The sequence below is a fragment of the Gopherus flavomarginatus genome, chromosome 2 (genome assembly GCF_025201925.1).
Source record: "Gopherus flavomarginatus isolate rGopFla2 chromosome 2, rGopFla2.mat.asm, whole genome shotgun sequence".
NCBI classification, from domain to species: Eukaryota; Metazoa; Chordata; order Testudines; family Testudinidae; genus Gopherus; species Gopherus flavomarginatus.
Window position 1 is genome coordinate 293,329,227 of NC_066618.1, and position 71,497 is coordinate 293,400,723.

General features: G+C 48.3%; 4 non-coding genes across 4 annotated transcripts; all 4 read left to right on the top strand.

Moving 5' to 3' along the window:
• The first annotated feature begins 24,363 nt into the window (after positions 1 to 24,363).
• On the top strand, positions 24,364 to 24,436 carry TRNAA-AGC (transfer RNA alanine (anticodon AGC)). Its single transcript has one exon. It is a non-coding gene; the product is annotated as a tRNA-Ala (tRNA).
• A 775-nt stretch (positions 24,437 to 25,211) lies between these two features.
• Positions 25,212 to 25,301, top strand: TRNAY-GUA (transfer RNA tyrosine (anticodon GUA)). Its single transcript is given in 2 exon segments — positions 25,212 to 25,248; positions 25,266 to 25,301. It is a non-coding gene; the product is annotated as a tRNA-Tyr (tRNA).
• A 2,138-nt stretch (positions 25,302 to 27,439) lies between these two features.
• Positions 27,440 to 27,512, top strand: TRNAA-AGC (transfer RNA alanine (anticodon AGC)). Its single transcript has one exon. It is a non-coding gene; the product is annotated as a tRNA-Ala (tRNA).
• Positions 27,513 to 28,285: 773 nt separating this feature from the next.
• Positions 28,286 to 28,375, top strand: TRNAY-GUA (transfer RNA tyrosine (anticodon GUA)). Its single transcript is given in 2 exon segments — positions 28,286 to 28,322; positions 28,340 to 28,375. It is a non-coding gene; the product is annotated as a tRNA-Tyr (tRNA).
• The last annotated feature ends 43,122 nt before the right edge of the window (positions 28,376 to 71,497 follow it).

Consider the following 71,497-nt stretch of genomic DNA (forward strand, 5'->3'; position numbering starts at 1 on the left):
AAGCTCTGAACAAAGAACTGATGACCCATCCCAGCTGGGGATGTATTCCAGAGACTTAATTTAAACCTGCAGTTTATTCTTTCACTGCCACAAGCCTGAACCAAGAACTTTGCCATTATTGTATGTAATTGATTCCATTTAACCAATTCTAGCTCTCATCTGTATCTTTTTACCTTTATGAATAAACCTTTAGATTTTATAGATTCATAGACTCTAGGACTGGAAGGGACCTCAAGAGGTCATTGAGTCCAGTCCCCTGCCCTCATGGCAGGACCAAATACTGTCTAGACCAGCCCTGATAGACATTTATCTAAGCTACTCTTAAATATCTCCAGAGATGGAGATTCCACAACCTCCCTAGGCAATCTATTCCAGTGTTTAACCACCCTGACAGTTAGGAACTTTTTCCTAATGTCCAACCTAAACCTCGCTTGCTGCAGTTTAAGCCCATTGCTTCTTGTTCTATCCTTAGAGGCTAAAGTGAACAAGTTTTCTCCCTCCTCCTTATGACACCCTTTTAGATACCTGAAAACTGCTATCATGTCCCCTCTCAGTCTTCTCTTTTCTAAACTAAATAACCCAATTCTTTCAGCCTTCCTTCATAGGTCATATTCTCAAGACCTTTAATCATTCTTGTTGCTCTTCTCTGGACCCGCTCCAATTTCTCCACTCTTTCAGTACCTGTTTTCCCCCAATTACAGAGTTTCATCCTGTTAGTTTATCGATGATGAAACAACGTGTATGTCTTGGAAGCACGCAAAAGGCCGGTACTCTGTCTCTGGCAATACCAGCGTCTTCATAGCCTGTTTCACCTCCGCTTACGCCTGCTTAGAACTATATAACCTCCTAAAGAGGTTGCAAGAGTGGTGCCTGTACCAAGACACTGACTTGGTGATATTTGTGAAAAGGGAGGGTGAGTGGAATCCCCCTCTGGGGGATTATTTAGGGGACCTCACGAGTGATTATTTTAATTAAAAAAATAATAATCTGTGTACTTTTTTCTGAATTAGTCTTTTTTTTAAAAAAAAAAACAAACACCAAACATCAATTGTCTTTAAACCCCTCACCTGGGGTACTTTATTGGGTAACATGGCTATGAAAATCATCGCAAGATACGCGTCTGTGCTTGTTGAAACATGTTTTGAGCAAGGCTAGGCATGCTCAAGGAATATCTCATCTGTAAATGTCTGTTCATAACCCTTTTCAAAAGCTCCTCTGGTGTTAGATAGTCTCACGTGGTCGCATTTCTCAAAGGGGCAACAACCGGTTTTATTTTAAACCATCTCCGTAAACCATTTTCCATAGCTTCAAAGAATTTGAAGGGTTAACATCAGCGGGTCTGGTACGTATAGTTCTGTGAAACTCTGGTTGTAACTCTTTAAAGTCAGATAACACGTCAATGTAGCAAAAGATGTTATGGGCTGTAAAATAGCTCCATATCCTAGTTTTTAAAGTTCTGTTAAATCGTTCTACAACGCCTGCTTTGACTTCATTATCAGTAACAAACGGGTGAACTCCATGCCACTTTAATAATCTGCTTAAAGGTTTGTTTAAAAATTCTTTCCCCGATCAGTTTGTAATTTTTGAGGCACGCGATCTTTGCTGAAAATAGTTTGAAAGGCCTTGGATACCTCACCACTGTCTTGTCTATTAGGCGTAAGGCCCAGGCATATTTGGCTAGAATGTCTATCACTGTTAAGATGTACTTAAAACCGCTGTTGAATTTGGAGAACTGGTGCATATCCACCAAATTTGCCTGCCATTGCACATCCACATCTGAACCAATGGTCTTGTTTCTTTTAAAACGTATTCGAGCCGGTTTGTATAAAGTGAAAAAACACCAGGAGTACTTGTGGCACCTTAAAGACTAACAAATTTATTTGAGCATAAGCTTTTGTGGGCTACAGCCCACTTCATCGGATGCATGCAGTGGAAAATACAGTAGGAAGATATATATATATATATATATATATATATATACACACAGAGAACATGAAATAATGGGTGTTACCATACACACTATAAGGAGAGTGATCCGTTAAGGTGCGCTATTATCAGCAGGAGAGAAAAAGAACTGTTTGTAGTGGTAATAAAAATGGCCCATTTCCAGCAATTGACAAGAAGGTGTGAAGAACTGTAGTGGGGGAAAAAAGAAGCATGGGGAAATAGTTTTACTTTGTGTAATGGCCCATCCACTCCCAGTCTTTATTCAAGCCTAATTTAATGGTGTCCAATTTACAAATTAATTCCAATTCAGCAGTCTCTTGTTGGAGTCTGTTTCTGAAGTTTTTTTGTTGTAATATTGTGACTTTTAGGTGTATAATCAAGTGGCCAGGGAGATTGAATTGTTCTCTGACTGGTTTTTGAATGTTATAATTCTTGATGTCTGATTTGTGTCCATTTATTCTTTTACGTAGAGATTGTCTGGTTTGGCCAAAGTACATGGCAGAGGGGCATTGCTGGCACATGATGGCATATATCACATTGGTAGATGTGCAGGAGAATGAGCCTCTGATAGTGTGGCTGATGTGATTAGGTCCTATGATGGTATCTCCTGAATAGATATCTGAACAGAGTTGGCAACAGGCTTTGTTGCAAGGATAGGTTCCTGGGTTAGTGTTTCTGTTATGTGGTGTGTGGTTTCTGTAGGTTTGGGGGCTGTCTGAAAGGAAGGACAGGCCTGTCTCCCAAGATCTGTGAGAGTGATGGATCGTCCTTCAGGATAGGTTGTAGATCCTTGATGATGCGCTGGAGAGGTTTTAGTTGGGGGCAGTGGCGGATTAACAAATTTGCCTCCCCTGGGCCCTCAAAAAATTGCTGCGCACCCCCCTCTGCACGCCAGCTCACCTCCGCTCCCCCGCAGCAAGCCTGGGAGGGAGCAGGGAGAAGGGGAGTTGTGGCATGCTCGGGGGATGGCAGCGGTGGAGCAGAGATGAGCTGGGGATAGGTTCCCAGGCCCCCCCAAGTTACTCCCCGCGCCCGTGGGGCCCAGCTCACCTTTGCTGCGCCTCCTCTGAGTGCACCGCTATTCACTTCTCCCTCTCTCCCAGCACTTTCGCGTGGCAAGCCTGGGAGGAAGGTGGAAGGACGGAAGCGTGGCGTGCCTGCGGGAGGAGATGGGCCAAGGATTTGGGGAAGAGGCAGAATTGGGGAGGGGGCATGAGCAAATTTGCTGCCCTAGGCCTAGGCCTTGTTGGCCTAGGTGATAATACGCATCTGGCTGGGGGCTGAAGGTGATGGCTAGTGGCGTTCTGTTACTTTCTTTGTTGGGCCTATCCTGTAGTAGGTGACTTCTGGGTACTCTTCTGGCTCTGTCAATCTGTTTCTTCACTTCTGCAGGTGGGTACTGTAGTTGTAAGAATGCTTGATAGAGATCTTGTAGGTGTTTATCTCTATCTGACGGGTTGGAGCAAATGTGATTGTATTGTAGAGCTTGGCTGTAGACAATGGATTGAGTGGTGTGGTCTGGATGAAAGCTGGAGGCATGTAGGTAAGTATAGCGGTCAGTAAAGTGATGTTTATGTGGCCATCGTTTATGAGTGCTGTGGTGTCTAGGAAGTGGATCTCTTGTGTGGAATGGCCCAGGCCGAGGCTGATGGTGGGGTGGAAATGTGTAAAGTGTAAGTGTCCCTGTCTGAAAGCCAAGCTGTTACCTGTCTTCTATTTAAAGTTTTACTATGCTTTCTGGCCACTTGAGAAAGAGGGTTCACCCCGCCGAAACTCCCAACTTCCCCGGGAGTGTAATATATTTTCTTTAACAGAGCTGCCTGTGTAGAAATGACTGTTACTGGTACCGTCTTTTACTAACACAAATATGAAGGGGGACACATTCGTATTGACACATTTAAATAAATAAGTTTTATTAATCGACTGGTTTAACATGACCTTTTACAACCACGTGTAAAAATGGACACCATGACCCCTACCGTAAGGGAATCTGAGCTGGTTCATTCTTCCATTTTGTCCTTTTCTGGATTCTCCTCTTGAGATCTGTGTCTCAGACATGAGCAAAAACAGCTGATGCGTGATATATTCACTCCTAAGGGGCTACCGATGTCAGTTCTCAAAGGCCTCTAGAAAGGCATCGTCGAGCTGTTGAGAGATTTTCAGAAAAGAAACAGTGTAAGTACCCCACTGCTTGTTTTTAGATTTACACAACCTCCCGGTTCCTAACCTCATTACACCCCATCATCAACCGTCACTTCTTAATCATTCATTTACCTGAGCGATGTCTTTTCTCTTCACCTTGTCCTCTGGTGACTCCCCCAAGCAGCGTACGTTTTCCATCTCTAGGGGGGCGGACAATGAGAGACCTTCATGCTCATCGGGGTACCTCATGAGGGTTTGGGTTTTGGGTTCTGGCGTATCCATCAACGGCTGAGTCAAAGGGCCTTCGTCGGAACTGTCACTGATGTAGCGCTTTCTCCACACAAGTCCAAAGGCCCTTGGGGCTAACACAAAGTCTAAAGCTCTCACCAGGATGGTGAAGGAGTCCATGTTTCCACGATTTCTAAAGCACGTGTTCTTGGTAAAAGATGGCCTCTTCTGCCCCGATTGCTGGGACTTATGGGGTGATGGTGATGCGCTCTGATTGGCAGAGGGCTCTGGGAGGAGTTCTTAGAGGGGTCACACAACCCTCTTCTGGGCAAGTCATCCCACCCCAGAACACCACCGATTGGTCAAATCTGCTCTCAGGGTGGTGCTGTGTGGCTGAAACCCATCGTGATTCGCAGAGGGCAGTGGAGGAGTTCTTAGAGGGATCACACGAACCACTTCAGGATGGGTCATCATGCCCCGGAACACTCCTGATTGGTCAAATCACCTCTCGGGGCAGGCCTACAGGGGAGAAACCCCTCCTGATTGGTAGAGGGCAGTGGGATGAATTCTTAGAGGGGTCACATGACACACTTTGCTTCCAGTCATGTGTCTTCTTTGACCCAGGAAGTAATATTCCCCATGGGTGGGACTTCCAGTGACAGGTGGTCGGGGCTTAAGGGGCAGGGTTTAAGTGGCCAAGGAGAAGGGTTAGGGTTTGATTGATGGTAAGTCCCTTATACTATTTCTGGTTTCCATACAAGTGAATCCCACCCTGCCAGCATGCCCATTAACAGAAGGGGCCCACTATTTCCACCATCTCCCTAGCAACCAGTGGGCCTTGTAAGCATGGGCCAAAGTGGCTGAGAACAATTGTTTGTTGTCCTGGGACACAGAGACTGATGATAAGAGACTCTTCTTGGGGTATGACGTTTAACCCCAGATTCCAAGATGAAAGCGGGGCCTGGGGCTTCTTTGAGACTGATGGTGTGACTAGCTCACTGGATTTGTTATTTTACCTCATCTGGTTCAAGAATCAATCCTTCCTTGGCAGATGCATGGCCGAAGTCTCATCCTTACAGATGTTTTGGCCACGTGTGTGAATAAAAGCCAACAAGCCATGGAGGAGGAGAACAGCAAACCCTCTAAGTTTTCAGAAACTGACCTGGTGCTAGACATCGAAGGGTGGCAGCAGTGGGCAGAAATGTCCCAGAGATGTTTATACTAGAGGGTGGAAAGCAGGGTACTCCATGGGGCTCAGAAGACAAACTTCCTAGGAGATAAAGGGCAGGGCTTTCCTGGGGTGATGGAAAATTGGAGTTTGGCATTTCCAAGCTGGCAGACACAAGACCCGGGGGAGGGGCTGGGGCAGGAAGGAAGTGAGGCCCTTGAACCAAAGAGCGAAAGAAGGAGAGATCTGCCACAAACCCGAGGGGAGTGCCATCTGAATGCAGTATGACTAATTCCAATTTCCCCTCTCTACAGCACACCATCCAAGAGCTGAGATGTCATGGGGCTGGGGTGTCGGAGTAGAGGAAGAAGATACTACTAATTAAAGGGGGCTTTAGTATAATGAATGGCCACGGCCAAGCTGTGGAAAACAGAGATCTCAAGAACTGAGGCTTGGATAGTTGAGGTGCCCTGCAACTTAAACCCCAGTCCACTGCGCCTGCATTCCACATATTAGCTGAGCTTCCTGGGCTCGACTACCTGCAGTGCAGGAACGTAGCAAGGCCAAGGTTTGGAGAGCAGAACGTGGGCCATCTACCTAGTATCTGGGAGCAGACAAGTGGCTGGAGAGAAGGTTCTGCTAACTCCTTTAGAGAGGCAGGTACAATTACAGCAGGATGCTCCGGCCTTAAAGGGATAGCAGCCTCAAGTACAAGCAACCCATTGGCTAGCCATTCTCAGCATCACTAGGCGGGGGGAGAGGCTGGATAGGGTGGCACTAGGGCCCAGGGAAGGTGTTGTTGCTGATACCTCTACAAGGAGCTTCTCAAGCCTGGGAATTATTTAGGTATCTAGCCCAAGGAACCTGATGAGATCAACTTCTGCTAAAACCAAGTACTGGTTGGTTTGCCCCAAGTCATAAAGGCCCAGGAAGGTTATGGGTCTATTACAGGAGGGGGTGGGTGAGGTTCTTTGGCCTGCAAGGTGAAGGAGGTCAGACTAGATGATCACAATGTTCCCGCCTGGCCTTAAAGTCTATGAGGAACTTCTTTGCTTTCCAAGAGCTGGGAATGGCTCAGAAGGGATCCCAGATAGAAAGGCCCCAAAATTTCTTGAGCCCCTCCCAGTTGTGATTCCTTCTTCCTATGACCTCATATCCGTTCCCAGCTCTGCCGACCTCTTGGGGCCAGATTCACCACAGGTCTTAAGTGCCTAAACACTGCTTTAGGCACCTAATGGCCAGAATCAGGCCCCACTGGGATGCCCAACCCCCCCGCCCAGCTGCTGCTCACCACTGCAGGGTCCTAAACTCACTCGACAGTGACATTTTTTGAAGTAAAAGTTCACTAGGCATCTGTGTTTCTGAGCATGCTCCCTGCAGCACCCACACCAGGGTGGGAGGAGTCTGGCCACCTAACTTGGCTGAGGGGCCCAATCGGGCTCCTCTAAGTGAGCTTAGAGAGAGTGTGGAGGTGGAAGACCCAGTGTCCAGGCTCCCTGCACCAATGATTATTTCCCCCCATGGAACAGCTTCAAGAGGAGTGATTGAGGGAGTCCGGCTGTCCCAAAGCCCAGTGTGTTCATCTGGCAAGTGGCAGATCCCCATTCAAATTCTTCTCCCCTCAGCTAGAGGGTGGGCCTTGAACCTGGACTCTTCTCCACTGCCAGCTTTTGTGAATCCTTCTCAGGTGTCTGTCTCGCCCCAGTTGTTCTACAGGAAGCTCAGGCACCAACCCAGATTTTGTGAATCATCCAAAAGTTAGGCATGGTGACGTTCACTGTCACCACACCTCAGTCGCATTCTGAATTTAGCTCTTGGTGTTCTATGTCAAACTGTGTGACGTTCTTTGGATGAAGAGGATTATTTCAGTTTCGAGTGACCTGAAGTGAATAGCGCATTTGACACATACGGTTTTGGCCAGTCACAAAAGGGCCAAGAGAGAAGGAGAAAGGTGGTGCTGCTGGTGGTGCTGCAACTTCTCTGCCTTTAGTCTAGTGGTTAGGCTGCATTTACCCTAGCTGTAAAAGGCAACAGTTCAAATCTCTGCTCTGGAATAGGCTCACCATGGACTGTCCTTGAGTCACTGAAAAGTCTGAAAAATTTCACATTCAGTTTGACCCAAAACAGAACTTTAAAATAACGTATTTCTCATAAGTGCCACTGAACTGAAATATCCATTGTTTGCCCAGCTCTAGCTCCAGGTAGAGCCCACTGAGGTAGTGCCGAGGCATCCAATCAGGGAATCGCTACCACTGTTTGATCAAGGGGGACCCCACCTCCTTAGCCTGTAGTAAACCCCATGTCCCAGGTGGGCCTGTGCTGCAGACGGAGGCACTGGGGCACTCTGCATTGGTTTCCACATTGAAGCAACACCCCCACAACCGAGCCCAGACAGACGACCCCTGGGCAAGCAGAGTTACATCAAGCTGTCAGGGACGGGAACTGTTTCAGCCCTGTCCCTGGCAGCTCTGCTGACTGCTGAAGACATTGTCAGTGCAGCCCCGGGCGGCCCGTGCACTCGGAAGAGGGACTGGAGGGTGGGTAGATGAAGAGCTTGTGAGAGTGGAACCTCAGCCAGATCTAAGAACTGTTTGGATCTCAGAGCATCAGGGGCTGGATGTGTGTGTGTTTTGAACCCCAATTTCCAGTTCAGTCCAAGGGGCCTGCTCTGAAGATTGGATCTAGGCCAGCAGGAGGGGGCTGCTGCCCCCCACTGACACTTAGTGGGGTTTTTGGCTGGCCTCTCCCAGTACCAAAAGAAAGGGGAATGGATGAAGAGAAATCGGGATCCTGAGACTGACAGTCCCCAGGGCCAAGGGGGAAATGCCAACGCTCCAGGTGAGCCTGATTGACAGGGCAGGCCGGCTATGAGGGAGCCAGGAGCCCATCCTCTGCGTGAGGGAAGTTGCCTGAGGCGAGAGGGGCAGAGCTAAGGGTAGAGCAGCAGCCAGAGATAGGGGAGCTGGAGCAGCTGGGAGCTGGGGCAGCGCAGACCAGCCGCGCTGTCAGGGAGCCAGGGCCAAGCTGCAGCGGGGAGCTGCGGGGCCAGAGCCGAGGCTGTGGGCGCCGGTCACGCTGGAGCCGAGCACTGGGAGTGGTTGGGGAGAGTGAGGGGGCCCTGGGCAGTGGCCCAGTGCAGGGAGACACCCTCAGACACGCAGGCTGGACTTGGGAGAGAGGGAATGTGACCCTGACCAGGGGGGGTGGGCAATCTGGGGAGAAGGGCCCGGGCTGGCTAGAGCCTGAGGCCTGCGAGGGAGCCGGGAGTGTGAGGAACAGGCTGTGACCTGCTCTCATGTCCCAGAGATGCCGGTTGTGGTGCCCTCGAGCCCATAGGGCGGGTCCCTTGTTCCTCTTCACCCTCTTCCATTTTTCCTTATTTTCCTTACAGTTGCTGTTTAATAAATTGTATTTGGTTTGAACTTAATGTGCTGCTCAGAGGTCAGGGAAACAGCCGGTGCAGAGAGAGTACCCCGGAGTGGGGCCACCCCCGAGCACACAAGAATCTCCAGTGTCATTTAAAAAATAGTAAATGTCTAGCCCATCATGCTTCTAAATGTGACCCCCCTAATGGTTCAAAAAGTTTAAGGCAAATCAAAAGAATCCCCCAGATAATTTTAAAATCTCATGATTTGGGAGGCCTGACTTGTTTGAATGTATTGGGTCGGCAGTACCTGCCGATATGTGGGGGGTATGGAAGCACTTATCTTTATAGCCAAGCAAATAATTCATGGGGAATAATTTAGGCTGTGAACCCATCCCATTTCCTCTTCACAAATTCTCTGTAAAAAGCTTACAGGGCACTCAAATTTATCCCGATTTCAAAAATAATCCTGGGGTGAGCTCAATGAATAATTCTTCTTCAGGAATCAGTTTGCTAATTAAAACTCACAATGTGTGGATTGGACACTCGGGTCATATGACTTGACTTCTGTTCCCTGATTGGATGAGCAGAACTCCAAGAAATCTGATTGCTAGCGTGAATGCTCTCCTTTCCTTATTCAGAATTTATTTTCAGGGAATATAATGTACTACCAAGGAGACAGTGTGTTCCAATGGGCAGAGCACTGGCTGGGCAGTCAGGGAACCTCAGTGCAGTCGCAGTTCTGCTACTGACCTGTTGCATGAGCTTGGATGAGTTGCCTCTCTGTACCTCAGTTTCCTCATGTGTTTAATAGTCTACTAACCCATACTGCCCTTTGAAAGGTGCCTTCATAGATTCCAAGGCCGGAATGTTGTATCACACAGGCCAGAAAACTTCCCCAAAATAATTCCTAGAGCAGATCTTTTAGAGCAACATCCAGTCTTGATTTAAAAGTTGTTAGTGATGGAGAATCCACTACAAACTTTGGTAAATTGTTCCAACGATTAATTACTCTCACCAATATAAATGTATGCCTTATTTCACACAGGCTCTGTTCAAGATGGTTTCTCTCAGCCACAGTGTCCCAGCAAAGTGGTGACTGGCTCTCCCCTTGCTCCGGCTCTCTTCCAGGGCCCCAAGGTGCTGGTGGTTTTGTTTTCTTAGGTGAAAGAATGTGGGGTTGTCTGCCCCTTTCTTTTCTAGTCCATTGAGTCTTGGAAGTTGATTCTTCTAAAGCAGTGGTTGTCAACCAGGGGCACGGGGTACACGGAGGTCTTCTAGGGAGCACATCAACTTCTGTCAATATTTGCCTAGTTTTACAGCAGGCTACATAACAAGCACTAGTGAAATAAAGTACAGGTTAAAATTTCATACAGACAAAAGGAGAAAGTCAGCAATTTGTCAGTCAGAGTGTGCTGTGACACATCTGTATTTTAGATCTGATTTTGTAAACAAATAGTTTCTAAGTGAGGTGAAACTTGGGGGTACACAAGACAAATCAGACTCCTGAAAGGGGCACAGTAGTCTGAAAAGGTTGAGAGCCACTGTTCTAAAGGATCCCCTCAAAGCAAAGTTTATCCAAGATGTGAGGAAGGCGACCTGAAGTCTGGTGGTGAAGGCTCCATGTGTAACCCACACACCTCCTGGGTGTGGTGTCCTGTCCCATCTAGTGTCACCAAGACCATTTAGAGACAGTTAAATGAGTCTGCTTAACCACCAGTTGGCTCTTAGCTCATGCAGTAGAGGATCATGCACTGAGCTCCAGAAGTCCCAGGTTTGATCCTGCCTACCAACAACCAGGGTCTGTCAACATTATATGTGCTCTTCTTCCTCCACTTGTGTTTGCTGAAATGTAAATTGTTCTGTTCACTACCATCTCTTTCCCCTGCTGTGTTGATGACCCTGTCTGCTGCTTACATAAACCCCCATTCCTTTGCTTAGGACAGACCTCTTTAACAGCATTTGCTTAGGAGGGGCTGTTGGGGTTTCACAAGTAATGTCGTACAGGGGGAACTCATAGCTCTCTATGTAATGTTGCATCATGATTTTATTGACCAGAGAGTTGTTAGTTTTCAAATGGTACCTCCAGGAATTTCTCCCCACCCCCACCCCCCAGTTTTGTGAACTAGTTACATGCCAAGCCTGGTGGCTGAACTTTGTGACTCTGTCCTCACGCACAACTATTTCACATTTGTGGACAATATATACCTTCAAGTCAGTGGCCCTGCTATGAGTACCCGTATGGCACCATAGTATGCCAACATCTTTATGGCTGATTTAGAACAATGCTTCCTTAGCTCTCATACCCTAACGTCCCTACTCTCCTTGCGCTACATTGATGACATCATCATCTGGACCTATGGAAAAGAAGCCCTTGAGGAATTCCACCATGATTTCAACAATTTCCATCTCACCACCAACCTCAGCCTAGACCAATCCACACAAGCGGTCCACTTCCTTGGCACTACTGAGCTAATAAGTGATGGTCACATAAACACCACCCTATATCGGAAACCTACTGACCGCTATACTTATCTACATGCCTCCAGCTTCGATCCAGGACACACCACACGATCCATTGTCTGCAGCCAAGTCTAAGATACAACCGCATTTGCTCCAATCCCTCAGACACAGACAAACACCTACAAGATCTCTATCAAGCATTTATAAAAATTACAATACCCACCTGCTGAAGTGAAAAAACAGATTGACAGAGCCAGAAGAGTACCCAGAAGTCATGTACTACACGATAGGCTCAAAAAAAGAGAAAGTAACAGAAAGCCACTTCATCCCCCAACTAAAACCTCTCCAGGGCATCCTCAAAGATCTACAACCTATCCTGAAAGATGATCCCTCACTCTCACAGATCTTGGGAGACAGGCCTATCCTTGCTTACAGACAGCCCCCCAGTCTGAAGAAAATACTCACTAGCAACCACACACCACAGAACAAAAACACTAACCCAGGAACCTATCCTTGCAACAAAGCCCGATGCTAACTCTGTCCACATATCTATTAAAGTGACACCATAATAGACCTAATCACATCACCCACACCATCAGGGGCTCGTTCACCTGCACATCTACCGATGTGATATATGCCATTATGTGCCAGCAATGCCCCTCTGTCATGTACATTGGCCAAACTGGACAGTCTCTACACAAAAGAATAAATGGACACAAAGCTGACATCAGGAATCATAATATTAAAAAAAACAGTTGGAAAACACTTCAGCCTCTCTGGCCATTCAGTAACAGATTTAAAGGTGGCAATTTTGCAACAGAAAAGCTTCAAAAACAGACTCCAACTAGAAACTGCTAACTTCAATTAATATGCAAACTAGACACAATCAATCAATTTAGGCTTAAATAGAGACTGGGAATGGCTGAGCCATTACACACATTAAATCTATTTCCCCATGTTACGTATCCTCACACCTTCTTGTCTAACTGTCTTCAATGAACTATCTTGATTATCACTACTCAAGTTTTTTTTTCTCCTGCTGATAATAGCTCATCTTAATTCATTAGCCTCTTAGAGTTGGTTGGGCGACTCCCACCTTTTCATGTTCTATGTATGTATACATATCTCCTCACTATAAGTTCCATTCTATGCATCCGATGAGGTGGGCCCACAAAAGCTTATGCTTAAATCCATTTGTTAGTCTCTAAGGTGCCACAAGTACTCCTGTTCTTTTTGCGGATACAGACTAACACAGCTGCTACTCTGAAACATGCCAATTTAGTGACTGTTTGGAAATTTGAATTGAAATTGAAACATTAATACACACTTTAAAAGCATACACAGTGTATGATAACATACGTGTATCTGAGAGTATAATAGATTTGAGAAGTATGAACATAGACTAGCTTCCTTATACAGCTGTTATTTTTTATGACAATGTCAGTGCATTCATTTCCATTATGTTGGCCAACCTAAAAATTTCCAATGATCATTTGTAAGCAAAGTCTCAATGAGCTCTCCCTGACAACTAATGATGGGCTGGGGGGAAAGGCTTCAGGACCAGATTGTATTTACATTCACACCTAATCTACCTAGGTATCCAGCAAACAGAGCTGTGTTGCCCAAGTGATAGATTTTGGCTGGGGTTGAGTTACAAATCATTTGAATGCGGGGGGTGGGGTTGGGAATGGAATGTTGTTGTTCTTATTGTATAAGTAAAAGGCAGTAGAACTGTACTTAGCCTGTGCTGACTGAGGGCATCAAAAGAAAGGGTGGGTACCTGTCCCTCTCCACTGTTTAAAGACAGAGCTGATTAGGCTCCATAGATAGTCTTTTGTTCTGTTAAGTGACAACTGCAGCTGCAATCACTGACGATCAGGTCTAAGTGCTTAGTCCTGTTGTAGGGACAGTGTTCCTGTGGGGACAGTGTTTTTGTGTAAAGGACAGCCCAGACTGCACCAGCAGCGAGGTTCCCCCACTGAGAGTTCAGCGGAAATCACTGAGAGCGGGTGGAACCTCAAGAGACCAACTCGCAGAGGTCTCAGTGGCAGGTGGCAGCAGAAGGTGACTGCGCAGGGTCATTGGCAACAGAGCGGTGGAGTGAATGGAGAGCCATGGCCAGAGCGAACAGTGAGCAGCTGGAAGAACGAGCAAGGTGCCTTCTTGCCCCCCACCTGGGAGGTGTACTCACTTGAAAGCACCTCCGACGGCTTAAATAAGGCGCACATTAAATAAACATTTGTTTGTTGGACTATATTTTAGTGGCTTTGGTCCAGAATGCTAGATTTGTGACTGGGAATGCAAACTTATATAAGTCACAAATCTAGCATTCTGGACCAAAGCCACTAAAATATAGTCCAACAAACAAATGTTTATTTAATGTGCGTCTTATTTAAGCCGTCGGAGGTGCTTTCACGTAAGTACACCTCCCAGGTGGGGGGCAAGAAGGCCCCTTGCTCGTTCTTCCAGCTGCTCACTGTTCGCTCTGGCCATGGCTCTCCATTCACTCCACCGCTCTGTTGCCAATGGCCCTGCGCAGTCACCTTCTGCTGCCACCTGCCACTGTGACCTCTGCATGTTGGTCTCTTGTGCCTTCCTAGTAGGCCAAGATTTTTAAAATGCAGTATTTGCCAAGGTTGTTATCTCACATTGTTGCTATCTTGAGAGGTCATTATGTTGAGGAGTTTCTGTAGTAAACATTTTTATTATTATAATTAATTTTTACATAAGAATGGTCATACTGGGTCAGACCAATGGTCCATGTAGCCAGTATCCTGTCTTCTGACAGTGGTCAAGGCCAGGTGTGTCAGAGGGAATGAACAGAACAGGTAATCATCAAATGATCCATCCCGTTGCCCATTCCCAGCTTCTGGCAAACAGGCTAGGGACACTCAGAGCATGGTGTTGCATCCCTCCCCATCCTGGCTAATAGCCACCGATGGACCTATTCTCCAGGAATGTATCTAATTCTTTTTTTTAATCCTGTTATAGTTTTGGTCTTCACAGCATCCCTTGGCAAAGAGTTCCATGGGTTAACTTTATGTTGTGTGAAGAAATACTTCCTTTTGTTTTTTTAAAACCTGCTGCCTATTAATTTCATTGGGTGACTGCTGGTTCTTGTGTTATGTGAAGGATTAAATAACATTTCCTTATTCACTTTCTTCACACCAGTCAAGATTTTATAGACCACTATCATATTCCCCCTTAGTCGTCTCTTTTCTAAGATGAAAATTCCCAGTCATTTTAATTTCTCCTCCTGTTTCATGCCCCTAATCATTTTAGTTGCCCATCTCTGTACTTTTTCCATTTCCAATATATCTTTTTTGGGATGGGGTGACCAGATCTCCTCACAGTATTCAGGGTGTACAAGTACCATGAATTTTATATTTTCTATCTTATTATCTATCCTTTTCTTAAAAAAGCAACGGTTTCAGAGTAACAGCCGTGTTAGTCTGTATCCGCAAAAAGAACAGGAGAAATTGTAACAAATTTATTTGAGCATAAGCTTTTGTGGGCTACATCCGATGAACTGGGCTTATGCTCAAATAAATTTGTTAGTGTCTAAGGTGCCACAAGCGCTCCTGTTCTTTTTAAAAAAGCAAACAGAATGTTGGGAATCATTGACTGCCGCTGCACATTGAATGGATGTTTTCAGAGAACTATCCACAATGACTCCAAGATCTATTTCTTGAGTGTTAACAGCTAATTTAGACACCATCATTTTGTATGTATAGTTGAGATTGTTTTCCAATGTGCATCACTTTGCATTGATCAACACTGAATTTCATCTGCCATTTTTGTTGCCCAGTCACCCAGTTTTGTGAGATCCCTTTGTGATGCTTCCCAGTATGCCTGGGACTTAACTATCTTGAATAGTTTTGTATCATCTGCAAATTTTGCCACCTCACTGTTTACCCATTTTTCCAGATCATTTATGAGTATGTTGAACAGTAATGGTCCCAGTACCGACCCCTCAGGGATACCACTATTTATCTCTCCACATTCTGAAAACTGACAATTTATCCTACTCTTTGTTTCCCATCTTTTAACCAGTTACTGATCCTTGAGAGTACTTCTCTCTTATCCCATGATGGCTTACTTTTCAAAAGTCAATTTAAATTAAATATGTTTTTAAAAAAAATCATATGTTTTTAGAAATCTATATCTGTTATATGTTTTGGTGTAACTTGCATTATCCTTATGTTAAATTTGCATCATACTAACAAAATATTTACTTTATTCATCTCTCTTTTATATCTCTCATTGGTCCTGACACCCCCCCCCCCGTGTAAATTCGAACACCTCCCCTAATTTCAATTCCTGGGGAAACCACTGGTGCACCTACAGAACCTGCAGATGCCCTGCAGGCATTGCCTGTGTTACCCAGGACTCTTCTCCATCTGGAACCTAAAATTCCCCCGCTGGACAAGTGTGGTGGTGACCACAGCCAGTTTCCTGGTTTTATGAACCAGTCCCAGCTCCTAATCCTGCTGTGCCTGCAGTCTTTCCAAACGGACCAGTCTCAGGTTGGACTTATCAGCCAGCTGACTGGGGTGGCATTGGTTTGGGCCTCCCCACTTCTGTAACATCCTGAATCAGTCTGAGGCCTTGGTTCAAAATATCACAGTAATTTTTGATGACCTGAGCTATGTATGCACAGCTGAGGCTGCGCTCCAGAACCTGCAGCAGGGACACCGGCAAGTTGCTAATGATGCCTCAGAGTTTTGGCATCTCGTGGCTGACACCGCATGGAATGAGACTGCACAGTGCTACCACTTCTGTCTTGGCCTTGAAGATGAGATCAAAGATGAGCTTGCGTGAATAGAGCCAGTGACCAATTTGAACACCTTGATCAAGCTCAGTATTAATGTTGGCGGCAGCCTGATGGAATGCTGCCTAGAAAGGAGGTCAACCTCCTGACTTGTGCCAACTTCACCAGATCTGGTTTGCCAACTCCCGGTGCTCTCATTCCAGCCAAACGCAAGTAGATTCGCCAAGCCCAGCCCTGTCTCTACGATGCAGAGAAAAACCAGTGTCAAGCATCAAGCCTATACCTATACTGCAGTAAATTGGGACACCTCGTGTCAAGCAGCCCTGTGAAAGCTGATCTGTGTTTCAAGTTGGGAAATGGCAAACTCCAGCCCGGATAGAGGGATCCAGTCTTCCCCCTCATGCCAGTGCCTAGTGCCAACATAGGTCTGCTGAAACTTTGGCAACAGCAAATTGCCAAGCCGACATCCCTCCAACTCCCACTCCTTCTTCAGCACCCCGCTATGTTGGAGGTTAATCTAGAAGCTCTAGCGGACTATGGTGCTTCAAATAATTTCATGGATTTGGAGTTGGCCCGAGTGCATAATATCCCGACTCAGTGCAAGACTCCTCCCAACTTCATGGAAGCCATTGACAGATCACTCCTCTATTTGGACTCAGTCACCCACCAAATGGCCCCCTTACAAGTCATCACCTTTCAAGGTCACCATGAAATTCTCCAGTTCACGTTGATCTGTGCACTGCACTCTCCAATCATTCTTATCATCCCATAGCTCATCGCCAACAATCCACGTATCCACCAGCGGACTGGCATGATTCAGTTTAATTTGCCATACCACCAGCTGTCTTGCTTCCTGAAACTCAGCCGGAGGCCAGAGGTCCTCTGCAGCTCTACCTGTCACCCAGGGGATCCTGAGACCAAAAGACTTAGTATGGAAGGAACCCTGGCAGTCTCCATAAGAACATGAGAATGGCCCTACTGGGTCAGACCAAAGGTCCATCCAGCCCAGTATCCCGCCTTCCAACAGTGGCCAGTGCCAGGTGCCCCAGAGGGAATGAACAGAACAGGTAATCATCAAGAGATCCATCCCTGGTCACTCATTCCCAGCTTCTGGCAAACAGAGGCTAGGGTCCCCACTACTTTCCCAATTGCCTTGGGAATATCTGCCAAGTATCAGGCTTTAGCAGATGTTGCTGGGAAAAACAAACAGGCTGACATCTTGCCACCACATTGCAGTTACAACTGCCCCACTGATGTCCAGTCTGGAATGGAGATCCTTTCAGTCAAATCTATTCCCTCTCAGAACCAGATCTCTAGGATCTCTAGAGCTATCGCAAGGAAAATCTACAATAGTATTTCATCTATCCTCTGTGTCCCTGGCTGAGGGTGTGATCTTCTTTGTGACTAAGAAATATGGCTCCCTGCATCCTTGTGTGGAATACCAGGCATTAAATAAAGTTACAATCCAGAACTAGTACCCCTTATCTCTTAATAATGGGAGCATGGAAAGAGTGAGCTCTTCCAGAGTCTTCATTAAGCTGGATCTTTGTGTAGCCTATCATCTAGTTTGGATCTGAGGAGACAAGAGGAGCCAGTCTAGAAGGAACCTTCCGGAAGCCTCTGTATTGGGTTTCCATAGCTGGTATAGGCATTTCAAACATCAGGTCATGACTTTCAGCCTGTGCAACCTCTTGGCAACTTTTCAGCACTTCATTAGTGATACCTTCCAAGACATGTCGGACCAATTTGTGGTCCTTTACCTTGATGAGAGCTTCATTTTTTTCTGATGATCAGGATCTTTGTGACTGACTTGGCACTGCATCTTAGAAAGACTCCGGCAAAAACATCTGTATGCGAAACATGAAAAATGCAAGTTCCACTGGGTCCTGTCACCTCCTGGTTGGATCTCAGTTCCTAGTCTAGGTTCCCAGAGACCATAAAAACCTGAAGTAGCTCAGGAAGGCCAGGCACCTCAATCAGCACTAGATCCATTTGTCTCTTTTATTCCCGATTTGACTTTGTTGTAACCCGTCAACTAGAAATGGGCTAGAAATGGGAAAGCAAAAAGGAGCACCTTGAGCCTGATGAGGAACTTCCCTCCACAGTGTTTAAGGCATCCAACTTTGTCAATGGGTCAATGTGACAGCGATCTAATGTCCATCATGCTGTCTCATGATTCCTTCAAGACCCAGATCTGCCAGACCCTGGAAAACACAGATGTTCCATTTAGTTCGAAATTCAGGCTGCAGGATGGCTTCATCTATCACAAGGATCTTATTTATGTTCCAGAGGGCCAGCCTAGACTCCCGGTTCTTCTCTGGACTCTTTCCATTTTCCCCACATCTTTCTTAAAATGTGACACCCAGAATTGGACACAGCTGAGGTATCACCAGTTCTGAGTGGGACAATTACCTCCCATGTCTTACATGCGAGAATTAGATAAAGTTCATGGAGGAAAGGTCCATCAATGGGTATTAACGAGGATGGTCACAGATGCAACCCCATGCTCTAAGTGTTCCAAAAACTGACTACTGAGAGCTGGGACTGGATGACCGAGGATGGATCATTTGATAATTGCCCTGTTCTGTTCATTCCTTCTGAAGTATATGGCACTGGCCACTGTCAGAGACAGGCTATTGGACAAGATGGACCATTGGTCTGACCCAGTGTGGCCGTTCTGATGTTATTTGATTTTCCTTCCCAAGTGTAGTACCATCAATAATTACTCTGAGTACATTTTTTTCAACTAATTGTGCACCTGTCTTACAGCAATTTCCTCTAGACCACACTTCCTTTTGTTTGTGTATAAGAATGTCACCTGGGACTGTGTCAAAGGGCTTACTAAAAATCATGCTAGATCAACATGTGCCCTGCAATGGGTCTCCAGGTGTACTTTCTCCACTCCACCGTTCTGGAGGCATATCTGTACTCCTTCCTTCTCATCCACCTTCCTTGGAGGGTGGGGTGGGGTGGGGTGGGAGGGGAAGACTGCCCATATGGACATCCCTTAGTTTCTTCTCATTGCACCTGTCATAAACAGATAGCTAAGGGTTAATGTTCTTTTACCTGTAAAGGGGTAACACCAGTAACCTGAAACACCTGACCAGAGGACCAATCAGGAAACAAGACTTTTTCAGATCTGGGTGGAGGGAAGTTTGTGTGTGAGTTCTTTGTTCTTTGTCTTGTGTCTGACCCTCTCGGCTCTGAGAGTGATCTTTTCTGTCTCCTGCCTTTCTAATCTTCTGTTTCCCAGTTGTAAGTACAAAGAGACAAGACAGTAGGTTTATATTGTTTGTATTTACATGGGTGTAGTTGCTGGAATGTGTTAAATTGTATTCTTTGTGGATAAGGCTGTTTATTCATATTTCTTTTAAGCAATTGACCCTGTATTTGTCACCTTAATACAGAGAGAACATTTTTATGTATTTTTCTTTCTTCTTATAAAGCTTTCTTTTTAGACCTGTTGGAGTTTTTCTTTAGTGGGAATTCCAGGGAATTAAGTCTGCAACTCACCAGGGAATTGGTGGGAGGAAGAAGTCAGGGGGAAAATCTCTTTGTGTTAGATTTACTAAGCCTGACTTTGCATACTCTCTGGGTGAAGAGGGAAGTACTTGTATTTCCAGGACTGGAAACGGGGAGGGTGGAGTCCCTCTGTTTAGATTCACGGACCTTGCTTCTGTGTATCTCTCCAGGAACCCAGGGAGGGAACACCTGGAAGGGAGAAGGGGTTGGGAAATGGTTTATTCCCCTTTGTTGTAAGACTCAAGGAATTTGGGTCTTGGGGTCCCCAGGGAAGGTTGTTGGGGGGACCAGAGTGCCCCAAAACTCTCTAATTTTTTGGGTGGTGGCAGCTTTACCATGTCCAGGCTGGTAACTGAGCTTGGAGGTTTTCATGCTAACACCCATATTTTGGACGCTAAGGTCCAAATCTGGGAAAAATGTTATGACATGGTGTGCAGCGTTGTGGGATAGAGAGAATCCAGAAGCCAGTAGGAATATTATATTTTTCTTTTCTCTGCTAGGGGCTTTTAAGCAGACAGGGTTTGGTTTTAAAAGGAACCAGAGAGAATTTTTTTTTCTTTCTGTTCTCTCCTGGCAGTAGCTTGCATATTAAGCAAGGAACCATTAAGCTGTGACAAATGGGTCTTTTGTCAGACAATAGCACTCCCATTGAGAGTCAAGTATCCAGCAATACACATGCAAATAAAGTGGTTTTTCTGGTTTACTTTACATTTAAAAGATTAGCTAGATGAAGAAAGGGAAAAAGGCATTGTTGCTAGGCAGACCCCAGGAGGCAACAGAGAAGCTGCAGTTCAGACAATAAACACCAGAGGGAGCCTCAGCACAAGAAAGCAGAAAACATGATCTCCAAGGAAAGCCTAAGGCAGGAGCGAGCACGGCAACAAGCCATAGACAAAGAAAATGAACATAAGAGACGGATAGAACTAATTAATGCAGAACTAGCCAAGGAAGAGGCAGCCCACAAAAGAAAACAACAAGAAGAAGACGCTGCTCACAGAAGGAAACAAGAAGAAGAAGAGGTGGCCCACAGAAGGAAACAAGAAGAAGAAGAGATGGAAAAACAACAAAAAGAAAGTGAAGAGAGGGAAAAACAGAGAAAACATGAACTGGACTTAGCGCAGGCTGGGCAGCATGCTCCAGCCAATCCTAACAACGTTTCGCCAATTATAGTTCCACATACCAAGAAATTTCCCACCTACAAGGCAGGTGATGACACTGAGGCCTTCTTGGAAAATTTTGAAAGAGCCTGTCTTGGGTACATGGGCATCTCCAGTGGTTCTGGAACCCAAACCAGATGGGGAAATACGCTTTTTCGTGGACTACTGTAAGCTAAATGTGGTAACTTGTCCGGACAACTATCCAATGCCATGCACCGATGAGCTATTGGAGAAGTTAGGACGTGCCCAGTTCATCTCTACAATAGACTTAACCAAGGGGTACTGGCGAGTACAGCTAGATGAACCTGCCAAGGAAAGGTCAGCATTCGTCACTCATGTGGGGGTGTATGAATTTAATGTCCTTCCTTTCGGGCTGGGAAATGCACCCGCCACCTTCCAGAGGCTGGTAGATGGTCTACTAGCAGGACTGGGAGAATATGCAGTTGCCTACCTCGATGATGTGGCCATTTTTTCGCACTCCTGACCCGAACACCTACTACACCTGGAAAAGGTCTTTGAGCGCATCAGGCAGGCCGGACTAACTGTTAAGGCCAAAAAGTGTCAAATAGGCCAAAACAGAGTGACTTACCTGGGACACCAGGTAGGTCGAGGAACCATAAACCCCCTACAGGCCAAGGTGGATGCTATCCAAAAGTGGCCTGTCCCAAAGTCAAAGAAACAGGTTCAATCCTTCTTAGGCTTGGCCGGGTACTACAGGCGATTTGTACCACACTACAGCCAAATTGCTGCCCCACTGACCGACCTGACCAAAAAGACCCAGCCAAATGCAGTTAAGTGGACTGATGAGTGTCAGAAGGCCTTTACCCAACTTAAGGCAACGCTCATGTCAGACTCTGTGCTAATGGCCCCAGACTTTGACAAGCCATTCCTAGTAACCACAGATGCATCTGAGCGTGGTATAGGAGCAGTTCTCATGCAGGAAGCAACGGATCACAACTTCCATCCTGTCATGTTTCTCAGCAAGAAACTGTCTGAGAGGGAAAGTCACTGGTCAGTCAGTGAAAAGGAATGCTACGCCATTGTGTACGCCCTGGAAAAGCTACGCCCATATGTTTGGGGACAGCGGTTCCAGCTACAAACTGACCGTGCTGCGCTAAAGTGGCTTCATACTGCCAAGGGGAACAACGAGAAACTTCTTCGTTGGAGTTTAGCTCTCCAAGATTTTGATTTTGAAATTCAGCACATCTCAGGAGCTTCTAACAAAGTAGCTGATGCTCTCTCCCGTGAGAGTTTCCCAGAATCCAGTAGTTAAAAAGTGTTCTTAAAATGTAAAAGTCTGTTAGTTATATACTTAGTGGTATATGTAAGGTGCATGTGTTGTATTAATCTGTTTATTTTAAAGTTCTAGGAGGAAATCGCTGCCAGTGAGGTTCCCCACTGTCTGCAATTTGGGGGGCGTGTCATAAACAGATAGCTAAGGGTTAATGTCTCTTTCACCTGGAAAGGAGTAACCTGAAACATCTGACCAGAGGACCAATCAGGAAACAAGATTTCGTTTCAAATCTGGGTGGAGGGAAGTTTTGAGTGTGAGTTCTTTGTTCTTTGTCTCGTGTCTGGGCCCTCTCGGCTATGAGAGTGACTTTCCTATCTCCTGGCTTTCTAATCTTCTGTTTCCAAGTTGTAAGTACAAAGATAGGAAGACCATAGGTTTATATTGTTTTCTTTTGTATTTACATGTGTGTAGTTGCTGGAATGTGTTAAATTGTATTCTTTTTGGATAAGTCTGTTTCTTCTTCATTTTTTCTTTTAAGCAAATGACCCTGTATTTGTCACCTTAATACAGAGAGACCATTTTTATGTCCTTTACTTTCTTTTTATATAAAGGTTTCTTTTTAAGACCTGTTGGAGTCATGGGGAAATCTCTTTGTGTTAGATTTACTAGCCTGACTTTGCATACCCTCTGGGTGAAGGGCAGAGGGAAGAGATTAGATCTCTCGGTACTTGTGTTTTCCAGGACTGGAAAGAGGGAGGGTGGAGTCCCTCTGTTTAGTTTTACGGAGCTTGCTTCTGTATATCTCTCCAGGAACCCAGGGAGGGAACACCTGGAGGGTAGGAGGGGGAAGGGAAATGGTTTATACCCCTTTGTTGTGAGACTCAAGGAATTTGAGTCTTGGGGTCCCCCGGGGAAGGTGTTGGGGGAGACAACAGTGAGCTAGGCACTGTATAAATCCCTGGCTGGTGGCAGCGTTATCGGGTCCAAGCTGGTAACTAAGCTTGGAGATTTTCATGCTAACACCCATATTTTGGACGCAAAGGTCTAGATCTGGGAAAAATGTTATGACAGATGGTCTCTGGAAAGGTATATTGGGTTGAAAGGCAAGAAAGGGGAGCAGCGTTCTTTGCTATGCCAGGTGTCCTTGTTGAGCGGAGGTCCTTTCCGAGGGGGTGTGCAAGCTTAAAGGTAGTTTCTTTTGCGGTGTGAAGCGTGTGACGATGCGGTTCTGGCGGGACCCAACTGAGAGTGCCAATTCAGGACCAATTGCTCAAACAGAGCAGTCACAGCCCAAGGCTGGGGTTTTTCCACCTCTAAGGCAAACCAAACCAGCCAGACAAAAATGACTTCGGTTTCACCCCACTGGCTAACCACAAGTCACACAAGCAATTTCCTTAGGCACTCCAGTCTCCCAGTATCACCACCAGTGCCACTCGTCTTGGGGATGAATGGTTATGAAAACCAACACCCCAGTAAAAGAAAAAGGTTCTCTTGATCCCAAAGGAGCAAGACCCAGACCCAGGTCAATAGACATATCAGATCTTACCCACAAATCACGCTGTTGCCAGTCCTTTAGCATCTAAAATCTAAAGGTTTAGTCATAAAGGGAAGAAGGTAGAGGTGAGGGCTAGAAGTGGTAAAACGGAATGAATTACATACAGTAATGGCAAAGTTCTTAGTTCAGGCTTGTAGCAGTGATGGAGTAAACTGCAGGTTGAAATCAAGTCTCTGGAGAACATCCCCCGCTGGGATGGGTCATCAGTCCTTTGTGTAGAGCTTCAGTTTGTAGCAAAGTCCCTCCAGAGGTAAGAAGCAGGATTGAAGACCAGATGGAGGTTTGGCATCAGCCTCAGATAGGCACTTGCAGGTGTAAGAACACTTCTTTGTTCTTACTGTGGAAAATTACAGCAAAATGGAGTTTGGAGTCACATGGGCAAGTCCCTGCATACTTTGCTGAGTCACAAAGCGTATCTGCCTCCTCTGAATGGGTCGATTGTGTAGCTGATGGTCCTTAATGGGCCATCAAGCAGGCTAAGCAGAGCTAACACCCACTTGTCTGGGATCTTTCCCAGTAACACAGCGCAAGTTTGAAATATAGACAGTATACAGCCAATATTCATAACTTCAACTACAACATGATACAGACATAGAGACAGCATAATCATAACCAGTAACGCGTAACCTGGTCTTAGACACCTTATATGACCCCCTTTACATAGGATCTGGTGCCACTACAGGACCTTGGTTGCAACCCATGTTCTATATGGTCCCAGTTTATATCAATAACGTCACAAAGCGATCGCTGGATGGGGTTTGTGCTGAGTTGACAGTGCGTGGCAGAGGGGGCGGGTCTCTTGGTGGGGGCATGGGGAATTAGCTCAAATGGTAGAGCGCTCGCTTAGCATGCGAGAGGTAGCGGGATCGATGCCCGCATTCTCCAGGCTGTTGCTCTTTCTCCTGTTCTCATCCCCGCCCACCTGCACCATTTATGTCTGCGCAGAAAGGAGCATTGTGGTCCGCTCTTGGCTTGGCAGTAAGCCTTTTGTCCCGAGGGAGCAAAAGGGGCAACTTCTCTTTCAGGAGTGTGTGTGTGTGTGTCTGTGTGTGAGTTCTTTTCTGTTGCCAGTCGCTTTGCGTTTGTTTTTCCTGAGGTAGGCGTGGGAGGCCGAGTCAGGTGTGAAAGGGTATGAGCGGGAATGTGTCAATAATTGACGAAGGGGAAGGGGAATGGACTGTGAAAATGTTGTGGTTTAAAAGGCCCCGTTGAAGCCAGGCAGGAGGCCCTGAACATGTTTTCCATTGCACCACCGTCCCTGTTCTGAGTGGGAATCAGGGCTGGGGTCCCAACATTGTGCTGCGCGTGCTTGAGACAATCCCGGGTCCCTTGCGGGTCAGGGGGAGGATGCGGCGTCCCGGCTAGGAGGCAGGGCTAGCGTCGCGCCCCCGCGTTACGTTCTTACCTTGCGGCCTTGTCTTCGTGCCATGCCTGTTAGGGAGCCTTTGAGCGGTAGCTGTGTGCGGGCTTCCCGGTGGGTGAATTGAGGGTAAACTAGGCGGCTGCCCAGCCCCCGGGGCAGCCGTGAGGATGAAGGGCTAGGTGTGTGTCGCTTATTCCTTTCAAGGGCTGGGCAGAGGCAAGCCTATAATTATGCGTAAGTGCCAGTGGCAGTTCTGCCTGACACCTTGAGTGACTCGTGTCCCTTTGCTCTCATCTTCCTTCGATAGCTCAGCTGGTAGAGCGGAGGACTGTAGGCTTCGTTCCCCTGGGAATCCTTAGGTCGCTGGTTCAACTCCGGTTCGAAGGAGTGGGCTTTTGTTTCCTCGGTTACACGCTCTTCTTTAGAGCGCCCACTCTGGCCACCCCCATGTTTCCCTCCATTCGTGCGAGACTGGCCGCTGGAAGTCTGCTGCATTTAAAGCACCACTTGCCACTACTTTCATCTACCATGCCTGTTTCCAAGTACCTAGGCCACGGTTTACGCCTGTATAGGCAGAGTTCCTTTCTCTTCACCCTCCCGCACTCACAGCGTAGACATCTAGCTATGGATCTCGGGCTTCGGAGTGGCATTTCTCACCCTGGTAGCGGGGCGCCTTTGTTCTTAACAGAGACCGGCCGTAGCTATGTCCCCAAGCCGTCTCCGTTTTTTTTTGCATGGGGCAGAGGTGCTGCGGGGACGTAGTTTCTGGTGGCAGGGAGCGGGCTAACGTAGGGTGGGGGGATAGGAAAGGCCCTTTAGTGGCTGAGAGTGCCTTGTCCTTCAGGCTCAACCGATTGTGTGCGCTGCTGACGGCGGGCTATTATGCTCCCCGTTGTAGCAATGTGTGCGTTTCAGTGGTTTGCTCTCTCTTTGTCCATCTTTCCCCAGCGTCACAGAGCTCAGTTTATGGAGTAGTGTGAGGGAGCGGTTCCATTTCTTTCCATTTTGGGCTTTTGTCCATCCCATTGGTAGAGCTGGGATTTCTTTGGGCAACCGTGACTGCACAGAGTGTGTAAAAGGCTTCTGGCGGAGAATTGCTACAAGCCCGATCTGGCGGACTTTCTGGCAAGGAGCTGCCGGGCTATGCGTAGATAATCCGAAGCTTTGCTGTCCTCGGCCTAGGCGGGCAGGGAGGCAACTCGTCCCCTTTCCTTTGCCGTTTTTGCTCTTCTTGTTTTCATGAGCAGAGGCGTTAGGTGTGTGTGGGAGTGCAAAGCCTGGGCGTTTGTGAGTTTCTGTGATGGTCTCTGGAAAGGTTTATTTGGTTGAAAGGCAAGAAAGGGGAGCAGCGTTCTTTGCTATGCCAGGTGTCCTTGTTGAGCGGAGGTCCTTTCCGAGGGGGTGTGCAAGCATAAAGGTAGTTTGTTTTGCGGTGTGAAGCGTGTGACGATGCGGTTCTGGCGGGACCCAACTGGGAGTGCCAATTCAGGACCAATTGCTCAAACAGGGCAGTCACAGCCCAAGGCTGGGGTTTTTCCACCTCTAAGGCAAACCAAACCAGCCAGACAAAAATGACTTCGGTTTCACCCCACTGGCTAACCACAAGTCACACAAGCAATTTCCTTAGACACTCCAGTCTCCCAGTATCACCACCAGTGCCACTCGTCTTGGGGATGAATGGTGATGAAAACCAACACCCCAGTAAAAGAAAAAGGTTCTCTCGATCCCAAAGGACCAAGCCCCAGACCCAGGTCAATAGACACATCAGATCTTACCCACAAATCACGCTGTTGCCAATCCTTTAGAATCTAAAATCTAAAGGTTTAGTCATAAAGGGAAAAAGGTAGAGGTGAGGGCGGAGTAAACTGCAGGTTGAAATCAAGTCTCTGGAGAACATCCCCCGCTGGGATGGGTCATCAGTCCTTTGTGTAGAGCTTCAGTTTGTAGCAAAGTCCCTCCAGAGGTAAGAAGCAGGATTGAAGACCAGATGGAGGTTTGGCATCAGCCTCAGATAGGCACTTGCAGGTGTAAGAACACTTCTTTGTTCTTACTGTGGAAAATTACAGCAAAATGGAGTTTGGAGTCACATGGGCAAGTCCCTGCATACTTTGCTGAGTCACAAAGCGTATCTGCCTCCTCTGAATGGGTCGATTGTGTAGCTGATGGTCCTTAATGGGCCATCAAGCAGGCTAAGCAGAGCTAACACCCACTTGTCTGGGATCTTTCCCAGTAACACAGCGCAAGTTTGAAATATAGACAGTATACAGCCAATATTCATAACTTCAACTACAACATGATACAGACATAGAGACAGCATAATCATAACCAGTAACGCGTAACCTGGTCTTAGACACCTTATATGACCCCCTTTACATAGGATCTGGTGCCACTACAGGACCTTGGTTGCAACCCATGTTCTATATGGTCCCAGTTTATATCAATAACGTCACAAAGCGATCGCTGGATGGGGTTTGTGCTGAGTTGACAGTGCGTGGCAGAGGGGGCAGGTCTCTTGGTGGGGGCATGGGGAATTAGCTCAAATGGTAGAGCGCTCGCTTAGCATGCGAGAGGTAGCGGGATCGATGCCCGCATTCTCCAGGCTGTTGCTCTTTCTCCTGTTCTCATCCCCGCCCACCTGCACCGTTTATGTCTGCGCAGAAAGGAGCATTGTGGTCTGCTCTTGGCTTGGCAGTAAGCCTTTTGTCCCAAGGGAGCAAAAGGGGCAACTTCTCTTTCAGGAGTGTGTGTGTGTGTCTGTGTGTGAGTTCTTTTCTGTTGCCAGTCGCTTTGCGTTTGTTTTTCCTGAGGTAGGCGTGGGAGGCCGAGTCAGGTGTGAAAGGGTATGAGCGGGAATGTGTCAATAATTGACGAAGGGGAAGGGGAATGGACTGTGAAAATGTTGTGGTTTAAAAGGCCCCGTTGAAGCCAGGCAGGAGGCCCTGAACATGTTTTCCATTGCACCACCGTCCCTGTTCTGAGTGGGAATCAGGGCTGGGGTCCCAACATTGTGCTGCGCGTGCTTGAGACAATCCCGGGTCCCTTGCGGGTCAGGGGGAGGATGCGGCGTCCCGGCTAGGAGGCAGGGCTAGCGTCGCGCCCCCGCGTTACGTTCTTACCTTGCGGCCTTGTCTTCGTGCCATGCCTGTTAGGGAGCCTTTGAGCGGTAGCTGTGTGCGGGCTTCCCGGTGGGTGAATTGAGGGTAAACTAGGCGGCTGCCCAGCCCCCGGGGCAGCCGTGAGGATGAAGGGCTAGGTGTGTGTCGCTTATTCCTTTCAAGGGCTGGGCAGAGGCAAGCCTATAATTATGCGTAAGTGCCAGTGGCAGTTCTGCCTGACACCTTGAGTGACTCGTGTCCCTTTGCTCTTGTCTTCCTTCGATAGCTCAGCTGGTAGAGCGGAGGACTGTAGGCTTCGTTCCCCTGGGAATCCTTAGGTCGCTGGTTGAACTCCGGCTCGAAGGAGTGGGCTTTTGTTTCCTCGGTTACACGCCCTTCTTTAGAGCGCCCACTCTGGCCACCGCCATGTTTCCCTCCATTCGTGCAAGACTGGCCGCTGGAAGTCTGCTGCATTTAAAGCACCACTTGCCACTATTTTCATCTACCACGCCTGTTTCCAAGTACCTAGGCCACAGTTTACGCCTGTATAGGCAGAGTTCCTTTCTCTTAACCCTCCCGCACTCACAGCGTAGACATCTAGCTATGGTGCAGGGGCAGCATGCGGAGCTTTCCTGATTGCCCCTAAACCTAGGGGCCAGAGATGCCGGCTACCTCCAGGGATCTGGTCAAAGCCAGGGCAGGCAGAGAGCCTGCCTTAGCCACACTGCGCCACAGAGTAGACTTTTAACGGCCTGGTCAGCAGTGCTGAGGGGAGACACCAGTGTCCCTTATCGACCAGACGTTGCAGTCAAAAACTGGACGTCTGGCAACCCTAATTGGAGGTTTAGAGAAGGTGTTTAGGGTCTTCAGAAGGAAAACTCAGAACAGATACCATTTCCCACTCACGCTACACTTAAACCATGAGGCAAAACAGAAGCCTCTGTTCTGTCAGAAGCGCCAGCTGAATTGCTTTTTCAGTTGTAGTCAACAAACCAGATTGCCATGAGCTGAACTTTAAGACCCTCCCATACACTGGACAAATTGGAGGAAAAGCATCGAAAAATCTTGATTATGTCTTTTTCTTAGTCTCCAACCCAGTGCTTTCAGTTCATCTGGCCTGCCAAGTTGTGACACCATCGCATCCGAGAAAAGCTGAGATTTTCATAAGCTGCACATGCAATTTTCTTGCTCAGGAGAAGTGGAGTGGAAGCTCATCTTTGCACATTTCTGATGCTTTGTAGTCTAAGACTGGGCAAGGATTGCTGTATAATTATGAGAGCATGGGGCTAAAACAAACATTTTTTGAGTTCTACTCCCAATTGCCACCGACTTGTGGTGGGATTTTGGGCAAATCCTTTAGCTTCTTTCTACCTCTGTTGATCCTTCTGTATAAATAGGAACAGCACTGGGACAAATTCTCAGCCACTGAGGACTTCATAACTGTCCCCATGCTGCACACCACGGCCACTAGGAACTTCACAGTGCGGGGTAGAACTCAGATTGTTTTCTGCTCCCAAAGTGAGGCCCCTAACACATTAAAATAAATAAATATAAATATACTGAGATATACCTATATCTCACAGAACTGGAAGGGACTCTGAAAGGTCATTGAGTCCAGCCCCCTGCCTTCACTGGCAGGACCAAGTGCTGATTTTTGCCCTAGATCCCTAAGTGGCCCCCTTGATGATTGAATTTACAATGCTGGGTTTAGGAGGCCAATGCTCAAATGACTGAGCTATCTCTCCCCCACTCTGATATGAGGAGACTCATTGTTAGTTGTTAGCAATATCTGGCCTGTCAGGGTTCCCTCCCCCCCCCCCCCCCCGAACTCTGGAGTACAGATGTGAGGACCTGCATGAAAGACCCCCAAAGCTTATATTCTAGCAGCTTAGGTTAAAAACTTCCCCAAGGCACAAATTTCTGTCTTTGGACAGTAATGCTGCCACCACCAAGTGATTTAAACAAACATTCAGGGATGGGTCACTTGGAATCCCTAATTCCCCCAAAATATTCCCCCAATACCCTTCATCCCCTTCCCTGGGGAGGCTTGAGAATAATATATAAACTAACTGCCTTAGCAATGTGCGTACAGACCAGACTCATCTTTAGGACACTGAAATCAATCAGGTTCTTAAAAGAACTTTATTATAAAGCCTCTGTTTTCAAGAAGCTGGGAATGGGTGACAGGGGATGGATCACTTGATGATTCCCTGTTCTGTTCATTCCCTCTGGGACACCTGGCACTGGCCACTGTTGGAAGACAGGATACTGGGCTAGAAGGACCCTGGGTCTGACCCAGTAGGGCCATTCTTATGTTCTAAAATGTGGTTTCTGTCTCCGCTGTTGATACTCAGTTACACCCTCACAACTGGAGAAACACAGGCTGGGCTCAGAGCATCCTAACTCAGCAGAAGGAAAACTGCCAGAAACTTTGTGCTGGTTCCCATTTGGGGTGCAGTCCCCATTAGGGACTGACCCACTGAGTTCCCACTGCTGCCATGGGTTTCTTTGTGGTGACTGCAGATATCTAGCTGTTTTAATATCTGTGTAATTCCCATGCAGTTCCTGAAGGTGGCATCCATGCACCATAATGCTCAGCATCACAGTGGAGGAAGGTAGGGTGAGTGAATGAGGTGTTGAACTTTTTTTAAACTTGGTTTTACATTCATTATTTAATTAGAGGACAGTGAAACAACTGGGGGTGATGGGACTGTAACATCAGAAACGGGGCAAGGAGCTTGCAGCTCTGGAAGAGAAGATCACTTTGCAGAGCTAGGCATGCACACAACAAACATCCGTTCCCCGCACACCTTCCCATCCAGATTCAAGCACGTACCTGTCCGCTCCCCACTGGATGCAGCCGAGTCCCTCTCCCTTCCCTAAGCTCCTTCTGCTCTCTTGAAATCAGAGACCTCTCGCACCCGTCACTTGTCTTGTCCCACAGAAAAAATGGCCAGTGGCAAACACCACGTCGTTGCTCACTGGTATGTGTTTCGATGAAGTTTACCATTGGCAAACAGTAAGCTTCACCAGTCAAGTGGCAATATAACAAAAACACCTTATTGTCATTTGGACACTGCATACAAGAGGACAGAGCTGTGGTTGCTCTGAGAGCACTTAACAGGCCGCACTTTCTGGGTGTTAAATCTCACGTTCGCCATTTGGTTAACGTGAGTTTAACACACTCGACAGGAATGGGGTGGGGTGTTTAGGCTCAGTCACAAAGAGAAGCAGACTGAGGGGACACCCCATTTTCCTTCAGCCTCATCTTGGTGGGGTAACCCAGACAGCATTCTGCCCCAGGAGTGACGGTCTAGTCCCAGGAGAGGTATCTCGGGAAGCTAGGCGGCTGATGGGTTAAAGCCGTTGTGGTTGCATCCTGGATTGGAGAATAGCAGTAATTACTGTGCAGATAGCTCGGCACGTCACTGGAGAAGGCTCATCCAATCTCTTCGGGGCAGGCAGAGGTTTAGAAAACTCATTTGATGGAAATAACCATATGTGGTTTTCCTGGATGGGAGCGGTGCTGCAAGGAAAGTTCATTGCACCTTTACTTGCAATGCCACGCGACTTTAACCTTACAGCTGGAGTCTGATGGCCTGAAGCCAAACTGCCAGGATCTGTAACATAAGCAGGCTCAAGTCAGAATAGGACTCGGATGGGAGACACTCCCTCACCAGAAAGCCCAGGTGTTGCTGATATAGTAGGTGACACTCTTCCCTGTGCACCTGCATCCACCGGGCGGTTGCTCTGTGCCCCAGTGCAGATGAAAGGGGTTGTGTTAAAACGTACAGTTCCTGCCTCTGGAAGGCATGAGCTCAGTACTTGGGCCCAGATGAAGGCGTTTGCAATGGCTGGAGGCGGAGCTGCCTCCGTTACCAATGCAGCAGTACAAGAAGCGCCAGGCCAATCGTTTCCGGCCCCGCCCGGGCTGCTCTCCTCCTGGCTGGCTGAGTCAAGAGTTTTCCCTGCTGCCTGCTCTCGCCGTGCCCAACGCGGCCTCGTAATGCCAGCCACAACGAGCCGGCAGCATGGGGCCGCCCTTGGGCCTGGCCTCAGCTAGGTGCCAGCCAGTGGCAATGGGTCAGCGGTGGAGGAAAGCAGCAGTGGCCATCTGACAGCACAGCCGCTCCCTGTCTGCTTCTGCAGTGACTCGGAGCCTCCGGCTCCTCCGTGGGGTGCTAGGGCATTCAGGCAGTTTGCGGCTGCCACCGGAGAGCAAATATGCATAGAGCAGACAGCAGGCCTGCTGCCCCTCCCAGAGGCGTTGATGGGCATAGAGGGAATAGAACCATGAATGTGACACACAGGTTAGGGAGGAGAGAACAGTGCTGGGTCCAGGCTGGGGAGTGCGGCCGGGAGCCTCGATGCTTTGGTGCAACAGGGAGGGTATTTCCGGTGAAGCCAGGCAGTTGGCACAAGGCTGGTTCATAGTCGCATGTAAAGGCGCACGGCCGGGGCTCGACCCTCCCTGAGGAGGAGGGGAGCCACACCGGCCTCGATACACGTCGTTTACGTCAGCCCCTTTCTTCAGGGCTGAGCGATGCTGCACAATCGCTCGGGGCCCCAGCCTTCTGCTATAGGGCGGGGCAACAAATACAAAGTTATAGAGGCTCAGACCCTCGTGGCTCAGGGCTGAGCAACAATAGTTCAGGCAGCTCGAGCCCTTTGGGGCAAGACCGAGCAGTGGCACAGTTAAAGGAGGCCCAGCCCTTGGTTCGGGCAGGGCACCAAACACACAGTTACATAGGCTCGGACCCTCGTGGCTCAGGGTCGAGCAGTCAATAGTTCAGGCAGCTCGAGCCCTTTGGGGCAGGACCGAGCAGTGGCACAGTTAAAGGAGGCCCAGCCCTTGGTTCGGGCAGGGCACCAAACACACAGTTACAAAGGCTCAGACCCTCGTAGTGGGCGCGGGGAAGCTCTGGCAGCTCCTCGTCGTAGCCGGCACGGGGAAGCTCCGGCCAGTCCAGGCAACTGCCCTTGGCCTCAGCAGCCTCCCACTCACGAGCACCTTCTGGCAGGTCTGCTCCCGACAGCGGCTGGGCTCCAACTGAGCGCTGCCGGCCGGCTTTTATACTTCCGGGTCGCCTCCTGACCCTCTGAGGGGCGGGTCCAGTGCCCTGTGGCCCCGCCTCTTCTGGCCCCTGGCAGGGCTCGGCCCTCCCTGAGGAGGAGGGGAGCCACACTGCCTCGCTACAGCACAGTCTAAGGGTGGCATGTAGTTGTGATCCAGCCCACAGCCCCATGGGCCATGGTGGGTGTCCCTGATGAGCCGGCCCCAGTACTATCAGCTGTCGCTCTGAATTCTTCCCCCGCCCACCCCTCTCCTTCATACTGGCAGTCGGGTGGCTTGGCCTGGCCCCTGTTACACTGGCTTTCCCAAGTAACAGGGCCTGTTCGGCTCAGCCTGATCAGACCTCGTAGCAGGGGAATGAGAGAGAGAGATCCGGGTTTGGGGCAGAGTAGAAGTCTCACGCTGTTCTGTTTCTGTTACTAATGCTGTAACACCCCCACAGTGGGATTGCGGGGCCCCTTGCAGACTGAACTGATTCTCCTGCTCTGGGAGCACAGACCTCCAGCCAGTGATGAGTTGCCAAAATCTTAACAACCGGTTCCCTATAAAAAGTTCTGATTTAAGGTGGGGAGCAGGGGAGGGGCCAGGGCGGGGGGAGACATACCCATGGGGCCAGGGGCCCCTGCAGGGCCTGGGGCAAATTGCTTCACTTGCCCCCCTGGCAACCGTAGAGCTTGCAGCTCCCTCCCCCCTTACCTTGCCAGCAGCTCAAAGCAGCAGGATGACTCAGGTGCTCAGCTGAGTTGCCCAGCTGCTGGCCATGCTGTGGCTCTTTGGGTTTGGGGAAGCAGAGGAGGGCCTGGGGGAGACATCCTTGTGGGGCCAAGGGCCCCTTCAGGGCCCGGGCCAATTGCCCCACTAGCCCCCTCCCGTCCTCTCTGGCCAGCCATGGAGCTTGCTGCAGGACCCCTCCCCCCACAGACACACCTTGCCGGGCTGCTCCAAAAGCGGCAGAAGGACGACTCCGGAGCTCAGCTGAGCTGCCCAGCTGGTGCCAGCGGCTGGCCACTCTGCAGCTGGGGGGAAGCAGGGGAAGGGCCAGGGGAGCCTCAGCCTCCCCAGCTGGGACTCCTGGGAGCAACATGATGGTCCGGCCTGCGGACCGGAGTTGTTTGCCTACCCCCTGGCCCTTTAACAACCGGTTCTCCACGGAGGTCTAATTTTAGCAACCGGTTCTTGGGAACCTGCGAGAACCAGCTCCAGCTCACCACTGCCTCCAGCACTTGAGCTAGACTGTCAGCTCTTTAGGCAGGGGCTGGCTTTTTGTTCTGTGTTTGTGCAGCGCCTAGCACAATAGAGGCTGGTCCCTGATGGGGGCTCCCAGGTGCTTCAGTAGTAGGGTGACCAGATAGCAAATGTAAAAAATCAGGACAGGAGGTGAGGGGTAATAGGCACCTGCATAAGACAAAGCCCTGAATATTGAGACTGTCCTTATAAAATCAGGACGTCTGGTCATCCTATTCAGTAGTACAAACAGTGAATAATTAAGGAGAAGCCCTGTTAGCAATGTGCGGCCTCGGATACACAACTGCAGAGGGCGGTGGCACTCAGACACACTGCCCATCATATTGTAAATGCTTTGCACTTATGTAGCACCGGTGAGCACTTCAAGCCTCTTCGCAAACGTCGGGTTATGGGGTGACACTGAACAAAGGCATAAGGGACTGAGCAGAACGAAAGGGGAATCGCAGAAGGTGGGGCACAGCATGGCGAGACACAGACAGTGCAGTGAGCTCTCCTACTGCAAGAATGATCACAGCAGATTTGGGCTCAAGTTATTCATCACCTCTATCCATCTGTTGAGCATCCACAGCCAACAAAAGCCAGCTCAGCTTTGTCTGGTGCGGAGATCTCCTGGCTGTGTCCTTGAAGGCAAGAAGGATACAGCCCGTGTTCTGCACACAGCTGTCCAGGACAAGGGCTCCCATTCCCACTCTCCTTTGCTGCCTGCTGTTAGGAGGGGGAAGGAGAAAACCCGACAGGAGCAGGAGCGAGGCAGACAGCAAAAACCGTGAACACAGCGCGGAGCCAAGCTTTCCATGTGGAAACAGACGACGGCACGCCAGATGCTCTCCATTTTAAAGTGGCCCAACTGGCCTTGGGACAGGAATAACAAACCAGCCGTTTGCCTTCCTGACCCTTCCACGGCCAGTAGGCCCCACGTGTGAGCTGGTTTTAAAGCATTGCTCCTCCTTCGATTGCCCAGAGAGGCCCTGTTTGATCGGGTGGCTGGACCCCGCTCAGGATGGGAGTAACACACCCCAGCTATTGTTTCTGGCTGCCAGGAGCAACGCTGAGTGTCAGTGCATTGCCCCTTTCACTGCCAGGGAGAGCGAATGACATAGACAGAGCCATGACTGAATGAGATTCACCGGGGTCGTGAGCTCTCTGACGAAGCCAGAAAAGAATCTCTGACGAGCCATCCCTGATGTAATGAGTGGGAAGGACCGGAGCCCAGAGTGCAATTTAGTTTGGCAGCTTTCTATGGACAATCAAAGGTCAGACTGTGGTGTCACTTTGTCTCTTTTTTTTTGGGTCTGTTTCGTGGCTTTTGTTCAAGGCTGCGTCCTTGAGGACACAGATCCTCTACCCTGGTGGAGAGCGAGCAGCATGGGTGGGCAAGCGGCTCTTTGTTATAGCAGGGCTTAGCATGCAAATCGCTTCGCTTTAACCCAAGCTGCTGGGGGTGGGAATGCAGGACAGACCTGTGCTGGAAACGGACTGAAGATGGAAGAGCTCTGATCCCAGCTCCGGCGCTGCGCGTCCTGCCCCTTTTGAGCTGCAGATTTTTATTATTTATTATATTTGTAGTGGTGCAGTTTGTAGATGTTCCATCGTGGGAGGTACTGTACAATCACAGAACAAAAAGACAGTCCCTGCCCCAAACGGCTTCCAAACTAATGTAGGAGACAGCTGGTGGATATAGACAGACCAATGGGGAAATATAAGGAAACACAGAGACAATATTTATCCTCATGACAGGCAGTGGCCTCTGCACACTGGCAGCCGAACTGTCCTCAAGTTTTTTGAGATATTTAATATGTTAAATAACTGTCAGTCATTTAGCTGGTAGGGGCAGGGAGAGTTCCCTATGTTTGTGTATCAGGCCTAGCACAATGTACCCCCGTCCTGGCTGCTGTCCCACCCGTTACTGTAACATACATACCAAATAATCACAGACATTGTGCTCTCTGCTCCTGGATTTCACTAGTGTTACCTGTTGGGGTATTTTATGCTCGCGAAAGGAAAGAAGCGAAGAAGTTGGTATTCCATCCCAGCCTACATTTCCAGCTCTAACGCTGCGTGGATCAAAGCAGCAGCACCTGGCATGGCTGTCTAAGCCAGCCAGTGGTTAGTGAGTTGGAGGCTGGGGGAAGATCCTCGACAAGGAGAGAGACCAGCCTTAAAGTTTGTAAATTTGAAACCAAAGTGGCTAGAAAATTGATCATCTCCCATGCTCATCACAGAATCATAGAATATTAGGGTTGGAAGAGACCTCAGGATGTCATCTAGTCCAAACCCCTGCTCAAAGGAGGACCAATCCTCAACTAAATCATCCCAGCCAGGGCTTTGTCAAGCCGGGCCATAAAAACCTCTAAGGAAGGGGATTCCACCACCTCTCTAGGTAACCCATTCCAGTGTTTCACCACTCTCCTAGTGAGATAAGCCCATCAGCCAGGCAGCAAAGGAGCCAGGTGGGTGAGTTGGCAAGAAATCAGTCTGGGTTCGAAAGAGGCCTGGCAAGCAGCATTCTGTTGGAGAATTTTTTCAAAAATCAAACCACCTCAGCACAGCCTTTAGATTTTGACAAACCAGCAAATTCCAACAAAAATGTTTAGTCAAACTTTTTCTGAAAGTAAATAACTCTAAGGGCAGGGCAGTCATCTAAAGTGATCTGGGTCACATGGTAAGCTGGGTCCATTCAAAGAATGCATTTTAATACAGCTAAATGCAACATTATACAACTAGGAACAAGGAGTGCAGGCTGTACCTGCAGGTGGGGGCTGTTTCCTGGAAAGCCGTGACTCTGAAAAGGATCTAGGTTTAAGTAACTCTGGTGGAAGGTTTTCTACTATTAAGAGAACATTCTGGACAGCTGTTGAGCAATGCTCTTTCTCCAGACTTCGACACTGATGAGCCACGCTGTGAGGTGCAGCATTGGAAGATTTGGGGGGCAGCACTCATCCGTGGTTCTATGCCAGGATGTCTTTGGTCCCTGGCAATGGTAAGGGGTCCTGAGAGGACAGAATGTGGAGGTCTGAATACCATGTCTGTCTTGGCCAGGTAGGAGCACGGCCGGTGCAACCACTAGGCGAACTAGGTGGCTGCCTAGGGCACCTAGTGGTTGAGGGTGCTTAAAAGCATGGAGTGGAGGTGAGCTGGGGTGGGGGAGCACGGGGAGGGCCGCCCACAGTAACGGGGGAGGTGCACAGGGGAACCGCTACCCACCTCAGATCACCTCCACTCTGCCTCCTCCGCTGAGCACACAGCCCTCGCTCTAATTCCCCTCCAATTGGTGCCGCAAGCCTGGGAGGGGAGGAGAATTAGAGCGGCGCCCGCATGCTCAGTGGAGGAGGCGGAGTGGAGATGAGCTGGGGTGGGCTCCCCGGGTAGGGTTAGCTGCCGTGGAAGGGGGGTAGCTACTGCGGTGGGGGCTCCCTAGTAGGTGGTGGGGGGCTCCTCTGGTGGGAGGGGTGAGGGGTGTGGTTAGCTGCCGCGGGGAGGGTGGGATATGGTGCAAGGTGGAAGTTTCACCTAGGGCGCGAAACTTCCTTGCACTGGCCCTGGGTAGGAGCAATCAGGAGCATTCTGCCACAGTTTTGCTGGACTTTGCTGGTGATTCTGGGAATCAAGGACACTGCTGGGAAAGCATAAAGGAGGTCCTTGTCCCACGGGAACAGAAAAGCGTCCAATATTGATCCAAGGCTGTGATTTGCTCTGGAACAGAAATGGGGACACTTCCTGTTCTGCCAGGTCATGAGTAGGTCCATGGGCGCAAAACCCCCTGTGCAAAACACTCAAGCCAAAACATTCACATTGAGACACCATCGGTGATCTAAGTTGAAGGATCTGCTCAGATCCGTTAATCCATTTTGAACTCAGGGCAGATAAGATGCTTTCTGAATACACCAGTTCCATAACTTGACTACCTTCTGGCAAAGGCTGTTGAACATGGCAGCACTTTCCTTGTTCACATGAAATGCTGCTGGGGTGTTGTTGGTGAGAACCTGGACTATCAAATCCTGAAGTACCCCAATTAATTCTATCCTTTGGACAGGTGATAAGACTGACTTCTCTCCGTTTAGTTGCAGGCCCAGTACGTTGAAGACACACAATGAACATTGACCTGAACCTGGTATCTGAGGCAGCCCCAAACTACCTCCATAAGTCGCTAGCACTGCCATGCACACGGTAAATTCCCCCAGGGCTTACGACAGGCAGAATGGCGTTACTGTGAATTTTGGTTGTGTCCTACTATGAACCTCAGGACATTCCTGTGGCCAGGTTGGATTGCCATGCAGAAGGAGGCATCTTTTAAGTCGAGGGCAGCAGACCAGTCTCTCAGATCTAGGGAAGGCATAATCATGGCCAGAGAAACCACCTGGACCTTTGTCTTCCTCATGTATCTGTTCAGATTCTTAAGGTCTAGGATGGGTCTGAGACCTCCTGTGGCCTTGCAAATTAGACAGTATCGGGAATAGAACCTCCTGCTCCAATGGAGAGCAGGCACTTCCTCTATCTCTCCCAAGGAATGTAAAGTCTACACTTCTTGGCTTAGCACAGACTAATGAGTGGGGTCTCTGAAGAGGTGTGTGGAGAGGGAGTGGGATAAGGAAGAGGGGATAGTAGGGAAGTGGAAGATATATCTTGGTTCCACTGAGCTTAGCACCCACTTGTCTAAGGAGATGAACTGCTGGACATATAAGAAACGGGACAATCTATCCCAGAAAGGCAGGGAAAGGCCAGATAGATCTGGGTCAGGTAGCATGCTGTCCTTAATGCAGAAGTCAGATCTGCTGTTTTAAGGCCTGGGGAGGCCTCAGACCAGAGGAAGTGGAATGCATCTACCTCCTCCTCTGTGATCTTTGCCTCTACTTACATTGGTCAGCCTGATAGATGGGGTAATACTGCTGTCTAGGCTGCTGTGGGGCACCGTATTTTGTCCTCTTTGTTATGAATGGGGAGAGGCAGAAGGACTTCGGACCAGTTCTCAAGACCTTTAGGATGTCCAAAGCCTCATCTGTTTTGGAGGAGAACCCTCAAAAGAGAGAGGTCCTCAGCTGTGTGTTGCATTACTGTAGGAATTCCCAAGGATTGCAACCCAGGAGGAGCGGTACATTGTTACAGCTGTCACGGTGGCCCTGGCTGCAGAGTCCCCTATGTCCAGGGAAACCTGCTGTGCTGCACCACAACTGAAAGTGCGTCCCTTGAATCTTCAGGCAACCTGGTGACAAAGCGGGATAGGGCCTCCCCACTGGAGAAGTCACACAGCAATAACAGGGTGTGATGGTTGGCAATCTGGTATTGTAGATTTGCCCTGGAATTCTGCCTCCCTCTCCCCCTCCCCAATCAAGCTTTTAAGTGTCTTTGTTGTTGGGGGGTAGTCTAAGCACAGCCCTGACGACTTCTCTCACTCACGGCAGCCACAGCTAATGAGCATGGGTAGGATGTAAATGGAACCATGTAAACCCCTGGGGTTGAACCTGGTATTTCCAGTCCATTTGTTTGGCCAGTGGAGAAGTGCAGGAAGGGGTCTGCCAGATCATTTTGATTGGCTGAATGATTAATTACTATGTAACCAATGGGTCAGGAAACAGTACGTGTATGGGCTGCAGTGCCAGTGGTTGTGACGAAGCCAGCAATGATCAGTCAAATGCACAGGAGTTGGGCAGCTGTTCCATACCAACCAGCCCCTCAGGGCTGTTGGGGAAATGTGCCTGCTGGGGGATTTACTCAGACAAGGGGCTGTAGATCTGGAAGCCGGAGGCATTCCACAAGGGGGCACTGGCAGAGTATTGGGCCCCAAGCGGCCCAATTCCTGGATGGGCCCTTTTCCAAGCCCCAGCAACAAGAACAAAGACGAGAGTGAGCTCTAGACTATCGATACCAGGAAACCTGAGAGTCGATTTTAAAGTCCAATGAGAACTTGGAGTCCCTTGAGGACCAGGGAGATGTGGTGCTGGGAAGAGTCCTCAGGGCCCTCAGTCAAGACCTATGTCTGGATGCATTACTGGAGGCAGCATGGATGGCTTCTTAGCTGCTGGAAATACTCAGTATGGGGAGGATCCTGAACTGGCCCCATGGAAGGTGCCAGTACTGAGCGGAAGGCAGGTGGTGCCATGGAGGAACCGATGCTGACAATCTAGAAGACTGCATCAGTGCCGAGTGATGTTCTTCACGCTGAAGCAAAGGTGATGTCGATACCAACGAGCATAACAAGTGTCTAGCCATGGCCTAAGCCTCCGGCGTGGTAGGTACCAACATGGCTGCTGACCGCAGTGGTCAGGGAAGACTGTTCTGCCACGATTGGAGAAGTATCTGGGCCCAGCAGTCCTTGAGAGGGAACTGGAGTTCACAGCTGAGGTCTCTCTGAGTGAGTTGGCACCAGGGAGGAGTGAGCCAAAGGAGGTGCTCTATCTTTGGTATCTGAAGGACCCTCTGCGGAAGAGACCTACACCCTAAACTCTGAGGAGCCAGATGCAGACTTCTGTGCTTGTGTTTCTGAGGCGGGTGGCTCTGATTCCCTGGGCCTCAAAGAGGATGGTCCTGGAGACAGGGATCTTCTGAGGCCTTTTTCAGCTGATTTAGCCAGTGGAACGCTTTGGGAAGGAGTCTTTGAAGAGCTTCCTTTTAGACGATGCCGGGGGCTCCGACTCTGGTGGAATGGCACCCTACATGATGATAGATCGGAGGTGCTCCTTGCCCAGCTTCTTCATCCTAGTCTTGATGCCACAACAGATAGAGTACCTAGCTCTGATGTGGCCTTCTACCAAACATGCAAGGTTGAGGAGGGAGAGTCACAGCTTCCTGCAGCCTGCACCAGGTTTGAAGTCCAGGGTTCCTGACATAGATTCTGCCAGTACTGGTGGGGTCCCGACAGCTGCTGGACTGGAAAAGCCCTAAAAGAAGGGCTAAATCGAAAGAAATAAACTTCAAATTATACAACAATAAAAGAAAAGAAAGATCCGAAGAGCTTTTTGAGTACCACTAGGTAGCTGGTGTTCCTGGTGAATAGCTGCTCGAACACTTCCACCACTAACCACGGACAGTACTAAGGAACAGGAGGAGGGATCAGTCTCTGCCCTTTATATTAGCACAAACTTGGCAGTGGGCAGGGCCACTCCTCCAGGTACTGCTAGGGGAAACTCTCTGGCACCAGTGCACATGTGCACACACTTACAGTGTAATGGACATATGCAAGCGCTCCAAGAAGTATGGTCCCTTCTGGCCTGTAGCCGAACTGCTCCAAGCTGTTGGCCTGACAAAGCCCTTCAAACAAAGCAGATTTGAGGTTGCTAGGGCGAAGTCCAAGAACAACTAGGCTCAGTGGGACGATCTATTGGGTTGATCCAGTGGGTTTCTTTCCCCGAGCCCAGTCAGCAGTGAACCAATGTCACAGCGTATTGTTTTGTATCCACCGTGCTGGCAGGTGGATCATCTTCAGATGAGCTGTAATGACACCCTAAGCAGTCAGGGACCTTAAAGGAGGGAGGGATAGCTCAGTGGTTTGAGCATTAGCCTGGTAAACCCAGGGTTGTGAGTTCAATCCTTGAGGGGGCCATTTGGGGATTGGCCCTGCTTTGAGCAAGGGGTTGGACGAGATGATCTCTTGAGGTCCCTTCCAACCCTAATAATCTAAGAACCTACAACACTTCAGTAGCAGGCACCAAACCTGGTGTCTTACCCTAGCTCCAGCTCAGGTAGTCACATTGTCCTGTTAGAATTCCCTGCTGTGGTTTCACTTGGATACTGCATACATCCCTCCTGGTTCTAAGCCGTTATGTCACAAGCCAGCTGTCAAGCAGTGCTCTGGCCCAAATGCAGCTTGTGGGATCTTTGACCATGATTTGCCAAAAAGTGTTCTTGCAATATTTGGTGTCTTACTTGAAACACCTTAAAGGGGCCTGATGTACAGAAAGGGCTGAGAAGCTGCCTTCTGAGAGCCAGGCCCCTTCAATTGGCTCTGTTTGGGCACTCAAACATCACTAGATACTGCTGAAAAATCTCATAGTCCTGACCTGTTACCACCAGCATCTCATAGGGGCTGAGAGGTTTTTCATTCACACACAGGATCCTCCTCTCTATTTATATTGTACAGATCACTGCCCACATAAAACACACTGCTCTTCATTCCACACCCAGAGCCTACACAGACGTGAGATTCATTCACACTGATGACTCAATGGTGCCATTGACTCAAACCCATCGAGAACAATGGGATTATCATCATAGGCTGGAGGCAGCTCTTGCATTCAGCTCATCAAAGGATAGAGATGCTAGGTCCCTGAGCATCTTCCATCCCCAATCATTTAACCAAGCTCTGACTGGGCCACTAAGGCATATCTCGGACAAGACACAAGGCTGAAGGCTGCATGCTGTCTGTGGAGGTGTGCACAGCGCCCCACAATCTCACAAGGAGATGTTGCAAACGAAGACACTTCAGTCATGGAGGGCCGAAAGGAAGCATTTAATGGCTGCTATTGGTTGAAGGGAACTCCCTCACTGTGAGAACCAAACATATCTCTCAGCGATGGGCAGTCACTGATGGTACTAAGCAGTTTGCGGCAGAACCAGGCATGAGTACTTTGTCAGCTTCATTACACAGCACTCACAGAACTTTTCGCCAAAAGTTGGATGGCCAGGGTCCGATGCTGACACCTCACCCCATTCTGGCAGAGAGATGAGCCAGTGTGGCCGCAGGAAACTGTATTGGAGAAAGAAGAATATTATCTTCATTTGCACTTAGTTTTTCAGGAATGCAAGGAAGATGATTCAGAGGGAGCAGTTCAGTGCCTTCTCCCTTGCAGCTTGCACTAGCCAGAAAAATGACTCATCTCTTCAGGTCTCCACTGACGTGTTTTCCACCCTTGCCGCTGAGATGTTTTCCTCTCCTTCAGCAATTAAAAAAAGTTAATTGCCCTCACCAACTTTCAAATGCCCTGGGATACAGGCTGAGAGACACTAAACAAATCCACTTTAGCTGGCACCAGCGAAAGCTCTATATGCCATATTTATGGTTTGTGTCGGTGAGCTCTGATCTGGGAGTCAGGAGAACTGTGTTGCAATCACACTGGTGGTGTAACCTTGGGCGAGTCATTTCTCTGGGCCTCTATTTCTAATCCCACCCTTTGCCTGTTTAGATTGCAAACTCTTTAAAGTAAGGGCTAATTTCTTTCATACAGTGGGGACTCAACTGAGGCCTCCAGATTCTACCTTGCTGCAAACAGCAAAAGACCCCACCACTGCTTTGACATTTCATCTACGGTATAAAATTACATATTACAATTTCATTCTAGGTAGACCTTCACACCCCAAGATGCTTATCCTGGGCTCTGGCTGCCCTTGGCATACATTGAAAAGACGAGTTACCAAACGTAAGTCATCCTAAGCAGCAGCACTGCTCATCTTCCCACCCTATCAAGCACCAGCTAATCATCAGTCATGTGCCCCATTGCGCTTTCTGAAAGGGGAATCTCACGCTCAGCTGACCCAATGTCTGCTCAAACTGATCGGCTGTGCAGCATGCCAGCAAGGTCAACAGATTGAGGGGGTTTCACTTACCTCCAAGGGTGGAATTCCTATGGAAGGATTGGGGATGCAGCACCAGCAGCCCCCTCCTGTACATCACAAGAAGGCTCCGGCCAGAAGGTCTTGACTCTTTTAACATCGCTGTTCCATTTGTGCAAAATGTGCAGCGCCTGGATGCGTGCATTGCCAGAGATGGGGGGTACATCGCACTGCCAACGTTAACCAGTGCAATGCCTTCTGGTGTTATTGCAAGCAGGAAGCGGAGAGCAGCATGGAGGGAGTGGAGATTATGTTTGTTCTGGATCCAGCAAGAGCAGCCATGCATCGCAAAACCCGGTGTCTCAGCTTGTATGGGGAGAACATCCAGGATAAAAAGGGAACCATTTTAATAGCAACCAAGCCAGAGCCAAATAATAATGATGATGAAGCTTAGTGCATATCCCTAGATCTCCAAGTGCCTTGCAAAGGATGGGTTAATAACAGCTTGAAAGCTCTTTGGTCTAGGGGCTGACTTTTTGTTGTGTGTTTGTACACTGCCTAGCACAATGGGGTCCTGGCCCATGACTGGGGATCCTAGGAGCTACCATAATAGAAACACACAATAACTTCTTTCCAGGGCCGCCGGGGGGTGGGGGAGTGGGGCAATTTGCCCCAGGTCCTGGGCCCTGCAGGGGCCCCGTGAGCCCTGGCCTGGTGGCAGTCCGGGTCTTCGGCAGCATTTCGGCAGCGGGGGGCCCTTCAGTCATTCTGGGTCTTCGGCTGCATTTTGGCAGTAGGGGGGCCTTCAGTCGCTTCAGGTCTTCATCAGCATTTCAGCAGCGAGGGGCCCTTCAGTCGCTCCGGGTCTTTGGCAGCATTTCGGAGGTGGGGGTCCCTTCAGTGCTGCCAAAGACCCAGACTGCCACCAGGTGAGTACAAGCGCCACAACTCCCCCGCTTTGCCCCAGGCCCCCTGAATCTTTTGGGTGGCCCTGCTTCTTTCACAGATGGGGAAACTGAGGCACAGAAAAGGAACAGGATTTCCCAGAGGTCACCCAGCAAAGCAGTGGCCAAGATGGGAACAGAAGTGAAATCTCCTGTTTCCCAGTGCTGGACCACATTGAAAATGAGTGCAAGTTATCAAGCATCAACTTTTCTAGTAGGGACAGCTCACAACATTTTGGCACCTGAGGCGGGGAGCTCAAATGATGCCCCCTCACTTGGGCCAAAACTTTGAAAGGTCTCAATTCTGTCTTCTTCCTGTTCTGCTCCTCTCATGGTACTGCTCTGCTACCTACCCCACTAAAGGAGAACTAACAACCTAAAATGCCTTGTTGAAAAATTTTAAGTAACGCAACTTTCAAACTCCTGAACAGCAAATGTAACTTTTCTTGTCTGCATAGTAAACATTGGCATTTTTATCTGTTTGAATAATCAACGTGGTGCTTTCTGTGCCTTCTTGGTTGCAAGGATTTGAACTGTTTCCTGAAGGTCCACAGTCTGGGCCAGCTCATGCTCTATTGAGACAGTTGCAAGGACGACCAGCCTCTCCTGTGTCATTGCGGAGCGCAGATGTGTTTTTATTAACTTCAGCATCACTGACCACCAAGTTCAATGAATGAGAACTGCATGGGACAAAAAAAACTTGAGGATTTAACTTTCAGATCTATGTCTGCACTTCTCTGTTCTTTCCTCTCATGTTGGCACCATTGTCATAGCCCTGACCTCTCATGTCAGCTATCGCAATTCCTGTATCTTACAGCTTTTTAAGAAGCACATTAGTCATACCAGCTTCTGTAGTTTCATCAGTGTCAATAAATTGTAGAAAATGCTGACAGTCACCATTGCAGGGACATTTTCACTAGGTTCTATTGTTACAAAACTCACCATTAAAGTCATTTGTTCCGTATGGCTGATGTCAGGAGTGCAGTCCAGATTAACAGAGTAATATCTTGTTGACTTCAGATCTGCTACAATCTACTGTTAGACTTTTGTTGCCAGTAACTAAATGATCTCATATTGAATTGTTTTTCCAAGGCAGTGGGTGGTGACTCTTCTTAGATGCTCCTGGAGTACAGCATCAAACTCAGCCATCAGCTCTGCAATTTTAAGGAAGTTTCCATTGTTTGGCACATATAGCTGATCTGAAGTTCCACACAGTGCTAGGTTTTGGGTAGCAAGCATTCTCACAATGGCAATGAGCCTTTTCAGAACAGTAAAGAGACTCTGTTTCAATCTTCTCTTGATGCTGATCATCTGTGGTGGCCTTTAACCTTACTCTCATCTCAAGCTCTTTCCACCTATAGAATGCTATCTGGTGATTTGCGGCCTCCTCATGGCATGCCAGATTTCTACCCAGATTTTTCCAGTCCTTTCTTCCTGTAGAGCCCAATGTGACTGGAACATTAGACTGGAAGGGTCTGAAACAAAAACAGTTTTTGAGTACATAAGCCATGGCCTCTCCACTTTGTCACCATTAGGGATTTCACACCAGTAATCTGTTGGATGGAAACTTCTATTTTCATTATCTTTGGGAAACATGAAGTTTTTCACTTGCTGTGGCCCAGGCAGTACAAGAAAGTCCCTCAGGCTACTGCTCAAGTGGGTCCACAGTCCTGGATCATCTAGACTTAAGGATCTAAACTCAGCAGCAGCTGTTTCTTGTGCCTCCACCACACTCTTCTCTGATCTACCCTTTTCTTTAGGCATGTGCATAGTTACATCCATTTGAGATGGAGATATGGATGCTGCAGTAGCTGCCAGGTCACCTGCACTCTAACTGGAGGATCAGGCATCTCCTCACCACTCACATCCTCACTGGCCGGAAGGCTCACTGTGAACATTTGTGTCTGTGTATCTCAGGAGAGCTCCTTCCTGCTTAGATAGAAAAGCTTCCTTTGCTTTCTTTCTTTTTCTGAGTGCTGCCCCAGAGGGGCGTTTTCTTCTTTCACTCATGGCTGCTGTTCTGTGCCAGCTATAGTGGCTCTCAACACTCAGTTGAAGGGGACAAATAAGCAGGCTGGCAGCAGGGCCTGAGTGAGGGAAGATATCAGCGTCTTAAGGGCCTAACTGGCTCCTACTACTTCAGTTGTCTGCCCGTTCTCCTCAAGTGGGTTCAGGGAAGCAGCAGGAAACAGGAAGCTCCCTGAGAAGCTGGTGTTAATCAGTCCAGGCTCCTGTGGGTGCTAGAGAGGTACATAAGAGACTCCTCCTCCTCTCTCTCCCTGCAGCTCCTGTTGCTTTCTGTTATTCCCTCTCACTTTTTCTCCTGCCTGCCTGTTATGTCTCTTGTGCCCTCCTTCCTTCAGCACAGCACTCCACCATCTCTGGGCATCTAGAGCAGAGAGAATACATATGCACCAGCAGCAGACACAATTTTCTACACTCTGGGTCCTAGTGGCGCCCTCCTACAGTCTGACACCTGAGATGTTCGCCCCATCGTAAGGGCAGCTCTGTTTTCTAGGCAGCACTATAGAGGAACAGTTGCCTAAAATAGCGTTGGGGGGCTCTATACAGTAGTATAACATGGGAGTGGGGTTATTCTGCAAGATGGTGGGAAAAGTATAGGTGCATTTTTATAGCCTTAAATCTATGGGGGAGGGCGGCTGCTACAGTATTGAAATGCTCCTTCAGAAGCAGCCCAGGGCCTTCTGGTTGGGAGCTCGTCTCCAGCAGCAGTAATTAGGCTGATTGAAGGAACAGCTTGTTATTGTCCAAGTCTGTAGGCAAAATGCACAGATCAAAGCCAACGGCTAGATAACAATCTTAATTGCAGACTGTTTAGGGGTGGTCCGGGCAAGCCAAGGAGGATTCCTTCCCTTATGCTGCCCCAGCACTCTGCTATCTGGAACTCTCCCTTCCTCCAAGCCAATGAGTCAGTTCGCTTCATCATCACACCTTAAAGCTTTCCTGAGCCTACTGCTGGCCAATTCCCGCTTCCCTTCCCCGGCCCTGCTTACCCCATCCGGCCCTCGCTGCAATTACTGGGGAGATCACCATCTTGGCTGCATTTCCATTTCAGCCTTTTCATTTCACTGCATCGGAGCCCTTGGCCGACCTTCCCGGGAGAACAGCGCAGAGCCACCAGTCTTTGCCCTTTCGCCCCGGCCAACAGGTGCTGGATAAAAAGTCATTTCCCTGTTTAATTCACAAGATCAGGTTTGAGACATGAACAACAGTCACCTGGAATCAGTGATGGCATTAGCCTCACAAGGACTTGGCTGTGCAATGGCAGGAATTGGATTGAAACAGGAACCCACAGAATCCCTGTCAGGAATGGAGGCCTGCAGCTGGGCCCCAGGAGCCACTAGCCAACTGTGATTGAAACCCCTAATCGACCAGATGGTCTGATTGGCAGTGCCAGGACTGCTCTTAAGCCCAGCAGTAGCATAATGCCAGCAGACCCCGGGTTGTCGGCAGGTGGGATCAAACCTGGGACCTCTGGAGCTTAGTGCATGAGCCTCTATTGCATGAGCTAAAAGCCAACTGGCTGTTAGCAAAGGCTGTAGAGCAGATGCATTAATCTCTCTCTAAGTGGTCTCAGTGCCACTCAATGGGACAGAACACTACACCCAGAGGGTGTGTGGGTTACATTAGCACTTAGTTGGCAACTGCTCAGTGCAGACCCTGGCAGCTGCTATCAATCCTGTGCCTGCCTTGCTCCTGCTCTGCTCTGGACTGCTCCAGCCCTGGGACCCTGCTGACTTGCTGACTCCAGCACTGAACCCTGGTTCCTAACTTACCATTGCTGCTCTAATCACTAGGCCTTGGTCCATGACAGGTTGAGCAGCCCACACAAAAAACGGAGGAGGTATAGAAGGGGCGTCAGCACAGGTCAGTTACTGAAAGGATCCCCCGAAGCCGAGTGTCTCTGTCAGAGATAGTGTGCAGCACCTCACAAGGCATATTTTGTACAAAGATTATTACCATCGCATGTAGGGTGTGACTAGAGGGCTGCTTTGGGTCACACATGCTCAGTAGGGCATCTCCAAGGGTGGAGGGCCAATTCCACTCCCAAATTTAAAAAAAAGGGGGTGCCAATCTGTTCTGCCAGTTCAGCCAGCCCCAGAGAGAGACAGCTGTATCGGAAGGGCGCTGAAGATCTCTACCCTGAGGGCTGATGTTCGCAGGCCTGCTTTGGCTACCTGCAGTGAGCAGATAACTGCCAGGAGAAGGATCCCAGCCTATTCAAAGAACAGGGTGCTTGCTGCTTGGTCAGCTCAGGAGGGTGTGAGGACATAGATGCCAAATAAGCAGCGCATGATTTCAGTGCATAGGATTAGTGGCCCGTGTATCTTTCAATACTGAAGAAATCTGTATTTTAGATACTGTTATTTTTCTTTGTCCGGTATGTGCTGTATTGCTGTAATGCTAAGAGCATGTTTTGATTTATGAGGCGTCTTAGTTAACCCACAGATTGTCATTTTATCAACAGAAGAATTTTTTTGTTTAATCTGAGAAGCTTTACTACACTGTGGTGTCTTTTCTCCAAATCAGAGCAACTCAGGGTACTGGCATCCGCACCTGTCCCAATTTGCACATTTGTGGTTTTCTCCACAGGTGGGAGTTCCGCTGTCAGAACAGACTGAACCTTCTCACTATCCCTGCAGTACAATGGAATTATTACGGGTACGGGTGTAATCGAAGTTTGGTGGGTTACACTGAGGCCAGGCCCTTGTCTCCTGCTCTTTAACGGAGCACTGACTCTGCTCTCCCAGGAGCCCCTCTCTGCCTTAACACAGGTTGCTCTTACAGGCCCAGCTCACTAGGTGACATCTACCCTGTCTTTCCATCCAGACTCCAAGGAAGACTGGAGAACTGAGCAGGATTATGACATCACAGGTATCAAGAAGACTGAACAGCTGTAACATAAGAACAGCCACACTAAGTCAGACCAAAGGTCCATCTAGCCCAGTATCTGGTCTTCCGACAGTGGCCAATGCCAGGTGCCCCAGAGGGAATGAACAGAACAGGGAATCATCAAGTGATCCATCCCCTCTCGCCCATTCCCAGTTTCTGGCAAATGGAACCTAAGGACACTCAGAGCATGGTGTGGCAGCCCTGCCCATCTTGGCTAATAGCCATTGATGGACCTATCTTTCATGAAATTATGTAGTTCTTTTTTGAACCCTCTTATAGTCTTGGCCTTCCCAACATCCTCTGGCAAAGAGTTCCCTGGGTTGACTGTGCATTGTGTGAAGAAATACTGCCTTTGGTTCTTTTCGACCTGCTGCTTATTCATTTCATGTGGTGACCGCTACTTCTTCTGTTCTGAGAAGGAGTAAATAACACTTCCTTATTTACTTTTTCCACACCAATCAAGATTTTATAGACCTCTATCATATCCCCTGTAGTTGTCTTTTCTAAGATGAAAAGTCCCAGTCTTATTAATCTCTCCTCCTATGCAAGCTGTTCCACACCCCTAATCATTTTTATTGCCCTTTTCTGAACCTTTTCCAATTCCAAGATATCTTTTTTGAGATGGCGAGACTACATCTGCATGCAGTATTCCTACCCTTTATTTTCTGTGGTTCAGCCAGTTACTGATCCATGAGAGGACCCTTCCTCTTATCCCATGACAGCTTACTTTGCTTAAGATCCTTTGCTGAGGGACCTTGTCAAAGGCTTTCTGAAAATCCCAGTGTGTCAGTGCACTGCAAGGCCTTCAATGGCTATTAAACTTTCCCATGGGGACATCGGAGACACGGTCCAGTGAACTTGTGTTCAGGCCTAACAAGATCTCAGATGCAACCTGCTGTGAGAAACTCGTTTTAACAAGGATGCCCCTGTGCCAGCACAGGCCACAGGTCAAAATGTGTAACTTCAATAACAATGGTATAGGAAGAGCCCAAAATAACCACTACAGGAATGTATTGACTATGACCCCTTACTTCAAATGCACTGTGGCCTAGTAGATAGAGCACTAGATGGAACTCAGAAGACTTAAGTGCTAGTCCTGACTCTGCTACTGTCTTTCTGGGTGACTTTGGGCAAGTCACTGGTCTTCTCTGTGCCTCAGTTTCCCATCTCGAAAAGGGGGCTAAAGCTACAGACCTCCTTTGTAAAGTGCTTTGAAATCTACTGATTGAACCTATTAGATAAGAGGTAGGGCTCTTTATTATCTTATGATATAGGGTGCTTTTCTTAAAGCGCCCACTGCTAGAGTCAAGGGATTTATTTGAGAATCTCTGCTTTTTATTTTATTTTATTTGTTAGCCAGTTTTAAGCCCTCGTAGTTGCAAAGAGAAGCTGGAGAACGTGAATTGAGTGCACCCTAGTGGCTCAGGCACCAGAAGGCAAATGAAGAGTTCCCCAGATGAATGTTTTTTGAAGATCCCATTATTTTGAAGCCAATCTCATGATTTTGGTGGGGCCCAGCTCAAGCTTTTGGAATGCGTGGGCTGGCGATACCGTGAACGTTTTTGTGCACTTGTAGCACTAGATAATCACTTCGGGGCTGTTTCTCACTTCAGGCTGGGAAATTCTGTCTCAGTCACAGGTGTTTTATGAGTTCCCACAAGTAGGGAAAAAATGTCCCTTGCCTAGGGGCTTGAGAGTCATAGAGCTCGGAAAAGACCCAGGGTTTTCCTGGGAAACCTGATGCCCTCTCTCCTGCCTTATTCTGAGCTCAGCAGCTCAGCCCCCTTGGGCGGTTACTCCAGCCTATCTCCTGATGTAAGTACAGCATTGACAGCTCACAGGCTAGAGGGAGATTGCAGGAGGGCAGCCCTATTGTGACCTAGAGACGACATCAGCACCTGCCTGATGCCAGAGCAGCAACCTGCCCTCAGGTGTAGCCTGGGTACTTGTTGCTGCTTTGAGCGTATCTGTGATTCTTAGTGCCTGAGCCTGACGAAATGAGTTCACTCCTCCTCTATCTCATCTCTGCCTCCTGCCTAACGATCCTGCTGCTCTTTCTTGTGTATTATGCTGTGATAAGACTCACCAGATCTGAGGTAAGTGAGACTCCTAGAGAGATGGAAAGGCTGGATTGATGCCAGTTGAATGCAGGAACCAAACATAAGTATTTTTAAATCAGCAGGCTCTGATCATCTCCACCCAAGAGTCCTCAAAGAGCTGGCTCAGGAGGTTATTGGCCCACGGACATTAATTTTTTAACAAATTTAGGATTCTTGAGGGAATTCCAGAAGGCTGGAAGTGTGCTAATGTTTTGTCAATATTCAAAAAAGTACAGGAGGTTGACCCAGCTTCTTATAGGCCAGTTAGCCTGAAACAATGGACAAACTGATATGGGATTCAATCAATAAAGAATTAAAGGACGGGAATATATTCAAAGCAGGTTAACAATGTTTTATGGAAAATGGGCCATGTCAAACATAGATGTGGCAAACTTAGACTTTTGCCAGGTGTTGTTTTTCATAGATTCCAAGGCACGATGGGCCCATTGTGATCTTCTAGTCTGACCCTCCTGTCTGGCACAGGCCAAAAAACTTCCCCACAATCATGCCTAGTGCGTACCTTTAATTAAAATGTCCAATCTTGATTTTAAAAATTGCCAGTGATGGAGAATGAATCCACCACGACCTTGATAACTTGTTCCAATGGTTAATTCCTCTCACTGCTAAAAGTGGACATCTTCTGTCCAGTCTGAATGTGTCTAGTTTCAACTTCCAGCCACTGGACCATGTGAGACCTTTCTCTGCTAGACTGAAGAGCCCATTTGTAATTATTTGTTCCCCATGTAGGTATTTATAGACTTTTCCTCAAACCACCCTTAACCTCTTTAAGCGACATAGACTTTAGAAGCTCAGTCAATCACTTCAAGGCATGTTTTCTAATCCTTTACTCATTCTTATGGCTCTTCTCTGAACCCTCTGTAATTTATCAACATCCTTCCTGAATGTTAGACACCAGAACTGGACACAGGATTCCAGCAGTGGTTGCACCAGTGCCAAATACAGAGGTAAAATAACCTCACTCCTCCCAATTTGAGATTCTCCTGTTTATGCATACAAGTACCGCAGGACATTTGGATTAAAAATTAGCACTGTACAATATCATTGGAGCACTGGTTAAATGGATAAAGAACAGGCTAATGGCTAGCTGACAGATCTCAAAAAGTAATTGTCAAAGGGTTCATCAAATGTGGGCATTTCTAATGGGGCTCTGCAGGGATCAGTACTAGGTCTGATGCTATTAAATATTTTTTCAATGACTTGGAAGTAAATACAAAATTGCTGCTGATAAAAATGTGCTGATGACACTAAGATTGGCAGAATGCTAAATAACGATGAGGACAGGGCAGTCATACAGAGAGTTCTGGAGAGTTTGTTTGGCAAATGGGGCCCATTCAAACAAAATGCATTTTCACACAGCCCAACACAGAGTTATACATCTGGGAACAAGGAGGGCATATTCAACTTTGGATTTAACAATCTTTAGTTTTGTATCATCTGCAAATCTGGCCACTTCACTGTTTCCCCCCTTTTCTAGATCATTTATGAATATGTTGAACAACTCTGGTCCCAGTACAGATCCTTGGGGGACCTTGCTATTTATCTCTCTTCATTAACTCACCATTAATTCCTACCTTTTGTTTCCTATCTTTAAACCAGTTACTGGTCCATGTGAAGACCTTCCCTCTTATCCCATGACAACTTACTTTGCTTAAGAACCTTTCATGAGGGATCTTGTTAAAGGCTTTCTGAAAGTTCAGGTACACTATATCCACTGGATCACCCTTGTCCACATGCTTCTTCACCCCTGTGACATTACGCCCCATATTCTTCATAGCAATATTGTTCTGTGAATATGGCATAACGAAGGTATGTTTTATGCAAGATGGGTCATGTGAGATATCATTGGAAAGGTTATGATTTACTGAATGGGATTATCCTATTTGTATGGATGTATCATTTTTGTATCTGAAGTTAGGAATATGGGCTCTGTATCAATTACAAAAGTGCTTGCACCAGGGGAATGCCCCCAAACAGTAGGCACTCAGCCTGGAGGGGCCATTAGGAAGGACAATAGGACTTTGAAGATACTAATCTTCCTCCTTCCTGAGAAGTTTTCTGGGATGCTGCTTTGACATTACAGGGTCATGTGATCATGTCACCTCATAGAATCATAGAATCCATAGAATATGAGGGTTGGAAGGTACCTCAGGAGGTATCTAGTCCAAGCTCCTGCTCAAAGCAGGACTAATTCCCAACGAAATCATCCCAGCCAGGGCTTTGTCAAGCCTGCCCTTAAAAACCTCTAAGGAAGGAGATTCCACCAGCTCCCTAGGTAACCCATTCCAGTGCTTCACCACCCTCCTAATGAAAAAGTTTTTCCTAATATTCAACCTAAACCTTCCCCACTGCAACTTGAGACCATTACTCCTTGTTCTGTCATCTGCTACCACTCAGAACAGTTTAGATCCATCCTCTTTGGAACCCCCTTTCAGATAGTTGAAAGCAGCTATTAAATCGCCCCTCATTCTTCTCTTCTGCAGACTAAACAATCCCAGTTCCCTCAGATGGACATCATTTTGGACTGGTGGTAATTTTCCACTAGGAGGGAGTGGGGGGTCAAACTGGGAGACAAAGGATTCCTGTCATAGCCAAAACCTATTTAAGACTTGGAAGTGCGTTAATCTAGGTTCTTCTCCACCACCTCCCTGCTCAAAAAGAAAGATGGCTGAAAACATCTGGAGAAATAAAGGAACTAAACTGTGGGGGAGGAGGGCAGGGGCTGAGCCCAGGCGAGAAAGATCTGCCTGTGAAAGGAATACCTGGATATTTAAGCTGCAAGCAGTGCAGTTTACCTTCAAGAAACTTTGCAGCTCCCAGGCAAGTGGACTGAACTCATGCCAAACTGTTGTTGTTGTTTTTTGGTGTAAAACAGCTGCCGTTTAAGGATGACATAGGGGTTATATCAGCACTTGTTTGGAAGGATTTGCATAAGCCATTCATGGCTTCTTCACTCAGGAGTAGCATAGCCATCCCAAATGCATGCAGATAAAACCCCGATATCATGCATTCCCTAAATATGTATATAGGAAACAGTCTTGTCCAGATGTCAGATTTCTCCCCCAAGATCTGAATTTCGTGCATGGTATCTGGGGTTAGTTGCATACCCTGCAATCCTAAAACCTGCAGAGTGTTATCATCTATGCAGGAGATAAAGCTTTGCAGGCTCTCTCCTTCAATGCTTATAAACTCTGCAGGCTCCTGGTATCAGCAATCCCTGTTTCTCCAATCCCTGGTTTATTCTGGTGACGCCTGTTAGGGGTTGTGCTTTGTGCCTTATATTGGCTGCATCACAGGAAAGCACAATGCCTACCCAGGATGCCTCAGCGTGCATTACTCTCCCAGAAGGGAAAACTTCCCTCTGGCCCCACATGGCAATCACCTCTGGCTCATTGTTCTCCCAGGTGTATTGAGGAGTTCTCTTCTAACCCTGCTGCTTTCTCTGTGTGTGGCAGGCTTCTCCGAGGAAGAGGAGGCACAGAAAGAAAAAGAAGAAACCGAAAGGTAAGCAGCCCCTGACCCCACAGCTGCAGTGCCAGACTCAGACCCCATGCAAAGCAGAGAAATAGGGTCTATTCCCCCTTCTTGCTGCCTCCCCTCTTCCTGCGAAGGCACTGTCATGCCCAGAGTCGCGCAGAGGCACTGGCTGGGGCTCCGTTCACAGGCTGCCTCTGAAACCTGGGGCAATAGGGTGCTAGGAAGCAGAGGGTGCCCAAGCAGCTCAATGTCTCCTTTATGTGTCACTTCTGGCAGCTTTTGGACGCTGTGAGGAAGAGTTGGAGGAAGCTTGTGCATCCCTAGAGACATGGTAAGCAATGCCCCCCTGTTGTAACTTCCCTACTTAGATCTGAACCTTAGAGTTCAGAACATGAGAAGTTAGCATGAAACCTCCAAACTTAATTACCAGCTTGGATCTGATATCGCTGCCACCAGCCAGAAAATTCCAGTGTCTGGCTCACTCTGGTCTCCCCAAAACCTTCCCTGGGGAACCCCAAGGCTCAGATACTCCGAGTTTCTCCACAAAGGGAAGTAATCCACTTCCCTTCCCACTCTTTACCTCCTCCCAGATTTTCCCGCCCTGGGTACTCTAGGAGATTCCCTGCTTTAAGTCCTTGAAACACAAGTACCGAGAGATCAAATCTCTCCCCCCTCTCACCCAGAGGGTATGCAAAGTCAGGCTAGTAAATCTAACAAAAAGAGATTTCCCCCTCCCTTCGTCCCTTAGCCTTAACCAGTGAAAAAACTCAAACAGGTCTTAAAAAGAAAGCTTTATATAAAAAGAAAGAAAAGGACATAAAAATAGTCTCTGTATCAAGGTGACAATATACAGGGTCAATTGCTTAAAAGAAAAAATGAATAAACAGCCTTATCCAAAAAGAATACAGTTTAAAACATTCCAGCAACTACACACATGTAAATACAAAAAAACAATACAAACCTATTGTCTTACTATCCTTGTACTTACAACTTGGAAACAGAAGATCAGAAAGCCTGGAGATATAGAGATCACTCTCAGAGCCGAGAGGGTCACCGAACCAAGACAAAGAACAAAGAACACACTCCCAAAACTTCCCTCCCTTGACATTTGAAACATCTTGTTTTCTGATTGGTCCTCTGGTCAGGTGTTTCAGGTCACTGTTCGTTAACCCTTTTATAGGTGAAAGAGACATTAACCCTTAGCTATCTGTTTATGACACCCCCTCCATAAATCTGCAGAGGGTCAGTCCCCTCCTTTAGCGTCATGCAATTCATCCCCACCCAGGGGCAGTAGCCCGAGTAATCCCTCCCCTGCCCTGACTATGTACCACGCAAACAACTCTTCTCCTTTAGACTCATGCAATTCATTCCCACCCAGCAGAAACTGCCATCTCTAAACCACCCCCACGGCTCATACAGTGGGTCATTCCCTTTCTCAAGCATCATACGGCTCATTTAACCTGGGGCAGTGGGGCGGGGAGTAGATTGCGTCGACTGGACTGCACCATCCTCCCCTCCCAAGAGAGGGCGAAAATGTTTTCTGGGAGCAGCCCCGTGCAGGTGAGGTGGAGAGGTCAGGAGGAAGGCTGGCCTTTCTGGTATGGTGAGTAGAGTGAAAGGGATCCAGCAGCACTTGACCCCTCCTCCAGTCCCCCAGCATAGGTTCCCAGTAGGATTTGAACCCTGGACCTTCAGCTCTGCAGCATAAAGCACCCCTTAGAGCTAAAGAGGTAGCTGCATTAGTTGGTAGCTATAGTAGGATGTTATCCTATATGTTGATTAGCTTCTGTGGAAGGGACATGACACACATGCTGCCAGCAGGATACACGCTCACCTCCTCAGCACTAGACAGGGCTCACCTATAAATCCAGCTAACCCAAAACCAGAACATCGAAGGCCCAGGTATTGCAGGGGAGGAGGCTGCCTCAGTGGAGAATGGGACAGGGAGCCTTTCAGTGCTGCCCCTCTGGGTAAAAGAGGGCCTGAGGACAGGGCCTGCACTCAGCTTTCTGCTCTCTCTGTTCCACAGCTGCCCTGTCCACCTGGAGAAGCTCCCCTTGGCTCAGAGCCTCAGGCTCGTTGAGAGGAGGCTACAGTATGTGGCCAGACACCTGGATGAAGTTCTGATACCGTAAGGCAACTGAGTGGGGGGCACCAGACTGGGGGTAGGTGGGAGGGGATAGTGAATGTAGAGAGGAGGGAGCAGGGAAAACCAAACACTCCAGGATCCTAAAATAACAGGAGAGATACCAATGAAAGTGAGGTGAGGGATTATCAAAAATTAAATGCAGAGACTACAAGTTGGGGTTGTGAGTAGGATCAAATCCTTCTATACGGCAATGTCTGCCAGCAGGCGACTGTCTAGAACCTGCCCGTGCTGTGTTTGAAAGAAACAGCAAATGACACACTGTGAGTGGGTGTCCACCCCACATAGGACTGGAAGGAGCTAAGGTGGCCAGGCAGGCCAATTAACTCCACAGGATGTACCTGGAGGAAGAGCCAGGGAAAAGCGAATTGATTCCAAGCAGGCTCAGCTGGGCAGTAATAGGTGGGGCCTATAATGCCAGCAACAGACAGGGGCTGCCACTGGGAAAGGGCAGCCCCTCCCTGGGAAGAGGGTGGAGTGTTTGGAGCTGGTGCACCCAGAGCAAGGAGGGGAACCAGGAGTACTAGGAAGTAGTCCAGGCTGGGAGAGGAAAGCCCAGAACTGCTGGGTTAAGGGTCCTTGGCCTGGAGCCTGGTGTGAAGTGTAGGCCCGGGTTTCCCTACCAGCCACCGAGGGCATGGCATGGACCGGCGGGGCAGTGAACAGGAAGACTGTCTGGGTCACTGTGGGAGTGACAGGCACTTGAAGGACTGTACCCTGGAAGAGGGGGAAACGCTGAGTGGCCTAGCCAGGGGACTGAGTCAAGAAGAGGACACTGCAGTTCCGGAATGAGAGAGAGAGGATGTGACCACATGTGACAATTGGAAGGGGCATTGACCTTGAGAGCTAATCCCCAGAGTAGGCACAAGACAAGCAGTGAGTGGGACACCCCGTGATACACCCCAAACATGAGTCATCAGCTGGGTTCAAATCCAGGACTTTCAGGACCATAGCATAGACCTCCACCACAGGAGAAACTCCATTAACTGGGAGCAATAGTAGGTTGTTAGCCTCTAGTGTATCAGCCATTAGAAGAGGACAGTTTTCCAGTGGGTTAGAATGTAAGAACATAAGAACAGCCAGACTGGGTCACATCAAAAGTTCATCTAGCCCAGTATCCTGTCTTCCAAAACTGGCCAATGCCAGTGCAGCAGAGGGAATGACCAGAACAGGGAATCATCAAATGATCCATCCTCTGTCACCCATTCCCAGCTTCAGACAAACAGAGACTAGGGACAGCATCTCTGCCCATCCAAGCTAATAGCCATTGATTACTTTATCTAGTTCTTTTTATAGTTTATAGTCTTGGCCTTCACAACCTCCTACGGCAAGGGTTACGCACACATGCTCACATCTTCCTCACCCAAAGCAATTGTTGTTAGCTAATCTTTCTATTAAAATAGCACTAGGTCCCAATCATGCTCAAGGCCCCATTGTGCTAGGTGCTGCACGTGCGTGTGACGAAGGGGTTATCGTTATAGATAAAATGAGTGCCAGCTCCCCCTCTCAGTCCTTTGTTAGCCAGTTCATGTTCTTGTGTCAGGGTGTGGTGTGCAATGCATGCCTAGGCACTGCTCTATTGCACTACTGTTGGAAGGCTGTGCCCAAGCCCTGCCTTTGCTCAGCAGGGCCATGTCCCATCTGTCCCTGTCTGCTCTCTCCCACAGGCCGAGTGTGTCGACATCTGCGATGAGCCAGTTCTCCTATTCCTCTATGGAATCCACCACCTCTTCCCTCTGGAGTTCCAGCTCTTTTTCCCTGAGAGAAGCTGCCGTGATTCAGTCAGAGCCCCTCCGTCACACAGGGGAGATCATGCCTGTAGCAGGCTGGGAAGGATCCACTTATCCCATCCAAGCCCAGCCTCTCCCCAGGCCTCCTGCCCACAGCAGACGAGACCGGCGAGAGCAGACCATGGGTCTGGACCAGATGTCAACCCATGACTCAGACTTCAACATCCACCAGAAGGATCTGCAGAGGCAACTAGGTGCTCCAGAAACCCCCATCCCGGGGGAGCCATTGCTGAGTGAGTGGGACACCAAGCAGCAATTGGAATTAGACACAGATCGGCCCAAATGTGGATTTCCAGCAAAGGTCCCAGAGCCCCTCAGATCCAACACCAGCCATCAGCATTCACAGGAGATCCAGGAGCCATGTGTCTGCCCCTCGGGATCCCTGCCCCAAAAGGCCCACAGGATCATGGCATCCCCTGATGCCATCCTGGCCAGGCTTGTGCCCACGGCAGGGGTCAAGCTGCAGGATCAGGTGGCTCAGAAATGCTCGGAGATCCAAATGAAGATGGTGAGAGAGTCGCACAGAGATGCTCCCCTCCGGAGAGAGACTGCCTTGCCTGGGCCACTCTGCCCCCCTAGGGAGCCAGACAAGCACAGGACAGCAGCATTCCCAGCGATGGGACAACAGCCTGCCCACCCCATCGAACTCCACATAAGGCGTCAGCATCTCGTCATGCAGAGGGGGCTGCTCACCCTGGACCCAGACACCCTGGCAAAGCTGCCTCACGCCGTCCCAGCCAGAGGAGCCCATGTGGAGTTCAGTGAGATGGAGACCGATTTCCTGCAGACGGGGAGGCGAAGCACAAGCTCCTCTTCTTCCACACGTCCTCCAACACCAGTGGAGGATACCACCATGGAGACGGACAGGAATGATGGCGCAGCAGGAAACCAGACTAACCCAGAGTGCTGCACTCTGCCAGCAAGGGGGGGTCTGACATTGCCACCTCCAGGAACCGCAATAGCAGAGAAGACACTCGCAGTGACACTCCAGATTTATAGAAGCGAATTGAGAAAGCCCATTACCAGTGTGAGCAGCACCAAAGAGACTGAAGAGAAGCTGGAGCTGCACATGGAGAGGAAGGATCTCTTGGGAGAAGGCTCCTGCCTGCTGCCAGGGGCACAGGCAGGTGAGGACAGGGCAGATCTTCCCAGAACCCAATGCCAACAGGTTGCCCCAGAGGCACCAGACTCTGAGCAGCTAACAAGATCCACCCTTGACTCTCTCATTGCTGGGCAGGCTGCACACGACCTGCAGATCAAGCACCTGACGGAAATGTTGAGCAGCTCCCGCCCCTTGGCGGGCCAGGTCTCAGTTTGCCAGCAGTGCTGCAAGGCATATCCAGGAAAGCTGAAGGGTAGGAAAACTCAGAAGGAGACATCTGCTGAGCTGCATGGTCTTCGAGACATCATGGATTCACATGGGTTCAATGGAACTGTGAATTCAAAGCTCTCCAGGGACCAGCCGCCAATCAGAGTCTGCAAGAAGTGTAGTAAGCATCGACGGAAGAGACCAGCTGGCTCTGCAGATGCTGACTTGCCCAGAAGATCCCATGGAATTCCACAGCAATGGACTCCAGGAGACTCCTCAGCATCATCCAACCACAATAAGATGCCAGTGCTGTGGCTCCTTCCAGCAGACAAGAGCAAGACGCGGGATGGAATGGGGAAAATGAATCTCACCAAGCAACCAAAGATGGTGTCCATTGCTACCAGTACAACAGGGCTTTCGCAAGCTGGGGAGAAAGCAACTGGGAGTCCCAACGGTTCTTTGCCAAAGTCACCAAAGGCCTCCAGAGCTAGGACACCATCCCTTTCAAGGAGCAAAGTTCTCAAACAGATGTTAATGTGCCTCAAGCAAACCTTCATCAAGCTGAAAAACAAAGTGAAGTCCCGAAAGTCCAAGGACTCTTGTTCAAGAACCCCTGACACTAAATTTACAAAGCCACCCTTTTGGAAGGCAAGGGCCTCCAAGGGTGTCCGGTTTCCATACTACTGAATCCCACCCTGCCAGCATGCCCACTAACAGAAGGGGCCCACAAATTCCAACATCTCCCTGTCATCCAGTGGGCCTGGTAAGCATGGGCTAAAGTGGCTGAGAAAAATGGCTTGTTGTCCTGGGACACAGAGACTGATGTATGAGAGACTCTCCTTGGAGTATGACATTTAAACCCAGATTCCACGATGAAGGGGGGCCTGGGAGCTTGGATGAGATTGAGGGTGTGGCTAGCTCACTGGATTTGTTACTTTACTTCATGTGGTTCAAGAATCAATCCTTCCTTCAAGACGAGCTGATATTAAATTTACAAAACCACCCTTTTGGAAGGCAAGGGCCTCTAAGGGTGTCCAGTAGTACTATTAGGGCCCTCCCGTCAATCAAACCCAAACCGGGCCTTTGACCTCTAAAACTCCGTCCCCTGACCTCTTAAATCCCGCCCACCTATCACCAGAAGTCCCACCCATGGGATATTACTTCCAAGGTCAAGGAGGACATGAGCAGAAGCAAAGTGTATCATGTGACTCCTCCAAGAACTCCTCCCACTGCCCTCTACCAATCAGGAGGGGTTTTGCCCCCATAGGCCTGCCCCGAGAGGTGATTTGACCAATCAGGGGTGTTCCAGGGTGGGGTGACCCATCCGGATGTGGCTCGTGTGACCCCTCTAAGAACTCTTCCCACTGCACTCTACCAATCACAATGGGTTTCAGCTGCATAGGACCACCCTGAGATCAGATTTGACCAATCGATGGCGTTCTAGGGTGGGGTGACCCATCCAGATGAGGGTCATGTGACCCTTCTAAGAACTCCTCCCAGCGCCCTCTGCCAATCAGAGTGCAACACTATCACCCCATAAGTCCCAGTACCGGGGCAGAAGAGGCCATCTTTTACCAAGGACACGTGCTTTAGAAATCGTGGAAACATGGACTCCTTCACCACCCCTGTGAGCACTTTGGACTTTGTTTTAGCCCCGAGGGCCTTTGGACTTGTGTGGAGAAAGCGCTACATGAGCGACAGTTCCCACGAGGGCCCTTTGACTCAGCCATGAATGGATACACCGGAACCCGAAACCCAAACTCTCGTGAGGCACACCGATGAGTGTGATGGCCTCTCATTGTCCACCCTCCTAGAGGTGGAAGGCGAATGCAGCTCAGGGGAGTCATTGGAGGACAAGGTGAACAGCAAAGACATTGCTCAGGTATATGAATGATTAAGAAGTGATGGGGTGTAATGGGGTTAGGAACCGAGGGGTGGGGTGGGTTGTGTATATTTAAAAACAAGCAGTGGGAACTTACACTGTTTCTTTTCTGAAAATCTCTCGACAGCTTGATGATGCCTTTCTAGAGGACCCAGAGGCCCTGGACAGCATTGCATCAAGCAGCGAAGATGAACCAGGCTCTTCTTGTTTTTGCTCAATTCCGATAGAAATTGTTGAAGAGGACTCCGAGGATGACGGCTATGAGGAGTTTAGCAGGCTTGACGTGGAACTAACTGAGCCAGTACCATGTTGTGAGTGTAAAAAAGTCATGCGGACTATTGTACGTGTTGCTGTTTATGCTGTCCTTAATCACTGCCTTAGGGAAAAGCTTTTTGAAGATTGTGAGGACTGTGTCATAGATGCGCCAGCCCAACGGCACCATGACTGTGTGACTTGGACTTCAGTAGATATAAACTTCAAGCTCCGGCGCCTGCGTACTGAGTTGTGTTTGGAAAGCTTATTCAGCACTGTTCTTGCCATAGGTTATACTATGCAATGTCTGTGCCTAACCCAAGAACATTTAGCGTAAGGGGTGACCTTGATAAATGCTGTGCAATTTAGTGCAGACCCTGACCGTGTTTTAAAGAAAATGACCAAACTGGAAGATGCCAATGTCACATTATTGACTTGAACTTGGTCTTGGAAAAAATTTTAAGGGAGAAAGTAGTTAAGTAGTTAAGGACATAGAGGTCAATGGTAATTGGGACGAATTGCAACACGGATTTACTAAAGGTAGATCGTGCCAAACCAATCTGATCTCCTTCTTTGAGAAGGTGACGGATTACTTAGATAAAGGAAATGCGGTAGATATAATTTACCTAGATTTCAGTAAGGCGTTCGACACGGTTCCGCACGGGGAGCTGTTAGTTAAATTGGAAAAGCTGGGAGTGAATATGAAAGTTGTAAGGTGGATAAGGAACTGGTTAAAGGGGAGACTCCAGAGGGTCGTATTGAAAGGTGAACTGTCGGACTGGAAGGAGGTCACCAGTGGAGTCCCTCAAGGATCGGTTTTGGGACCGATCTTATTTAACCTTTTTATTACTGACCTTGGCACAAAGAGCGGGAATGTGCTAATAAAGTTCGCGGATGACACGAAGCTGGGGGGTATTGCTAACACGGAGAAGGACAGGGATACTATTCAAGAAGATCTGAACCACCTTGTAAACTGGAGTAATAGAAATAGGATGAAATACAATAGTGAAAAGTGCAAGGTCATGCATTTAGGAATTAATAATAAGAATTTTGGATATACGTTGGGGGCGCATCAGTTGGAAGCGACGGAGGAAGAGAAGGACCTTGGGGTACTGGTTGAGAGCAGGATGACTATGAGTCGCCAATGTGATACGGCTGTTAAAAAAGCAAATGCGATTTTGGGATGCATCAGGCGGGGTATTTCCTGCAAGGATAAGGATGTGTTAGTACCGTTGTATACGGCGTTGGTGAGACCCCATCTGGAATACTGTGTGCAGTTCTGGTGTCCCATGTTCAAGAAGGATGAATTCAAACTGGAACAGGTTCAGAGACGGGCTACGAGGATGATCCGAGGAATGGAAAAACTGCCTTATGAAAGGAGACTCAAAGAGCTTGGCTTGTTTAGCCTGGCCAAAAGAAGGCTGAGGGGGGATATGCTCGCCCTATATAAATATATCAAGGGGGTTAACGTTAGGGAGGGAGAGGAATTATTTAAGTTTAGTACTAATGTAGCCACGAGGACGAATGGGTATAAACTGGATATTAGGAAGTTTAGACTTGAAATTAGACGAAGGTTTCTGACCATTAGGGGAGTGAAGTTCTGGAATAGCCTTCCGAGGGAAGTAGTAGGGGCAAAAGACTTTCCTGGCTTTAAGACAAAGCTTGATAAGTATATGGAGGGGATGTTATGATAGGATCGTTAATTTGGGCAATTGATCTTGAATTACCACCAGACAGGTCTGCTCAATGGTCTGCGTGGAGATGTTGCATGCGATGGGTACTGAGTTGCTGCGGAGAACTCCTTCTTGGGTGCTGGCTGGTGACTCTTGCCCACATGCTCAGGGTTTAGCTGATCGCCATATTTGGGTTCGGGAAGGAATTTTCCTCCAGGGCGGATTGGCAGGTGCCCTGGAGGTTTTTCGCCTTCCCCTGCAGCGTGGGGCACGGGTCGCTTGCTGGTGGTGTCTCTGCAGCTTGAGGTCTTCAAACCAATTTTGAGAATTTCAATAACTCGGTCCTGGGATAGGGGTTGTATAAAATTGGATGGGTGGGGTTCTGTGGCCTGCCTTGTGCAGGAGGTCAGACTAGATGATCAGATTGGTCCCTTCTGACCTATGAGTCTATGAGTCTAACTGGGACCGTATAGAACATGGTTGCAACCAAGGTCCTGTAGTGGCACCAAATCTTATGTAAAAGGGATCATATAAGGGGTCTAAGACCAGGTTATGGATTGCTGGTTATGATTATGCTGTCTATATGAATATGTCATTTTGTAGTTGAAGTTATGAATATGGGGTCTATGCTGTATCTCAAACTTATGCTATGCTTCTGGGTAACATCCCAGACAAGTTGGTGTTAGCTCTGCCTAGCCTGCTTAATGGCCCATTAAGGACTATCAGCTACACAATTGACTCATTGAGAGAAGGCAAATGCGCCTTGTAAGTCAGCAGAGTATGCAGGAACTTGCCCATGTGACTCCAGACTCCATTTTGCTTGTAATGTTCCACAGTAAGGACAAAGAGGTGTTCTTACACCTGGAAAAGACTATAAAAGGCTGATGCCTTATCTCCATCTTGTCTTCAATCCTGTTTCTTACTTCTGGAGGGACTTTGCTACAAACTGAAGCTCTGAACAAAGAACTGATGACCCATCCCAGCTGGGGATGTATTCCAGAGACTTAATTTAAACCTGCAGTTTATTCTTTCACTGCCACAAGCCTGAACCAAGAACTTTGCCATTATTGTATGTAATTGATTCCATTTAACCAATTCTAGCTCTCATCTGTATCTTTTTACCTTTATGAATAAACCTTTAGATTTTATAGATTCATAGACTCTAGGACTGGAAGGGACCTCAAGAGGTCATTGAGTCCAGTCCCCTGCCCTCATGGCAGGACCAAATACTGTCTAGACCAGCCCTGATAGACATTTATCTAAGCTACTCTTAAATATCTCCAGAGATGGAGATTCCACAACCTCCCTAGGCAATCTATTCCAGTGTTTAACCACCCTGACAGTTAGGAACTTTTTCCTAATGTCCAACCTAAACCTCGCTTGCTGCAGTTTAAGCCCATTGCTTCTTGTTCTATCCTTAGAGGCTAAAGTGAACAAGTTTTCTCCCTCCTCCTTATGACACCCTTTTAGATACCTGAAAACTGCTATCATGTCCCCTCTCAGTCTTCTCTTTTCTAAACTAAATAACCCAATTCTTTCAGCCTTCCTTCATAGGTCATATTCTCAAGACCTTTAATCATTCTTGTTGCTCTTCTCTGGACCCGCTCCAATTTCTCCACTCTTTCAGTACCTGTTTTCCCCCAATTACAGAGTTTCATCCTGTTAGTTTATCGATGATGAAACAACGTGTATGTCTTGGAAGCACGCAAAAGGCCGGTACTCTGTCTCTGGCAATACCAGCGTCTTCATAGCCTGTTTCACCTCCGCTTACGCCTGCTTAGAACTATATAACCTCCTAGAGAGGTTGCAAGAGTGGTGCCTGTACCAAGACACTGACTTGGTGATATTTGTGAAAAGGGAGGGTGAGTGGAATCCCCCTCTGGGGGATTATTTAGGGGACCTCACGAGTGATTATTTTAATTAAAAAAATAATAATCTGTGTACTTTTTTCTGAATTAGTCTTTTTTTTAAAAAAAAAACAAACACCAAACATCAATTGTCTTTAAACCCCTCACCTGGGGTACTTTATTGGGTAACATGGCTATGAAAATCATCGCAAGATACGCGTCTGTGCTTGTTGAAACATGTTTTGAGCAAGGCTAGGCATGCTCAAGGAATATCTCATCTGTAAATGTCTGTTCATAACCCTTTTCAAAAGCTCCTCTGGTGTTAGATAGTCTCACGTGGTCGCATTTCTCAAAGGGGCAACAACCGGTTTTATTTTAAACCATCTCCGTAAACCATTTTCCATAGCTTCAAAGAATTTGAAGGGTTAACATCAGCGGGTCTGGTACGTATAGTTCTGTGAAACTCTGGTTGTAACTCTTTAAAGTCAGATAACACGTCAATGTAGCAAAAGATGTTATGGGCTGTAAAATAGCTCCATATCCTAGGTTTTAAAGTTCTGTTAAATCGTTCTACAACGCCTGCTTTGACTTCATTATCAGTAACAAACGGGTGAACTCCATGCCACTTTAATAATCTGCTTAAAGGTTTGTTTAAAAATTCTTTCCCCGATCAGTTTGTAATTTTTGAGGCACGCGATCTTTGCTGAAAATAGTTTGAAAGGCCTTGGATACCTCACCACTGTCTTGTCTATTAGGCGTAAGGCCCAGGCATATTTGGCTAGAATGTCTATCACTGTTAAGATGTACTTAAAACCGCTGTTGCATTTGGAGAACTGGTGCATATCCACCAAATTTGCCTGCCATTGCACATCCACATCTGAACCAATGGTCTTGTTTCTTTTAAAACGTATTCGAGCCGGTTTGTATAAAGTGAAAAAACACCAGGAGTACTTGTGGCACCTTAAAGACTAACAAATTTATTTGAGCATAAGCTTTTGTGGGCTACAGCCCACTTCATCGGATGCATGCAGTGGAAAATACAGTAGGAAGATATATATATATATATATATATATATACACACACAGAGAACATGAAATAATGGGTGTTACCATACACACTATAAGGAGAGTGATCCGTTAAGGTGCGCTATTATCAGCAGGAGAGAAAAAGAACTGTTTGTAGTGGTAATAAAAATGGCCCATTTCCAGCAATTGACAAGAAGGTGTGAAGAACTGTAGTGGGGGAAAAAAGAAGCATGGGGAAATAGTTTTACTTTGTGTAATGGCCCATCCACTCCCAGTCTTTATTCAAGCCTAATTTAATGGTGTCCAATTTACAAATTAATTCCAATTCAGCAGTCTCTTGTTGGAGTCTGTTTCTGAAGTTTTTTTGTTGTAATATTGTGACTTTTAGGTGTATAATCAAGTGGCCAGGGAGATTGAATTGTTCTCTGACTGGTTTTTGAATGTTATAATTCTTGATGTCTGATTTGTGTCCATTTATTCTTTTACGTAGAGATTGTCTGGTTTGGCCAAAGTACATGGCAGAGGGGCATTGCTGGCACATGATGGCATATATCACATTGGTAGATGTGCAGGAGAATGAGCCTCTGATAGTGTGGCTGATGTGATTAGGTCCTATGATGGTATCTCCTGAATAGATATCTGAACAGAGTTGGCAACAGGCTTTGTTGCAAGGATAGGTTCCTGGGTTAGTGTTTCTGTTATGTGGTGTGTGGTTTCTGTAGGTTTGGGGGCTGTCTGAAAGGAAGGACAGGCCTGTCTCCCAAGATCTGTGAGAGTGATGGATCGTCCTTCAGGATAGGTTGTAGATCCTTGATGATGCGCTGGAGAGGTTTTAGTTGGGTGCAGTGGCGGATTAACAAATTTGCCTCCCCTGGGCCCTCAAAAAATTGCTGCGCACCCCCCTCTGCACGCCAGCTTACCTCCGCTCCCCCGCAGCAAGCCTGGGAGGGAGCAGGGAGAAAGGGAGTTGTGGCATGCTCGGGGGATGGCAGCGGTGGAGCAGAGATGAGCTGGGGATAGGTTCCCAGGCCCCCCCAAGTTACTCCCCGTGCCCGTGGGGCCCAGCTCACCTTTGCTGCGCCTCCTCTGAGTGCACCGCTATTCACTTCTCCCTCTCTCCCAGCACTTTCGCGTGGCAAGCCTGGGAGGAAGGTGGAAGGACGGAAGCGTGGCGTGCCTGCGGGAGGAGATGGGCCAAGGATTTGGGGAAGAGGCAGAATTGGGGAGGGGGCATGAGCAAATTTGCTGCCCTAGGCCTAGGCCTTGTTGGCCTAGGTGATAATACGCATCTGGCTGGGGGCTGAAGGTGATGGCTAGTGGCGTTCTGTTACTTTCTTTGTTGGGCCTATCCTGTAGTAGGTGACTTCTGGGTACTCTTCTGGCTCTGTCAATCTGTTTCTTCACTTCTGCAGGTGGGTACTGTAGTTGTAAGAATGCTTGATAGAGATCTTGTAGGTGTTTATCTCTATCTGACGGGTTGGAGCAAATGTGATTGTATTGTAGAGCTTGGCTGTAGACAATGGATTGAGTGGTGTGGTCTGGATGAAAGCTGGAGGCATGTAGGTAAGTATAGCGGTCAGTAAAGTGATGTTTATGTGGCCATCGTTTATGAGTGCTGTGGTGTCTAGGAAGTGGATCTCTTGTGTGGAATGGCCCAGGCCGAGGCTGATGGTGGGGTGGAAATGTGTAAAGTGTAAGTGTCCCTGTCTGAAAGCCAAGCTGTTACCTGTCTTCTATTTAAAGTTTTACTATGCTTTCTGGCCACTTGAGAAAGAGGGTTCACCCCGCCGAAACTCCCAACTTCCCCGGGAGTGTAATATATTTTCTTTAACAGAGCTGCCTGTGTAGAAATGACTGTTACTGGTACCGTCTTTTACTAACACAAATATGAAGGGGGACACATTCGTATTGACACATTTAAATAAATAAGTTTTATTAATCGACTGGTTTAACATGACCTTTTACAACCACGTGTAAAAATGGACACCATGACCCCTACCGTAAGGGAATCTGAGCTGGTTCATTCTTCCATTTTGTCCTTTTCTGGATTCTCCTCTTGAGATCTGTGTCTCAGACATGAGCAAAAACAGCTGATGCGTGATATATTCACTCCTAAGGGGCTACCGATGTCAGTTCTCAAAGGCCTCTAGAAAGGCATCGTCGAGCTGTTGAGAGATTTTCAGAAAAGAAACAGTGTAAGTACCCCACTGCTTGTTTTTAGATTTACACAACCTCCCGGTTCCTAACCTCATTACACCCCATCATCAACCGTCACTTCTTAATCATTCATTTACCTGAGCGATGTCTTTTCTCTTCACCTTGTCCTCTGGTGACTCCCCCAAGCAGCGTACGTTTTCCATCTCTAGGGGGGCGGACAATGAGAGACCTTCATGCTCATCGGGGTACCTCATGAGGGTTTGGGTTTTGGGTTCTGGCGTATCCATCAACGGCTGAGTCAAAGGGCCTTCGTCGGAACTGTCACTGATGTAGCGCTTTCTCCACACAAGTCCAAAGGCCCTTGGGGCTAACACAAAGTCTAAAGCTCTCACCAGGATGGTGAAGGAGTCCATGTTTCCACGATTTCTAAAGCACGTGTTCTTGGTAAAAGATGGCCTCTTCTGCCCCGATTGCTGGGACTTATGGGGTGATGGTGATGCGCTCTGATTGGCAGAGGGCTCTGGGAGGAGTTCTTAGAGGGGTCACACAACCCTCTTCTGGGCAAGTCATCCCACCCCAGAACACCACCGATTGGTCAAATCTGCTCTCAGGGTGGTGCTGTGTGGCTGAAACCCATCGTGATTCGCAGAGGGCAGTGGAGGAGTTCTTAGAGGGATCACACGAACCACTTCAGGATGGGTCATCATGCCCCGGAACACTCCTGATTGGTCAAATCACCTCTCGGGGCAGGCCTACAGGGGAGAAACCCCTCCTGATTGGTAGAGGGCAGTGGGATGAATTCTTAGAGGGGTCACATGACACACTTTGCTTCCAGTCATGTGTCTTCTTTGACCCAGGAAGTAATATTCCCCATGGGTGGGACTTCCAGTGACAGGTGGTCGGGGCTTAAGGGGCAGGGTTGAAGTGGCCAAGGAGAACGGCTAGGGTTTGATTGATGGTAGGTCCCTTATACTATTTCTGGTTTCCATACAAGTGAATCCCACCCTGCCAGCATGCCCATTAACAGAAGGGGCCCACTATTTCCACCATCTCCCTAGCAACCAGTGGGCCTTGTAAGCATGGGCCAAAGTGGCTGAGAACAATTGTTTGTTGTCCTGGGACACAGAGCCTGATGATAAGAGACTCTTCTTGGGGTATGACGTTTAACCCCAGATTCCAAGATGAAAGCGGGGCCTGGGGCTTCTTTGAGACTGATGGTGTGACTAGCTCACTGGATTTGTTATTTTACCTCATCTGGTTCAAGAATCAATCCTTCCTTGGCAGATGCATGGCCGAAGTCTCATCCTTACAGATGTTTTGGCCACGTGTGTGAATAAAAGCCAACAAGCCATGGAGGAGGAGAACAGCAAACCCTCTAAGTTTTCAGAAACTGACCTGGTGCTAGACATCGAAGGGTGGCAGCAGTGGGCAGAAATGTCCCAGAGATGTTTATACTAGAGGGTGGAAAGCAGGGTACTCCATGGGGCTCAGAAGACAAACTTCCTAGGAGATAAAGGGCAGGGCTTTCCTGGGGTGATGGAAAATTGGAGTTTGGCATTTCCAAGCTGGCAGACACAAGACCCGGGGGAGGGGCTGGGGCAGGAAGGAAGTGAGGCCCTTGAACCAAAGAGCAAAAGAAGGAGAGATCTGCCACAAACCCGAGGGGAGTGCCATCTGAATGCAGTATGACTAATTCCAATTTCCCCTCTCTACAGCACACCATCCAAGAGCTGAGATGTCATGGGGCTGGGGTGTCGGAGTAGAGGAAGAAGATACTACTAATTAAAGGGGGCTTTAGTATAATGAATGGCCACGGCCAAGCTGTGGAAAACAGATCTCAAGAACTGAGGCTTGGATAGTTGAGGTGCCCTGCAACTTAAACCCCAGTCCACTGCGCCTGCATTCCACATATTAGCTGAGCTTCCTGGGCTCGACTACCTGCAGTGCAGGAACGTAGCAAGGCCAAGGTTTGGAGAGCAGAACGTGGGCCATCTACCTAGTATCTGGGAGCAGACAAGTGGCTGGAGAGAAGGTTCTGCTAACTCCTTTAGAGAGGCAGGTACAATTACAGCAGGATGCTCCGGCCTTAAAGGGATAGCAGCCTCAAGTACAAGCAACCCATTGGCTAGCCATTCTCAGCATCACTAGGCGG